This window comes from Gossypium arboreum, chromosome 4, assembly GCF_025698485.1.
Source record: "Gossypium arboreum isolate Shixiya-1 chromosome 4, ASM2569848v2, whole genome shotgun sequence".
In the NCBI taxonomy this organism is placed as follows: domain Eukaryota; kingdom Viridiplantae; phylum Streptophyta; class Magnoliopsida; order Malvales; family Malvaceae; genus Gossypium; species Gossypium arboreum.
Genome location: NC_069073.1, coordinates 116,177,723 through 116,237,594, shown reverse-complemented (window position 1 = coordinate 116,237,594; position 59,872 = coordinate 116,177,723). Strand labels below are relative to the sequence as shown.

The following is a 59,872-nucleotide window of genomic DNA, read 5'->3' as shown; positions in this document are numbered from 1 at the left end:
ATTTCATATGCATTAGGATCCTTATGATTCCCTTTCCTTAATTTTTATATCAATGAAAATTTCTCTTTGGAAAAACAAATTCATTGCATAATATTTAAGATACTTTTTATGCAAGTATTGGCATAGCATCTATGCTATTATTTAAGTGTGTGACTAGATTAGTGCACGAGTTAATTCAATATTAACTCAGTCAAAAATTTATTAAAATAATCTTATATATTTTAAATAAGTTATATTATTATGAAGATACTTTTGCCTTTTTTTTATAGAAAATAAATGAAAAAGTTAGAAATGTTAGGATTTGGACCCATGATATCAACATTGATAAAATCTTTTTTTTTATCACTTCAACTGAACTTTTATTTTGAAAATTTTAACCATTTCAAGGTTATTACACAAACTGTTTCACCCACATTATTTGTATAAATTGATAATATTGTCGATTAAGTTGACGTCATAAGTCAAGTTAATACTAACTTAAAAAATTATAATACTATTATAAGCAATTGGAGTGGATTTAATATTTTTAATTTGATGTATTCACTTATTTAGATTTCCTTTTATTCACAATTTAAGCAAATTTCTTATGTTAATTTTGTACATATTACAGATGTATTGTTATTATTATTAGTTTCAAATCTTATATTTCATTATTTATTATATGTTATTTTTAAACGCTTACTTATAATCTAAATAGAGGTTTCCATACATATGCACGCATTTATATAATTTCTAGTGTTAGTAATGCTTATAATCTCTTTCATCAAATGCAAAATAAAAATAAACTGATTGAATAAACTTAAATACAAACAATGGTATCTCTCTTTTTTTTTCTTTTATAATGTGTTAAGAAAGTCACTCAATAATTGAATTTGAATGTAATTATTTATAATTATATATATATATATATATATATATAGCATGTTTGAATGATTATTGTAATTATAGGTCTAAAAATTTAAAACCTTTAATCATATTTTATTTTTCTCAATTATTTATATAATGTAAAAAATATATCCTGACATTTTATTGCACTAAATAAAATACATCAAACATTATTATAAAATTGCATATAAAATAAAAACAAGAACCCAATGAGTACTACCAAGCCTAGCCCAAACAACAAAATGGCAAATTGAAAAAAAAGAAGAGATTTTTAAGGTTTTTTAATTTGGACACATGCATTTTTTTTTCTAAAAAATAATATTAAATTTGGCTTATTTGGATTAAATAACCAATCATCTTCCTTTTTTGTCTATTATATTGTCTGGTACCTTTGTTCTTTATATAAATTTAATGTTATTTTAAATATAAATTATTCCAATTTTCCATCCGAATATATATGTTCTTATTGTACGAATTTATGGTTTTATTGTCATTAATTAATTAGATTTTGATGTTACATTTATTTATTTATATTAACAATGGAACTCGTCAATGTTTAAATTTAGTTTATTTTAATTATTGTAAATTCTCAATACAAACTACTCATTGCCTACATGATTTTAATTATTTTTGGGTATATTTAACAGATTTCTTTTCTATTCCACAAATAAATTTAAAAATTCAATTTTTTTAAAATATATATTTTAATATTTTATTGAAGGAATTTATTTAGTATACTATTAATGGAGTTTATAGACTCTACAAATAAGGTCAAAGGGTTGCCAAGTGTCTTATAGAAGTATAGTAAAATATTGAAAAAGAGGAGAAAATACTATATACATTGCTAGTGAAGTTTTTAAACTTTACAAGTGAACTTAGAGGTTTTTCAAGTATCTTATAGGAGTATAGTAAATTACTTAAAATATATATTTTAAAAATAGACATACCAATTTTTAAAATTATTTGTGAAATGATAAAAAGATACACTATCAAATTACCAAATATTGACCCAAAAAAGAGACGCATCAAAATTTTAAAATTGCTTATGAAAAAAGAAAAATATACAGTGCTAGTATGGCAAATACTTATCATGTTTCTTTTATAAAATATTTATTTTTTAATATTTTATTATGACTGTATAGGACACATGTCACTCCACCTTTGCTTATGGAGTTTAAAAACTCTACTGGCAGTGTACCAAATATTTTCCCTTATTAAGTATAAATTATTGAGTAATTTTAATTTTGATAAGATATATATATTTTTAATTATGATTGACAATAAATTAATGTGTAAGAGTTTGTTTGAATGTAGAAAAGCATAGCCTCAAATTGTAGCGGCTTTTAAGGATGAAATTGCATAAAACTTTATTTTTTTCCAAAAAACTTTACTTATTTAATAAATTTGTATTATTACTAGTAATTTTACACCCGATTTCGCTCGGATTTTCAACCATTAATTATAAATAAATTTACCTTATAATTATATTAAAGTTATTATATTTTAATATCTATGCTAATAAATCTATAAATATATTTTAATAAAATAAAAAGGAGAATTTAAAAAATATATATAATTTTCCAACCCTCTAAATATTTCTAATCAATTCCTAAAAATAAATAATGTTAATGGGAATAAAATCTAAAGTGATACAAACCCAAAAATATAATTAAAATACAATCTAAGATAAAATCTACCCAAGTAACCCAACATGAAAAATATAATTAAAATATAGTTTAAAAATAAAATCTACAAAGCATAAATAAATAGATACTCCAATTATATATAATAATTATTTTATGGAATATAATAATTACAAAAAATTAAATTATATTAAATAATGTTATTTTTTTTATCTTTTATATAATATTGGGGTAGGAATGGACGTATACGATTTGAACCTTTATCAAATGAATATCATCAAAAGTTTTAATCTTTACTTATAAGTGAAGATATATTATTTAAATATTTTTACATATTATTAATTTATGCAAATAATTTAAATCTTAACTTAATAATTATGATAACTATATAACATGAGGTAATTTGAGATCGATAAAATAATATATGATGGCATTAAATTACAACACAAATAAAATAATTAAGTAATAATATATCTTTCTAAATTTAAATTTCAAAGCATATCATTAGAAATTATGAATACAAATAATCCAAATATAATTTTTTATTCTATATATTAGTTTTATGGTCTATGTTTGGAATTTGTGATTATCTCTCTCAATAATGTCATCTCCAAAATTTGAATGTGCATTCTCTTATCAGAAATGCAATGTGTCTCGCCATTGAACTTAACATTTTTTGCTATAATTGAAACATGATAACAAACTATGCTCAAAATTAGGAGTTAGATTGCACTTTATCATTTTACTCAATAAATGAGCAAATTAGTCCCTATATGTTATATCAAAAAGCAAATCGGTCAGTTTATGATGGGCGTCAAAACCAGCAAATATAAATTCCTATGACAAGTAACAGTAATAGCAGTATAGAGTAGTAAGGTCGAATCCACAAGGACTAGCTATCTAATTTTGCCTTTTTCCGCAACCAGAATCACTATCACAGTCACTCTCTTGTCCACGACCTGTGCATAGAAATGTTGAAAAAAATTAAAAATTGGGAGTTTAAATTGATTAAGATAATAAAATAAAGAAATAAAATAAATGGGTAAACAAAATATTTTTAAGCTTAGCCTTAGTCTCGGTGTACTCCAATATTTCAATCATTGAAACAAATTTTTACTTCCAAGCGATAAGCTGGTTATAGCAATCGAGGATCTCTCAAACCGCCAACTCTTCCTCTCGTGGTCAATCTCGGTATCACCTATAAATTGACCAATTTAAGACTTCGATAGCCTTGCAGTCTGAAAAGCCCAACTCGAATTAACGGCCTCAACCGCGTGGGTCATTTAAATCTAATAATTATCTCCCTTAACGGAATCCAACTAGCTTTTTTCCAATTGAACACGCCAATTTGTTCGCGGGATTTTGCATACAACACCGCCGACTCAACTTCCCAATTGTACGCCAAACGATTCCAACCCAACGCACGGTTTTTGAATTGAAATCGAATCAACTTTGAGGGATGAACTTGTACTATCCTATATACCGGAGAGATAACAAAGTATTTAGTATGGGTTCATATCTCATAATTACTTTGTCGAAGTGATAACCAGGCTAAGGTTATAAAGAGTTTAGTTAATCAAGGAAAGAATCATACTTGACAGTAAATGATTCAAGTGGAATTGTGAAAAATGAAAAGAGAAAGGGCCTTGGAAGGCAATTAATCAAAAAGTTGAAAGTAAAAGAAAAAGAGTTGAAATGGCATAATAGAGTATGAGGCACGAATCAACACTTTTAGTGCTAAAATTTAGCTAGAATTTTACTAAATATTATCACTAAATAATTCTAAATATTATCATTAAATAATTCAAAATTTAAAAATTAAATTTAAACTAGAGATTAAATTTAAACTAATTAGAGAGTTGTAACAATATAAAAATTCCTTCAATCTTTATCCACCCACTTTTTGAATCTTCAATCTTTCAATCAAGCCCTCCTCTTTGCTTTTTGTTCCAATTTAGCCTTTTTTTGTAAGAGTTTGAATTCAACACCAACTTCATTCCTGATAAGAAAAACTCAAATTTAATAGCATTTATCCGATAATTAGCCAGAAATAAATATATTCAAAATATGAATTTATCTTGCTATCAGTCTATTAAAAATTTAATCCATTTTTACGGTTAAAAACTAGTCCATATACATCACCATAAGGTACACATGACATGCCACATGTCACTATATATTTATTTTGTCAGTCATGCCAATTTTTAATAGGACAAATGAATCAAATTTCAACAAAAAAGGCTAATTTACATTTTTATCTAATGTATAAGGACTAATTTACTTATTTTTTGATAAGAGAGATATAATATGCAATCCAACTTTTAATACAAGGGCCTCCATAATGCTTTTACCATAAATTTTCTTTAATTAACATCAACTCTTCTTTAATTTAAAATTACTGAAATAACAAAATTGTAAACACCATAAAAACAAGCTAATGTCAACTTTTGACTCTTTTCCATTTACATTTTAGGATTAATGTAAAATTAAAATTTTGATATGTTTGTATATGATCAGATTTGTGTAATTTATGTGATCGATTTTGATATATTTAGTTTCTTAAAATAATTTTTACATGTCTCTAGTGCTTATTGGTGTACTCAATGGTCTTCCTTGGTTAAATGGTCTAATTTCCTTTTAGTCCTTTTTAAAATTAATAATTCAATTTTAAGCTATTTGGATACAAAATTTTAATTGTAGTCTTTAATTTTTTAAAATTTTTCTATCGACCCAAACAAAAATTTCTTGACGAATACTTATGTCAAAATGTATATATTAATAAAAATTTAAAAAATGAAAAACTAAACTAACATAATAGTAGTGGGAAAATAAAAAGAACTTCCCAATTCCATACTAACTTAAACATGGCAAAATTATGTAGCGGGAGAATATTGGGAGGATTCAGGTTTAAATCTTGAAGACGATACTGTTAAAAGAAACAATCTCGAACCCTGAACATAAATAATAAAACAGATATGAAGAATATAATATATATATATATATATATATATATATATAAAAAGATTCAACATGTATATTATTTTATTACCAAATTAGTTTAGCTTCTAAGGAAATCACAGATCCTAATTAAAGGTTAAATTTTATAAAATTGCAAAAAAGCTGTCAAATATTTCCATTCAAAGCAATTGACCCAAAACCGGCCCTCTCTTTCCCAATATCCCATTCCATATACTCCCAAAATTCCCGTCCAAGCAATTATATAATTCAGTCCCTGAATTAAAAATAATAATTAAGTATGATTTTTTTTCATTAAAAAAAAGCCCTCAACTAATTACAGATGATTCTTATCTGTCGTTGATTATCTGAATATCTTTTTCTCCATATATATACATATATTATATACACATATCTTACCACCACACAGTTGAGATAAATTTATATACAGAGAAGAAGAAGAAGGGGAGTGGGATCTCTAATGGCTTCCAATGCAGCGGTTTGGTTGGGTTTTTTTGTTTTGGTTTTGCTTAGTGTGAACAGTGAAGGGTCGAGGCACGGCCGTGAACTGAGCCATGGCGATGTTTTACGGCAGCAAGAAGCGGACAGGGTGGTGGGGCTTCCAGGACAACCGGCGGTGGAGTTCAAGCAATATGCAGGGTACGTGACGGTGAACGAGAGTCATGGTCGAGCCCTGTTTTATTGGTTCTTTGAAGCCACCAGCAAACCTGAGAAAAAGCCTTTCTTGCTATGGCTCAATGGAGGTAAACAAAAATTTTAACTTTTTTTTTTTTTTTAATTTGATTAATTCGATTTTAACTAATATAAAATTATAGAGATTTAACGAGTGAATCGAAAAGATTCTGTTTAATAATGGATTTTTTTAAACTTTTTTATTTATTCACCAAGTCATTTTCATGCCTTTTGCACCATTACCATCTTCTAATGTTTGGCCATATATATTCATATTGGATTGAATTGTCATCTTCAACCTTTTTTTCCTACTCTTTTGTCACTTGTTTTGTTTGGATGAAAATTGGTTTTTCCCTTTACACATTCTCCATATATATTCTTTTCAAATTGGTCCCTCTTAACCATATATATGAATATATAAATTCAACATTCTCTAATTAACATGCTTATTTACTTATTAATTTGTAATAATCATTAAAAAAATTAGATTTATATTTTATATTCAATTTTAATTAAAATATTATTAAATATTAATTCAAACTTAGTCATATTGGATTGAATTCACAAAATTTTTATTCAAATTTTAGTCCATATAGGTCACCCTTGGACACAAGAGCGACAAGAAGAGTAGACATTCTTCCCAAAAATAATAATTTAATTTAAGGATTTTAGTCTCTAAATTAAATACAAAATTTTCATTTTAATCCCTCCTAATATTTAATAATTAAAATTTTTTTTTGGATAATTCAGCCTCATCATGAAGAGACACGGCATATATAATTTGTCATGAGAAAACAAAACAAAAAAAAAATTACGTTATGAATTGAATTTAGTTAAGCTAAACCTAAAATTTTATATTTGTTAAAGTTTGGTTTAGCCTAAAATATAAGCTTATTTTATCTAAATTTGTTCATATTTATAAAATACTAACCTAAGCTCATTTTAAGCTCGTCCTTATTATTTTTAAAAAATTATATTATTTTCATTTAATATTAATAATTTTATATATTTTTATTTATTAAATTTTTATATAGTCATCTTAACATTATTTTAATGTTTAAATTAGAGTAACATTATATATTTAGTATAGGTTTTTTTTATGTGTTATAAATTACATGATATCTAAAAATAACATAATATAAAGTAATGCAAACTTAAAATGGGCTTAATTTTTTGCCCAAACTCAGTTTTTGGGCTAAATAATTTTACTCAAAACCTCTCAAGTTTCGAGCAGACCATCGGATTTCAATGGATAACCTAACTCATGAATAGGTATAATTGATTCTAATTTTTTTTCTTTTTTAAACAATCTTATTGTAGATTTGGATCGTATATGTTTTTTTTAATATAATATAACTCTTTTCCAATCCATAAATAGGCTGAATATAATGTATTTCAGCCCACTTGAACGCACTTCCTCCTATATTAACAACAATGTTTATATCAATTGAAATAAAACTCAATCGAGATTCTAATTTATTTCTTTTACTTTGAATTTTAACCTATATATATATATATATATATATATATATATAAAGATGCATGCATAGTTGGCGAAGTTAAAAAGATCAATATTATAATAATAAGAATATGTAGGTATAACACCCTTTAATCTATTTTCACAAGCTGTCAAACCGAATCATCATGGATTTCTTGAATATGATTATTCTGATTCAACTACCTTATTATAACTATGTTGACTTCTACCATCTTTTTAACTACCATTCATGCTCTTTTTTTCGTCTTTTAGCATTCTCAATCTTTATTTTGTTTTCCCTTTTTTATTTCCATTTATGGGTTGTTTCCTTATTATTATTATTATTATTATTTTAATTATTAATTTTTAAATGGTGAATATCGGTTACTCTTTGTCGAAATCTTAAAATAATTAAAATGGTAGGTCCTGGATGTTCATCCATTGGATATGGAGAAGCAGAGGAGTTGGGACCTTTCTTCACTCAGAAAGATGAACAAACCCTAAAGCTTAATCCGCATAGGTGGAATAAAGGTATATAAAAACCAAACTCAACATATATTTATATTCGATACTTATTTTCAATTATTATAGAATGGTTAATTTGACGAGAGTTTGATTTCAAGTTTAAATTAATTTCAATTTCGGATCATTTCATATTGTAATCATTTTGACTTTAGATTATTTAGATTCAAGATTTGAGTATTTTAGATAAGATAATTACGAGTTAAGATCAATTTAGATTTTAGTTACTTTAAAGTTTAGGGTAATTTTTGAATTATTTATTCAGTTTATTATAAATTTAGGGCCGATCTAATTATAGGTCAATTTAAGTTTGACTCAAACAAGTTTAGTTTATTTAATTTTTTTATGATTAAATTGAATGCAGTGAATAATTGATAGTTTGTTTGTGAACCAGCTGCCAACTTATTGTTTCTTGAATCTCCGGTTGGTGTTGGATTTTCTTATACCAACACAAGCAGTGATATCAATCAACTGGGTGATAAAATCACAGGTAAATATAAATTATCATTAATTTTTTTATTGTAAAAGACAAAAATCTAAAGCCCTTTGGATGGGTAGTATATTTATGTGCGCTTAGTATAAAAACAACTATGGTAATAAGATTAGATATTATAATATGAATAAAAAAAATATTAAACGTACTATATTAAAAATAAACGTTCATCTAGACAAACCCTAAATCTCTTTTAAAAAATATAATTTCGTCGTCATTAATTCCATGTTATTTTCTTTGGATACTTAGCTGAGGATTCCTACATATTTCTGGTCAATTGGTTCAAAAGATTCCCACAGTTCAAGTCCCATGATTTCTACATTGCTGGTGAAAGCTATGCTGGTATATATATATCACAAACTTCTCCTTTCATTTATTTTTTAATTTGTAAATTAGTGTCTTTAAAAAAATAGAATAATTTAAATTTTTTTGAAAGTGAACAATTAATTACATTGTTAATATTTTTCGTCAATTTTACATAAATTTGATTGATATAATAATAGATCTAGCTCTCATATTTTGCATCTTCTATCAATTTAATCATGATTTAACAAATTTAGCCCATAATATTTTTGTAAATATTGAGGGTAAATTTGTTCAATTTTTAGAATCAATACCAAATTAATAAAATATGTAAACATCAAGTTACTTAAAACTAATTTACTCAATTTCAAATTGAAAAATACTTAATAATTTTTTTACCAAAACATTTATATTCAATAAAATCCTATTAATATTCAAACACATATCTGTATTCCCAACTCATAATTTGGATAATGAATTTTTTCAGGGCACTATGTTCCACAGCTAGCTGAACTTATCTTTGACAATAACAAGATTGTTCCCAAGTCAGATTACATTAATTTTAAGGGATTTATGGTAAGGAATTTAATTGATTTCGGTTATTCTATCAATTACACTAATTTTTAGGAGAACAAATCAATTTGCTCTTTAATACTAATTTGTTTATTGTTTTATTAAAGGGACAAAAGATAATTTGACTCCTAGTATAGAACTCTTCATGATACTTTTACCGTTTATATAAATTCGAAACTTTAATTCAATTGATTCATCCAATCATTTTAAATTACGGAATTCACTAATAAATTTTATGTAGATTGGGAACGCGTTGATGGACGACGAAACGGATCAAACTGGAATGGTGGATTATGCATGGGATCATGCAGTGATATCCGATGGAGTTTACAACAACATCAATATCAAATGTAATTTCAGCACTCCAAACACAACTAATGGTTGTAATGAAGCCATGCAGGCTTACTTTGATGTCTACAACATCATAGACATGTACAGCTTGTATGCTCCCACTTGTAACAGTAACTCCAGCTCTAGTTATAACCGACAACGGCCGATGATTCAAGGCATTGCCCCACAGATATTTTCCAAATTCGTAAGCTCTTTCTCACACCCGATTTTAAATAACATAGGTAAACTGTCTTGATTTAAATTTGAATCTGATTTTCTCCAGGACCGATGGCATACGAGACCGGCGGGATACGATCCTTGTTTATCGGACTACACTGAAGTTTATTTAAATAGGCCTGATGTTCAACAAGCACTTCATGCCAACGTAACCAACATCTCCTATCCATGGACTCATTGCAGGTACCATTAATTGAAATCCACAATCATTGAACACTGATGTCTGTTTTGGGACATCAACAACAACCATGTGAAAATACATCAAGTATGAGGCTGTCTTTCTTTGTCCGCAGTGACATTATAAAAACTTGGGGTGATGCACCATCTTCTATGCTTCCTACACTTAAAAAGCTCATAGCCGGAGGTATCCGTGTTTGGGTTTTCAGGTAACGATATGATTATACAACATAAACACGAAATAACAACACGAACATGATATAAATGCACGGTTTTGTATTTGCAGTGGAGATACCGATGGAAGAATTCCAGTGACTGCAACTAGATTAACCCTGAACAAGTTAGGGCAAAAAATAATTGAAGATTGGACACCTTGGTACACCAACCACAAACAGGTTATACATGCTTCTCTACTTCATTGTTTCACATGAAAATATATATATTGTACCCTTACACCTTGAAATTCTCACTCCTCGTCATCACTCCTAATATCCACTTTCCATAGCCAACCTTTCATGACAATTCATCAAGAAAATCCATCGAGAAACCTCTTGGGAAACTCCTCGAGCACTAAATTATACAAGAGCCCACTTTATACAACCATTTATGATGTTAACAGTCATATTTCATCTGAGATGTTTGACAGTATGTCCATTTGCCACCCTTGCTACCTTACTTGGGCCTATTATAGCAAGGTAATTAATTAACCTATAGCATCTTGAGATTCAAGCTGTGGGCATATAAACCCTTTATTTTCATATGGTAGGGGGATCTCTCTCGCTCTTTCTACATCGTCTTTCAAACCTAACCTCTTTAACCTACCATTTATAGTGACTCCACCTTGCCTTAAGCAAAGCGAACCGCCAATCACCGTCATAACCTCCACCTTGTTTGATCCTCACAACAATCATAATATATATATATATATATATATATATTGAATTTTATTTTCACAGGTTGGTGGGTGGACGATTGAATATGAAGGGCTTATGTTTGTAACAATTAGAGGAGCAGGTCATCAAGTGCCAACTTTTAAACCCAGTCAGGCACTTCAACTAGTGAGGCATTTCTTGGCCAATAAGAAATTGCCACCTACACCATTTTAGAAATTGTGTTTATTTTTTCTTGTTCTTGCTTTCATTTTCACAGGCAAATGAAATCTGAGAAACTTTAGTTTTCATTTGTAAACAAAACCATTAGCTTTCAACATATGTCAATGCATTTGAGTTTAAATTTATTATATATACATCAGTGTTTCTATCTATCAACATTGCAGACAGGGAATTTGGAATTGTGAGATGTATTAAAGTTTGGTTTATTATGTTGAAAAGGAAGCCATGTTTGCATAATTCCAAACACCACTAAGCAATAACAATATAAAATTTGGACTATCTCTATGTATATTTCTTTATAAATATTTTCTTTTACACATATAATAGGAAAACAAAACTAACCCACTCTTATCACATAAATTGATTTTCCTTTTCTGAAAAAGAAAATTTAAAGTTTATGTGGATGTTTCAAACAAACTCTATTTGAAATGGCATTGTATACAAAGACAAAAAAAAGTGCCAGACAAAGCCCAAAGTAAAAAAAAGTGCCAGGCAAAGCCCAAAGTAAAAATAAAGATTGCAGAAAGGGAAAATTAAAATTTCCGTTGCCGGGACTTGAACCCGGGTCTCTCGGGTGAGAGCCGAGTATCCTAACCACCTAGACTACAACGGATTTTGAAAAATGGTAGCTACTTTAATATCCATAACCAAATAACAACATACTTTCACCTCTTTTCTAGATTAATAGAACATTGTATATTTGAACGGTTTCAACCTTAAAAATCGTAATTTGTCATAAAGTTCATTATTTTGACTTGATTTGATTATTAGTAGAGATAATTTTGACTGTTAATTTAATAATTAGATTTTTTATTTTTTAGTATTTAAATTTGATAATTAGGTTGATTTTGGTCACTAAAATTGAAAAATATAAAAGTTTGATGAAGTAGCACAATTTTAAAGTGTTACAATCAGTGTTTTAATAATCAAACTAGTGATTAAACAAGTCAAGCCACTAGTTTTATTCAACCGTCAAACTAATAATGATTAATTAATTAATTAAAATTTCATAAAAATATAAAACAAAATAAACAAGTTTAATATGTTCAACCATCAATTTTTGTCTCAATTTTTATTTTTATCAATTTCAAGTAGTTTCCAAGTCAATCGGTTCAATCATTTTGTTCGAACGATTATATTGATCAATTCTTTGCCCATCCGATTTGGTCCAATTTCAGTAACACTAATCACATAATTAAATCTTGATAGAATTCAAATCTAGGGACTAAAATGAATCTAGTTGTCAAATTCAAAGACCAAAATGAACAAAAAAGTATAAGTACCAAAGTCCATCTAATTACCAAGCTCGGAGATAAAACATTTTATTATCTAATTACCAAGCTCAGAGATAAAACATTTTATTATCTCTTTTAAGTATTTCATATTATAACAAAAAATTAAAAAATTAATTGATTTGTCTTTGGCATATCTATATGCATTAGTATGAATATTTTTTCTCAATTATAAATATTTTATCAATAAATAGGAATTAATTGTGCATTACATTATAAGTTAAAATTAAAGTTTGTTTTAATAATCTTATTATAGGTTTTAATCATATCTGTTTTTTTTTTATATAATCCTAGAGCTGCTCATAGCTCCTTTTCAACCTATATAAATAGGAGGGTAATGCGCTTTAACGTACTCGAACCTATGTCCTCCTACATTGACAACAATATTGATGCCAATCAATATAAGACTCAATCGGCAAAACTAAAATTTGAAAATATTTAATTTCCTTCAACTATTCGCTTAAATTAATTGCTTATAATTTATTGCACAAATACATCGTTTGATTAAATGTAAAAGCTTTGTTAGCAAATACAAAACTAAAAACGTAAAATTATATTTATAACTTTATATATTACATGAATAGGTGTTTTGAATAATTTTATGACTTTATAAATATTAATTTTGAATAAATATTTATTTAATTTAAGAATGTATTGTTTGTGAAAGCTTATGAGTGACTTTACATATCTACAAAAACATTATTATAAAATTATAAATATAATTTGTAATTTTCATGCACTTAATATTTATGGTCCGCTACTATGGGTAGATATATATATATTTCCAAATGGATGCATCAAAATATAGTAAATTTGAAAATTTCTACCATTTTTCAGTTTCTTTCAAACAATAAAAAAATTTGTAAAATGTACCTATAGTCCTTGTACTTTTGGAAAATTAGGAATTTAGTTTTTCACCTATAGTCCTTGTACTTTTGGAAAATTAAGAATTTAGTTTTTCTACTTTTCAGATTTCAAAATTCAAGTTCCATTATTAACATTGTTAATTTTTTGTTACATTAACTACTATGACATTTTGAAAAAAACAAAAAAAAACTACTCACTTGGTAACCATATAATTAAAAATATTATTAACTTGAATTTAACAAGAAAAATTTAACGGAATTAAAAGTTGGACCTGAATTTTGAAATATGAAACGTAGAGAACTAAATTCCTTGAAAATACAAGTACAAGAACTAATTTTTTTATTTTTGTAAAGTACAAGGACAATAGGCATATTTTAACTTAAAAGAAATGGATACATCCACAAACTAACAGAGCAGAAAAGCCCAAAGAGCACCAAAAAAGTCAAAAACGGTCCAAAATTAAAAATTCCGTTGCCGAGACTTAAACCCGGGTCTCTCGGGTGAGAGCCGAGTATCCTAACCACCTACACTACAACGGAATACAATAAAGGCACCTATCTATTTTTTGACATAAATATAAGAACCAGCATATTTTCAACTCTTTTCTAAATTAATATTTTTGTCATAAATCTTAAAATATTTACATATATTTATATTTAATATTTTATGTGATTCATTAAATTTTAAAATATTTTCTATAATATATATACTTTGTTTACTTCTTGAATTTGGTTTCTATTTTATGCATTTAATTGACTTAATAACATATTTATTTTCATTTCATAAAATTTTAATTTTTAAATATAACCAATTATTTGGATTTATATTTAATAACTTTAAATTACTTTATAAGGATAAATATTAAAAGTATGCATAAACTTCAAAATGTGTAATGTGAATTTTTATTTGGTGTATTTATATATATGACATTTTAATTTTGACTCAATTTTGTAAATTATTAAAAGGACATTTGAAGTTTTATATGTATTGATTAAAATCTCAAAAAATTAAAATCTCAAAATATAATAAATAATTTAAATATATTACTTGTGCAAGGCAAAATTATTATTATTTAATTATTGGGAGAATGAACATATATAAAATATGTTAAAATATAATACATTATTTATTATTCATAAAAATTAATAATTAAAAATAATAATTTTATCTTGAACAAGTAATTTTCCCATTATTTCGTAAATATTACATTGTCATATTTATAGAAAAATACATTCTAATGAAAGTAAATAAAAATTTAAATACCAAACATTAAAACTACATTCCAATTGATTATATTCTTAAGAAAGTGATAAATTTCCATCCTAAAGACGTAGCACCATTTCACCATCTCTTGTATATACAAATAACTAGTTTCATACTCGTGCATTGCGCAAACAATATTTTTATATAAACATTATGAATATATTTATATAAATGTCTATATAATATAAGATAAATAAAATAAAGAAATGAAACTTTAATTTCAAAACTTTCACAAAATGTTGAGGTCATTACTATAATTAAACTATTTCTTTCTCTTCATTTTTAAATGTATAAAACCATAAAATGAAATAAAATAAAACTTATTTTAAGCCATCAACTTGCTTCAAATAAAAAAAATATGGACTAACTAATAGCAAGAAGTTAAAATAAATATTTTTATTAAAAATATGAATTTGATTTTCATACTTTCATATTTATATTATATTTGAATTTAGACCTTAGACATTTGTTTAAACCAAAAATTTACCTCAATTAAAAATTAATGGAGAGGAGAGGAGAAGGATAAGGGCTTTAACATCTTAGGATTTGTTTGCAGAGGAGAGTCCTTTTTTTTTTTTTTTGTGCTTTATAGGTGAGTGAAAATTTTTGGATAGTTTTCTCTCAAGGAGAGTGTACTTGTTAGTAACAGATGACTTATAGAGGATTCAACCGGGTTGCTAAGGACGAACTATCCCTCCTATGAAAGGGTACGAGGCATGGCAATAGTCGATCACTAAGTGGCAATTCAGACAGTACAAGATTAGGGTTGCTTGTGGGCCTCTCCAGTTGATCCTCATGTTGCTACATACCTCAATCAAGGTAGGGGTAACAAATAATAAAATAAAAATAAGTTATAAAAGAAAAATGTCGGGTAAACTATATTGCAATATACCAACTATGCTTAAGTTTTTTTATCGCTCACTCAACTTTTAAAACTTTCAAAATGGTAAGTTAGCTAATCAGCTTTGTTTTGTTTTGTTTTTTTTATGTCAATTTTCCTTAATTGCCGTTAAGTGTTTGATCGAAGAATGAAGTGACAATTGAAAATATTGATATAATAAATTAGGGATAAATATCAAAATTATACATAATTTTTTATGCAATGTGCAATGCCAGACATAGACTTTGATTTTATGTAATTTTATACATGAAATTTTAATTTGATTAAAATTTCACAAACCATTAACAACATAATCGAATTAACATCATTTTACATTAACATCATTTTACATACAAAAATAATTTAAATTAATTTATATAAATAATCAATTTCTATTTTCTTTTCACCAATCCATATAATCGATGAATCAAAGTCACTATATTTGAAATTGAAGCCAAGTTATGTTTTTCTATTTAATAAATATAGTTCAATCATTATTGTCTTAGAAATTCCAATTAAAATTTGTTAACGTAGCATTTTTACTTTCATCAATAGTAAGCTACGTGATATGAGGACAATCTAACTAACATGTTAAATTGATGAATGTTGATGGAAAGTCTTTATAATCATAATGATTAAATTGAGATTTTTGAATCAGGAAATTAGGAGACTTAATTTTAATCTTTTAAGCATAAGGATTAAATCTCAATTTTTATCAAAGTATAAGGACTAACAAAAAAATTTACCAAAAGAAAAAAAAAAGACAAAAAGGGATTTCCGTTGCCGGGACTTGAACCCGGGTCTCTCGGGTGAGAGCCGAGTATCCTAACCACCTAGACTACAACGGAGTGCTAACGCTCTCATACAATAGATAGTAAAAGTTCCAATTACTCATGCACAAACAAGTTTATCTCATTGCAGATTGCTGCTAAGTGCCTAATTTGAAATACATTATGTAGAAAAGATGTTCAATCCATCCATCAATGGTGGCAAAGTATTTTCTCCGCCATTTTGCACTGATGTAAAGTGGTGCAAGGAAACCCCAGAATCCCAAACTATATGATATAAACACAAATGAAAAGAAAATCAAGGGCTTATCAAACACCCTCTCCTCTGCTTTCTCACTGGGGTTTTCTTTTCTTCCATCGTCGTCATCGTCATTTCCCGAGCATTTCCTTTGTAGTGGTTCACCGCAAAGTTCTGGGTTGCCTTCGAAGTCGCTTTCAGAGAATGTTGAAAATTGCGTACTAGATGGGATCGATCCTCTGAGGTTGTTGAAGGCTACAGAAAACCTTGAGAGAGTACTCATCTGGGAGATTTCAGGAGGTATATGTCCCGTCAGATTGTTGTGGGAAAGATCCAAGCTCTCCAAATTATTGAGTTCTTTGAAAGATGTTGGAATATGGCCTGTTAAATGATTATTTGAGAGGTTCAAAGAATGAAGCTCTGATAGTTCACCAATTGCTTGTGGAATTGCCCCAACCAATGTGTTAACTGAGAAATCAATCCCTGTCATTAGAGTAAGGGGAATTCCCTGGTACAAACGTGAAATACCTTTGGTGGTGAAATCAATAGGGACCCATGAGTTTGCTTGGATCTTGTTTTTCCATACTAAACTTTTATGGAGGCAAGGAGGAATGTTCCCCGAGAATCTATTGTTTGAGAAATCCAAGAACTGTAACTTTTGCATTTCGCATAGTTCCTTGGGAAGATGTCCTGAAATTTGATTCCCACCCACAAGAAATGCTCCTAATTGCATCAAAACTGATAGACTTGAGATGGTTCCCGAGAGATCATTATGTCTTACATCAATCAGTCTTAGTGACTAACTGTTGGACAAGCAAGCTGGAAATTCCCCCACAAAGTGATTATTGTGAAGCAGCAACCAATGCAATTTTGGCATGTTGCAATTTACAGCAAGCGGCTCACCTTCCAAGCTATTGTTTGAGAGATTCAAGTACCATAATGTTGAATTTTGGGTTAGACCACCAGGGACAGGTCCAGAGAGGCGATTGTTAGACAAGTCTACCCTTTCTAAATGTTTCAATTCACCTACAGAAAGGGGAATATTGCCAGAAAATTGATTGGAGGAGGCATTGAATTCAAACAGCTGAGGGAGAATTATATCAAAGTGTAATGGCAGATGGCCATCAAAATGATTGTCAGAGATATCTAACGTAGACAGTGTAGATTGGAGCTGTTCAGGGAATTGACCAACAAAGCAATTGCTTCTCAGGCTTAATACAGAAGAAACATTCTGAAAAAGCCAAGTAGGAAAATTTCCAACCAGCGAGTTACTGGATAAATCCAAGGTTTGCAGGTTATATTGTGTTGAAAGGAACCTAGGAATTCCTTTACCACTCTGATGGTTCAGATTGCAATCAGCCAAAAGCAAATGTTGTACTTGGAAAGAAGGGTGCCAAATTGGATCTTCTGTTTCAACTTCTAAATGGTAATTGTAGGAAAGACCTAGATGTTTGAGGTTGGAAAGGTTTGCAAGGATGGAAAAGGGCACAAAACCTTTGAAAAGGTTATGAGAAAAGTCAATGACTTCAATGTTTTTTGATATATTTGCAAGGATGGAAGTAAGCTTTCCCCGGAACTCATTCTTCGACAAGTCTAGAGTTCGAAGCGATGGCATGTTGCCCCAACAAGGTGGTACTTCTTCTTCAATTGAGTTAATTGAAAGATCCAACCGTTGTAAGTTAGCAAGTTCACATATTGCTGCAGAAATCAGGGATAGTTTTAAGAAAGTATCAAAAATAGCCACTGATTAAAGCATAAGTGAGAAACTTACCTTCAGGATTATCCAGTCCACCAATATTGTTCCCTACGAGATGCAATTCTTGCAACTGCTTGAGTTTAGAAAATAAACTCATATCCGGAAACCACTGTTCTTCACTATCTTTCTTGATGAAGTAGAAATAAATTCCAATCACTTGAGAGTTTGTGGGGCTACAATGAACACCTTCCCACCTGCAACAATCATCAAAGAATCTGGACCGATATGAATACTCGTTAGAATCATGTCCATAGATCATAGATTCTGTAATTTCTTGAAGAGCTGTCCTCTCCTCATCCATACAACCATGGTTGAATCCAATGTTGCAGCAGGTATCATTATTATAAACAATAACAGCATACCATTGTAAGTAGAAAAAATGTTCATATTGATGTGCTCAATTAATCTAACAAAATTACCTTACTGTCTGTTCTGTGAAGTTTCAACTCTGTGTTACCTCTTATATTAGACCTAAAAGATAGAAAACTTTGAACCCTGATAACAAGTTAGAAAATAATACAATATGAGAGAAAAGGCAAGAAATTTCCCAAAGTCTGAAATCAAATTCTTTTGTTTATAATAGAAATAAGATGCATCCGTTTTCTAACTTCTTTTACACTTCTCGATTAATATTTCAGATATATATACTTGAGCATTAATTATTGCAGTGTGATATGGCATTAACACATGAATGAGATACAAGCAGGATATGATAGACATGTATACAATATTAGCCTGTAACTTGTTTTGTTGAAAATGGGAACACAAGTTTGACCAACATGACATTTTCCTTGTCCTGATATTCTTGTCTGTTGTCCCCTCTGTATTATTTGCTTTAGCACTGAAATTTCCTTAGCCTTGAGATTCTTGGATAATACATAGTACACTTGCATTTTCCACTGTTGACTGGGACACTGGGTGATGAAAATACAACTGAAAGTTCAATGAAAGAGCAAATAAATCAGCCAAGAATAGCAAATAGTTGACTTGGTAAACACCCGGAACTTCAGTCTGAAAGTCAAAACTGTTTTGGTTCATCATAGAAAAAAGATGGCATCCTTTTGTAACTTGTTTTCCACTTTGGTCCTTCCTATACTTTGTAGGAAAGATACTATTTTCTTCTAATGGATGGTTCAAAATATAGTAAATTTGAAAAATTTTGCCATATTTCTGTTTTTTTTTTTTTTTTTAAATTTTTAAATGAAAATTGGTCAACAAATAGAGCAGATAAAGCCCAAACGGCTCCAAAAAAGTCAAAAACTGTAATATACTAAATTGAACAAATTTGAATATTATAATTTATTATTGAAAGAAAAATCAATTTAGAGTTGGGAGTCAACAGTATTAGGACTGGAGAGATCTTTTAACAAAAAAAAGAAAAAGAAAAAAAAGAGAAAACAATATGAGAGAATAGGCAAGAAATTTCCCAAGTCTGAAAGTCGAATTATTTGGTTTATAAAAGGAAAAAAGATGTTTCCTTTGATAATTTAGAGACACACGTAATACACACAAGCTAAAGTTCAATGAAAGAGCAAAAAAATCAGACAAGAATGGCAAATTGTTGATTTGGTAAACACCAGGAAGTTTAGTTAGGGTGAAGGAAAAACAACTCTATTTATTAAATTTCAAGTAGAGAAAGTGCCTTCCTGGGATATGTTGAAACAATTCAATTATCATCATGGAGATCACATTTGGCAACAGCACCTTCTTACTGATCTTCTCGCTTCTTCTATGCATGTGCTCTGGTTGTAATGGGTGCATGGATGAAGAAAGGGATGCTCTCCTACAAATTAAAGATTCAATAAACAGTCCTGAGGGAACTGCTTTCTCAAGCTGGTATGGAGAAGATTGCTGCCAGTGGGAGGGTGTTCAATGCAATGCTTCCACCACTCGTGTCAGTAGCATCTTCTTTTACTACCGAAGGGACAGCTTGTTAGAAAATTGGTATCCCAATGCTACCTTATTTGCTCAGTTTAAGGACTTGGAAATCCTTCATCTGCCAGGGAATCAGATTGCCGGATTCACTTCACCTGATGGTAACCACTGTTGTTTCACTATATAAACTATAATTGGATCAGCCTTTCTTTTTATGTATAATTTCCTAATTTTGCCCTTTGTAGAGCTTCACAGTCTCAAGCGCCTTCAGCAGCTGAATCTGCATGGCAACTCAATAGAACGTGCCTCTCATCTTTGCTGGGGAAAGGGCGCATTACCTTCTCTTTATTACTTAGATTTGTCTGGTAATCACTTGCAAGGTTTTATTCCGGAATGCCTCTGTGATAGCCTGCTCTTGAAGCGACTAATCCTGTTTGGTAACTATCTCCATGGAAAAATCTCCCCATGCTTGAGTAATATGACTGCACTTCAATATCTGGATCTCTCTAACAATCAATTCAGCGACTCCCTTCCTACCTTTCCATTCCACAACCTACCAAGCATCTACACGCTGATTTTGTCAGGGAATAAATTCAGGGGCAAGTTTTCATTTTCCATTTTCGCCAATTTATCAAGGCTCAGTCACCTTGATATTTCATATAATCCCTACTTAGAACTCGAAACAGAGTCCCAGAATTGGTTCCAGTCTATCAAGCTTATTGAGCTGAGTTTAGCCGGTTGTAACCTACGAAAGTTGCCCCGCTTCCTTTCCTCACAGAACAACCTGCAGTCCCTAGATCTTTCACACAATTTGCTTGAGGGAAACATTCCTTCTTGGCTGATGCATAATGCCACTTTACAGTTACGGGTTAGAGGCAACAATTTGAGTGGTCCATTCCCTAAGACCTTTGGGAACATAAGCTCACGTCTTACTTCACTAGATATCTCCTATAATAGCTTCTACGGGCCATTACTTGAAGATATTCACTTGATTTTTCCGGAGTTGCTTTATCTAGGGGCTTCTGCTAATGGTTTTAATGGCGGCATACCTCCATCATTTGGTAGATTAAAACGACTTCAATCTCTACACTTATCTGGCAACAAATTACATGGAGAAATTCCATTCCTTCTGACAAGTAATATGAGTCGCCTTCAATATTTGTACTTGGGCGACAACTTGAGTGGAGATGCACTACCCAGAAACTTGAGTTTTTCGAATCTAAGGGTCATCAATCTTGGCAACAATGATTTCACGGGAAACTTATCAGATAGCCTATCGTGGAGTTTGTTGCAGTCGCCCGCCCTCCCTCATTTAAGAGTGCTCATTCTTAGAGGTAACCATTTGGAAGGGCAAATACCACACTGGTTGTGCCAGATGAGACATTTGGAAATTTTAGATCTATCGCGAAACAATCTGTCCGGCCATATTCCCGACTGCTTCGACAACATTATTTCTTGGATTGACTTCTCCCATGATCTCAACATGCTGGGCTTAGATCTGTCGTCCAATAAATTGACTGGTTCAATTCCCGTCCAAATTACACAACTAAAAGCGCTGAACGTGTTGAATCTCTCCCAGAACAAGCTCTTTGGTGAACTGACTCCAGAATTAGCAAAACTTACAGATCTGGAATCGTTGGATGTCTCCCATAACAAGCTCTTTGGTGAACTATGTCCAGAATTAACAAATCTTACATTTCTGGAAGTATTCAACGTTTCTTTCAACAACCTGTCAGGCACTATACCAGTAGCAAATCAGTTTGGTACATTTGATGCGAGCAGTTACATAGGCAATCCTGGTCTTTGTGGCAATCCACTTTCAAGGAAGTGTGAGGTAGTTGTAGAGAAAGCACCCAAATCGAATGGCAATGTACTCTTGTCAAATATGGCCACCACCAACAATTTGTTCTTTCCTTGCATTCTTTTTCTCCCTGTTGTAAATTTTGTTTATCTGGGGGGTTTAATTAGTACAAGTTTTTAGGTTTGTTTGTAGGTTATGATAGTGTCTTATTGTTGCCATGTAATTAGGGCGGTTTTCATGCTTTTCTGTTTATGTTTCTCAGCGTTATCAGAGTGTTGTAAGTGGTGCCATGCTGTTTTATATCTATATATATAAAGCTTACGACTACTTATAATTTCCGCAACAATCACCTTTAAATAAAAAGATAAATACATTTACGTGCATTCAAATTTACATTCTTCTCATAATATATTACTATTTTGAATGTGTTTTCTATATATACAATAGCTCTTTCAACAGCTGTCAATACATTTGAAGTGAAATTTGTACATCAATGTTTCTTTTTTGGTAATTAGAGACTTTATATTTTCTGGGATTATAAGAATGAAATTTAGTTGTGTTGAATTTCTGCTATTAAATCATATATTTTCTATAAGTTGTACATTTAGTACGTATATTTTAATTTGAGAAATTTTAGTCTTTATACTTTTCAAAATTTGAAAATTTAGTCCTGACCAAATAACAACTATTAAATTTGTTTGGCTACATTTTATTATTAGTCGTGGCGTATGAATAAAGTTAAAGATTTAATCCATACTCTCCAGTTAAATCATTTTTAGTCTCTATATTTTTGTATTTCAAAATTTTAGTATTAATATAAATGAGAATCGTTAATCTATTAACTGGGAATTTAATAATTGCCATTTAGTCGGACAAAAATTTTAAAATTCAAAACTGCAAGAAAAAAAATAAGTAAATTAAAATATAAATACTAAATCCATAACTCACTCAAAATCTAATATCATAATTTAACCAATTTAGTTCAATATACTTTTACACATAGAATGGAAAAACAAAACTAACAATCTTCTTTTTAATTTTATAAAAAAAAAAGTATCATAGAAAAGGAATGGTGTGCATCAAAACATATACTACACATTTGATCTTCCTTTTAAATGAAGAAGGATCCAAAGTAAAAATTTAGGTTGCCAGGAGGGAAGAGTGTCCTAACCACCCGGACTACACCAGATCCTTATAAATATAAATATAGGGAAGAGTAGGTACAGATTGTTCTTGAACTTAATAATTAAGTTCATTTTAATATTGTACATTTTTTAAAATTTTTTGAACTTGATAATTAGGTCCATTTTAATCCCTGAACTTGAAAGTTTTAACAATTTCATGCTGTGGCACTCTAAGTTTGAAAAATAATTTTTTTTAAATGATGTGATATAATCTTAGAGTGTCATATTCAATATTTTAATAACTTAACCCATAGTTGAACAAGTTAGACCACTAATTCTCAATTCAACCAATTTGATCAGTTCGGCTGTGAGACAAATAGTAAATAAATAAATAATTAAAAATTCTTAAAAATATAAAAAAAATGTAAAAAGAAAGATAAAACCGACTTTACTTAATTTTTAATTACTTATTTAGTTATTTTTGGCCCAACGGTCGAACCAACCAAACTAGTTGAACTGAGAACTGGTGATCTTACCTGTTCATCCATTAAATTGGTTGTTAAACACTGAATATGACATTCTGAGATTGTATCACATCATCATCTAAAAAATTTTATTCATGAAGTGATGATACGACACAATCTCAAAGTGCCACATCATCAAACTTTTAAATTTTTCAAAAACCAGAGATAAAAATGGATCAAGTTTTCAAGTTCAAAATTGAAAAAAAAAAAAAAGATACAAATACCAAAGTAAAACTAATTGTCAAGTTCAATTGTCAATATAAACCTACTTGCCAAATTTAGGGTCAAAAGTCACATTATCCGTTTTTTTTTTTTGCGATTATTAACATAATGGGCTTAAATGAATATTGATTTTCAAGTTTAAGTGTCAAAGTGAATAAAAAAAAGGTTTAGCGATTAATGTGGACCTACATACCAAGTTCAAGGGCCAAATGTTATATTATCCCGGTATTATTTTCTTGCACTCTTTTTCTTCCTTTAATAAATTTATTTTATTTTTTATATAATAAAAATCAAGTTATTAATTGAAAGATTCATCTACAACCATGACTGTAACAGATTATCATCTTTATAAACAATAACATGCCATTTATAAGTAGAGAAATATGCCCACTTATTCTTACAACTGCTCTGTTTATCATATTAGACATAAAAGGATAAAAAATTTTAAAACAAGCCAGATAAAAAGCCCAAAGTGACGTCAAAACATTAAAAAAATTTCCGTTGCCGGGACTTGAACCCGGGTCTCTCGGGTGAGAGCCGAGTATCCTAACCACCTAGACTACAACGGATCTTAAAAATAATTAATCATTTATATTTTTATACGTTAAATTAAAAAGCATGTTCCCTTATCAAATATCAGTAAGGAAAATCACTCCAAGCAAAGGTGCCATACCGTTAACAAGCATAAGAAAAACACATAAAATATATATTTCAAAGTTTCATCTCAAACTGGATTATCCACCACGTTCATGCAAGCATTGCAAATGACATACACAGTTCATAATGAAAATAGTCCATATTAAATTCGCGAAATATGACCATTAAATCTTTCTGATCAACAACAGGTTGCAAGAATACTCAGTAGCGGTATTTTGTCGAGTAATCTTTCGGAGCAATTACCAGACCACGACCTTTCCTTGCCCCACGGTATACAGTCTCAATGATGTCTATGAACTCCTGTTTGTCCTTGAGAGCCCAGTTAATCTTGTTGTTATTACCAGTGCCAAGATCAATCATAATGTGCTTGTTTCTGAAAAAGAACATCACTGTTGATGGATCGTAAAGCTCATACATCGTGTTAAAATCAGGTACTTCCGTTATGTCTACAAGATAAATCACAGCAAAGTTCTTTATTGTTTCAGCGACAGAAGCAAGCACCTCATCCATCTGAAAACGAAAATAATATAACTAATTAATCGACTGCAAAATTAAGTGAAAGTATAATGATAAAACCATTTTCATTCCAGAGGAAGCAAAAGCAAGTCAATATTCAAGCATTCATGAATAAGTAATGAGACAGAAAATGATGTTTCCAGATATGCAGCACTCAAAAGAAGAAAAGAGAAAGGCAAAATGTTATGGAAAAACTATTGAAGTCCATGATCTTACAAGCACCCCAAAGGCAACACGCTCAAATATTAGCAACACAAAAACCATTTCCCTATTATGTCAATAAGCACAACCAGCTACCAAATATAACTTTGATTCAGGTAAGGTACCAAGTTCAGTATTCAAGGACTTGACCAGAGGGCTAATAGACCAAATAAGGAGAAAGCTAATATACTAATAAAATAGAAAGTCATTATTAAAAGCTCAATCAATATCTCCTTTTGCTCACTCGGAGAAGATTCTCAGCTTAAGCATTTCCTCACATTAGCAGTTTTAGTTGTTCATACAGGAACACCAAATTTTGTTTCATGCCATAATATTTTAAATTTGATAAGCAACAATCAAGAACATATTTATTCACAAAATGGTTCATGTAGCATTGAAATTTACAAATTGAGTGTAATTTCATAAGGGATCAAAATCAGGCAAGAATATCAGGAAAGCGACCTAATAGATATTTGGCATTCTACTAAAAAGAACTCTTAAAACAAATTTGTTAACTAGGTCTAGACACAAGTTCATCTAACTCGTCTAATAAAACTCAGGCTCTTTTTTGGCCCCCTGTTAGATGTTCTTTCAACTTAACGAACATAACAGAAGCAGCAGACATTAAGAACCAAAGCAGCCTTCCTGAACCAAAAGCAAGCTTGCTAGCAGCTCAAGGGATTGAAAACAAGGTCAAGTGCAGGTCTAAAAGGAAAAATTAAAGCAATCTGAAGATAAACTACCCACTAATTACTAGTTGCTTAGTTATGAGATAAAAACAAAAAAAAAAAAAAAAATTTCTTTCCAACACGATGCTGTCCTCGAATTTCAATCATACCCTTTTTCATATTTGATTAAAAAGCCAACAAATTTATAGCGAACATAGGATTTATTGAAGACCCTTTTTCCTATTGTAGCGATTTAGAGAGATGAAGGGAATACCTGCATGCAAGTTTCGTCCCAGTCGTGGCCGAATCGGATGACGACGAGACGCTCTTCCTCTGCCAAGATGGCCTGATCTACGGCCCATCCTGAGTGCAGGTGTGGTAGTAGGTACGACATCGTTCGATCGTTCCCCTGAAGACTAAAATTCCCTTTTTTTGGCTGACGATGAAATGCTTTTCCTCTCGCAAAATTTGTGATATCAAACCCTAATTTGGAACAAGAAACGCTCTGAAATGTTAGTGGTTTATAATTTATAGACGATGCGTCGGCCACGTGCAACGCCACGCTACTCCGGCGCCAAATCGATATCATAAACGCAGCGTTTTATCATGGGTTAAATTTTTATTTTATCTTGAATATTCTATTTTATAGTCATGTTCGAATTTATAATTATTAACTAGTTTCTAATAGTACATTCGTTCCATGTTATTTTACACTTTTAATTTTTAAATATTTTTATATATGGTAATTAATTTTTCTTTGAAATTTAATTTTTTAAATTAATAAAAATTCAAACAAATTAATATTTTGTAGATCAATAATTTTCTAGATATTAAAAATATTTAAATCATAATTAAAATATTTCTACTATTTTAATGTAAAATATAACTTTCCTTCATGTAATTATCATTTAAAATGATAAGTTATAAACCGTGTTAAAAATATTAATTATTTTAATAATTTAAATATAATACTAATAAAAGATTTATTATTAAATATTTTATACAAATAATAAAAATAATATATTATAAAAACTATTTATTATTCAATTTTTATTTTTATTTTCTTAACCGCAATAAATTGACTATAATAACTGTAAATAATATATACAAGAAGGATTCACTTACAGGGATATAAAACTAAAGTAGTTTTATATTGTTCGTACATTTTGCACGATTAATATTTTAATAATCCAACCATTAAATTTATCTGTATAATTGTACTTATCATGCATGTAAATTTTCAAACTAATTCGATATCTCTATCATATCAATATAAAAAATGTCTATATTAATACTTATTGAATGATTCAAAATTTTTTATATAAAATAAATTGTTGAAAACTTTTATTTACATCAAATTTGACATACATGATCTATATGAATAGAATATGAAATATAACGATAAAATCATTAAAATATTAATCATACAAAAATATACAAAATGATGCAAAACTATTTTAATTTTATACCTATGTAAGAGATCCTCCCGATAAAATTAAATTAATATGTGGCAATAAAATATCGAGTAAAAAATAAAAAGAATATTTTTTTTAAATGATTGCAATTGTAAAAACTTTAATAACTGAACTTTTAAAGTAATAAATGTAAATTAAATTATAATTATTTTTAAATATGTAATTATTATAATTTCTATTAAATTATAATTATTATTAAATATATAATTATCACAAACAATATTTTAATTAATAATTATAAATTAAATATTATAATTATTTTAAATAATAATTTAGTAATATGATAAAATATAAAATTATTTTCATCGATTCTAATATTTTTCAAGTTGGTGCTTTTACAAATATATATATTATAGTTTTGTGTACTAATTTATTTATTAAATGTTATTAGTTTATTTAATCCTATATGTATATAGCTTTTATTCTTTATTTACTTTTTTAGGATAAGAAATTCTAAGATTTGCAAGAGACACTTTAGTATAATCAATTGAGTTTGAATGAAGAGATGTTGTGTTGTATCAATGGAGTGGGAGTGAGCTCAGTTCGATTTACTGTCCATAATAATTCAATTCAATTTAATTTAATTTGATTTTTATTTTTCATATTAATTTTGAGTTTTGAATTTTTGAACTTTATTTTGATAAAATAAATACTGTTTTATGGTTTTTAAACATTATTTGGTAATGCTTAAAAATAAGTTTGATTGTTCAAAAATGTGTATTTTATACTCATTCATTTAAATGAAATAAATTCATTCATAAACATTTTCTTGAAATTAATTTATTCATGAATATTAAACAAAGATATTAATAAATATTGTCATAAAAATAATAATATAATTAAAAAATTAGAATTTTAGGAAAAATATGTTTCACATTTTAGAAAACATAATAAAACATAAATATTATTGATTATATTATAAATAAAGTAAAAAAAAACTTCCTTTAAGACATTTTTGAAAAATTAGTCACAAGTAACTTTATTTTTATATAAAATTAATTTAAATCAAACAAAATATTATATTATTGATAATTTTCTAATTTTAACCTTTAAAATATTAAATATTGGTATCAAATATTAGAGCGGAAGATTACAATATTAAGTAATCTTATTTTAAATATTATTTTTAAATGTTTTGATGTTAAAAGTTAATCCTCACATTTAATTTTTATTAATTATAAAAATTGAGTTTAACATTATTAATTATTATCATATTGAAATTCATATTATTTAATTTATCTAACGATATTCAATTTTAATAAATGAAAAAATGTTAAACATAATATTATTTTTATTTTTATTTATATATGAGCGATCTTAAAATGAACGAGTTAACCATTTACAAATATGGATGGACTTGAACAAATTTTTAAGCTCATATTTTAGAATGGGCCAAACATAAAATGTGTTAATATTATGCTTAAATTGATTAAACTTGAACCCGATTTGGCCATGAACAACTATATCCAAAAACTTTGTACTTTATGAAAGTTGTGGATTTAATCATTGTACTTTAATTTGATCATTTTATTCTCTATACTTTTAAATTTTAAAATTTTAGTCATCACCAAATGATAAAGATCAACTTCATTAAGTTATATTATTTCTAAAATTTGATGTCGCAAATGTGTTATCATATGTATAATATCATGTTAACTTGTTATTTCTACATATGACTCACTAAAATCAATTTAATGGATTAATGATTGTTATTTATGTCAAGATTAAAATTCCAAAATTCAAAAGTATAGGCTTAATTGGCGAATATTGAATAAATATACAATTATACACATATTACAAGACTAGTAATTGAATTTAATCAAATAGATTTAATTGTTACTATTTGGGTTAGGACTAAATTTTCAAATTTTAAAAGTACATAGACTAAAATTGATCAATTCGAAAGTATATTAACTTTGATGAAATTAAAGTCCATAAACTAAATCAACAATTTTCGAAAAAGTACAGGGACTAATATCAGAATTTAACCCAATCTTTGCATAAAGATGGGAGGCAGATGATAATGAAAAATCAAAAGAATGGGGAAGAACTGTAGGGTAGCAAACCGTATGGGATCATAGCCATTGTAATCCCAATATCCTATCCAGTATCCGCTTTCACCCAGCTCTTTCTTTCTTAACAGTCAAATAACAAACAGCAATCTCGTCAAATCTATTTCAATCTCCCTTTTCTTCTTCCTCTTCTTCTCTATTGAGTTCTCTAGCTTCCAATGGAGACGCTAGTTTCTTCTCAATGTACAACCCACGGAGGCGGCGTACTCAAATCTGGCGGCGGTGGCGCCGTCTCTGTTCTCGGCTTCCCCCTACAACATCTTAAACCCCACACTCTTCCTGGTTCAAAGAAAAAGCAGAGCTTTGGTGCCATAAAAGCTTCTCTTGCCAAGACTGAAGTTGCACTTCTCAGAATTGGCACTAGAGGAAGGTACATTCTTTGAATTGTTGCTTTGTAAGTTGTTGAAGTATAATGCTGAAAAGTGATCTTCTCTCTGATTTGTTAAAAGACTTGGATGGTTTCTCTGGGTTTAATTTGTTTTATAGAATCTAGCTCTGGGTTTAGCTAGTTTTGTGAATTTTTAATAGAATTTCGGTTTTTTGCATACTTCGTCCTTAATAGTCAGTTCAGTTAATTCTATCAGTCATTGACTTTTTTTGTTATTGAATTTTTTGTTAGGTTCAGTTGTTCTTTCAAAATACTTGCTTTCTTTTATTTGGCAATTGTCATAGACTAAACTCAACTTGTTGGGCTGTGTAATGAAAGCATAATCCATAGTTATGTTCCTCTATGGGTACTTATAGATCCCCTTTGTGATCCTTTGATGCGCTACACATATTCGAATCCTAGACATAACACAAATGAGTGCGAACAGATACAGACTTATCCTGTTATGGTCCCGAGTCTAGGATCGAGTCACTGGATGAATAGCACAAAAATCAGATTCAAAGAAAGGGTCTTTCGATGTGATGTGGTGAATAGTTCTTTCATTTCTTGTTTTTTGAAGGATATCTTGAATTTCTTCTGGCTATTTATGTACTTTCGATGTGTAGGACAGCCCGTTAGCACTTGCTCAAGCTCATGAGACGCGTGACAAACTCATGGCTTCCCATCCTGAGCTAGCTGAAGAAGGGGCTATAGAAATTGTTGTAATAAAGACAACCGGGGATAAAATCCTGAGTCAACCACTTGCAGACATTGGTGGGAAGGGCTTGTTCACAAAAGAAATCGACGAGGCTTTGATAAATGGTGATATCGACATTGCCGTCCACTCAATGAAGGACGTTCCTACTTATTTACCAGAGAAGACGATTCTTCCTTGCAACCTAAAGCGTGAGGATGTTCGTGATGCATTCATTTCCTTGAGTGCTTCTTCTTTGGCTGAGCTTCCTGCAGGGAGTGTTGTTGGTACTGCATCACTTAGAAGAAAGTCGCAAATACTCCATAGATATCCATCGCTCAAGGTAAGTTACTTCGCATATTCTTAGAGGAATCAGCTAAGTTATTTAAGATTCTCTTCCGATTCAAACATATAAAATTCCTTCTTCATTTTAGGTGGAGGATAATTTCCGGGGCAATGTACAAACACGGTTAAGAAAACTTAATGAAGGGGTCGTCCAGGCAACTTTGTTGGCATTAGCGGGACTCAGACGCTTGAGCATGACGGAAAACGTTACTTCTACTCTTTCAATTGATGAAATGCTACCAGCTGTTGCACAGGGTGCTATTGGAATCGCTTGTCGTAGCGATGATGAAAAAATGGTATGTATTGTCTTTGCTTATTTCATGGCTAACCTTAAATCATTCAAGTGGTGGTTCTGTGAATCTCATCTATTGTTATCTTGTACACAGGCCAATTACCTAGCTTCATTAAATCACGAGGAAACACGATTGGCAGTTTCATGTGAGAGGGCCTTTCTGGAGACACTTGACGGGTCTTGCCGAACTCCTATAGCTGGATATGCTTCCAAAGACAAGGATTGCAATTGCATATTTAAAGGATTGGTAGCTTCTCCTGATGGAACACGGGGTATGACCATCTCACTCGGAACATTTCCTAGATTTCTCTTTTAATATTATATCTTCTATAAGAACAACTTTGTCATTTCTTCTATATATGTATGTATATGTATATATTGCAGTGCTTGAAACTTCAAGAAAAGGCTCATACCATTTCGAAGATATGGTTTCAATGGGGAAGGATGCTGGCAAAGAACTTCTATCTAGAGCAGGTCCAGGCTTCTTTGATTCTTGAGTAATTTAACAACAATCTAGCTTTTTTTTATTGGTAATTCTAGGAAATGTCTGGTAAATTCAGATTTAGATATGCATTTTTGATGAGTGACGTTAGAATGTTAGATTTTTTTATTGCATTGTAATTTTAATTAAACTAGTTCATGTGTTGCTGGTGGATAATTTATAAGTTAGTTATTATAACCTTATATTAAATTACTTAATAATTAAAATAATGTTTCAGTAATTAAGTAATATTAGTAAATAATTTTCAATGTAAAACATATGTTCTATTGATAATTACTTGCTCTAATTAACAGTTACACTTAAATTAATGCTATATTCAATAATATGTTTCAACAAGAGGAGCATTTACCTCCTTTCCTTTGTATTTTCTTTTGCTTGAGTTTAACAACAAATATAAAAGTCGGTTCGATTGGTATAGGTATTGTTGCCAATGCAGGAAGACGTGGGTTTGAATGCGTTGAAGCATATTATCCTCTTGTTTATGAATTGGAGTGGAGGGAGACTATAAATAATTTAGGCATTGTGTCAAAAAGAATATGTTCAAAAATATTTTAAAATTACAATTTAATTATAAAATATATAAAATAGCAACTAAAAATAGTAAAATGAGTTTTTAAGCGGTTTGAAAAATATTTTAGACTCGAACCCCAACATTACCTATGGATATCTCTAATTACATGCAACTAGTTTGGTTAATTTAAAAGTTTGTACTACATATTATACTATATAAAAAATAAATCTATAATAATATATAATATTATAATATAAATATTAAAAAATGTTAAGTTGTTATATTTACAATTTTGACAAATGAAAAAAGTTATTAAAAATAATATAGATAATTTTCAAAAAATAAAAATAATCTAAGTGTACTTAGAATTTAGACAAAATTTTAGATTTATATTTTAAAGTCATTTGAGCTTCGCAAGCATAAAATCGTACTTACACTCGGCCTATAGACATCTCGATACCTCATTTGGCTACTACTATAATAACATAAGAAAAAAAAATTTATTTATTACATATGTTTTACAAAATTTGAATATAAAATAAAGAATAATTAATATAAATTTAAGCTTAAAACTAGAAAATTAAGTAAAATTCTTGTAAAAAATAATACCTCGAAATAAGCAAAAAAATTTCTTTTATTTTACTAAAATAAATGATAAAAGAGACTAAATACTACAAATTAAATTAATTTATTATTAACTTATATATTAAATAATGTATAAAATAATACCACAACCTAACGCATCGTTAGGTTGGTCTCATTAATATTATATAGAACGGAATCAGTAATTTGAACCTAGTGAGATATTTTAGTGGAAAACCATTTTTATTTAAATATTAGTACAAAGATTCTTTTTGTTCCAATTTTGATCAAATCCGTTGTAGTCTAGGTGGTTAGGATACTCGGCTCTCACCCGAGAGACCCGGGTTCAAGTCCCGGCAACGGAAATCTTTTTTTATTTTTGGAGCACTTTGGGTTTTATCTGCTCTATTTGTGGATGTTTCAATTTTTATGGTTAAATTCATTAGTAGTCACAACCATTAGTGAATTTCTTTTTTGGTCTCCTAACATAAAATGTTACAAAATCGTACCCAACTATTAGTATATTTTTTTTATTTTTAACTTTGGATCGGTTTTTTCTTTTTGAGCCCGTTGGGCTTTTATTTGGTCTCTTTGTTGATGTTTCCATTTTTTTTGGGTAAACTACATTAGTAGTCACTCAATTATTAGTGATTTTCCTTTTTTTGTCACTCAACTCTTAGTAGTTTTTTTTTAGGTTATCCAACTATGAAAAGTTACAAAATAGTCACCCAACTATTCAATTTTGTCTTTTTTGGTCACTGGGGTGGTTAACAATGGCAGCATTTAAAATTGGTATAATAGCAACTTTAACCATCAACATTTATACATTATGTAATTTGGTCTCTATTTATTTTTTTGTAATTTTGCTTATCTTTGTTACCCTTTCACCTAAAAAATAATTTTATCAATTAAATTTGATTAAAAATATATAAAAATAAAAATACTTGAAATGCTCAAGATAATGATTTCCATCTTTTCTCATTCTTTTAAAATTAGCCCTTAATGTTAAAAAAATGAAGAAGAAGAAGAAGAAGAAGAAGAAGAAGCAAAATTGCAAAATAATATCAGATTACACAATACGTAAATGTTGAGGGTTAATTTTTTTTTTTAAGTATCAAGACTAAATTGACATAATTTATAATTGTTGAGGGCTAAAGATGCTACTATGCCAACTTTAAGAGCTACCACCGACCAACTGGTGTCTAAAAAAACAAAATTGAATGGTTGGTGACCATTTTGTAACTTTTCGTAATTGGGTGACCAAAAAAGAAACTTACTAATAAATAGGTGACTACTAGTGTAGTTTACCTTTTTTTGAAAAAAACTTTGGAATTTTTAGAAAAATAAATATTAAATATTTTATTTTTTAAAACTTATTTAAATGACTTATATGTCAAAAAAAACCCTTAAGAAAACGCAAAAAAATAAAAATAAAAATCAAATAGGCCCCTATATTAAATTCACAACCAATTAGGTCCCTGCCGTTAACTAAAAAAATCAATTAAGCCTCTTCATTAATGATTTTCGTCATTGACTATGTTGACTATTAAAATAAATTGACAAACTAATCAGATTACACGTGGCGACTTCAGTTTTATCTAATATTTTTCATAAAATTATTTAAAATCATAAAAATCAGGAAAAATATTAAAATAAAGTTATTAAATATTAAAAATATTAACAATGATATAAGCTTTATTAAAATTGTAACCACATTATAACAAAATTATAAAAAATATAAATACTATAAAATTTAAAAATATAATAAATTATAAAAACAATAAAACTTATTTAAAATATTTAAATAAAAAGAACGTATTAGAATTGTTTAAAAATAATAAAAATTGTAAAAATATTGAAATTAATATAAATTTATAAAATTATAAAAAATATAAAAACTTGAACTGGATTGGTTAGCTCGAAATCAACAAGGCGACAAGGGTACCAATCTAAGAAAAGCCATTAAATCGATTGACTTGGGAACCGGACAGTTGAATTAATTTTTTATTTTTTAATAATTTTATCAAACCAAAATCTCACTATCCAACTATTAACATATGTCATAATGAAATATTCTAACCAATATTTTTAGAATTGGATCGATCGTTGAACTAATCAAGCCACCAATTTGTCAATTTGTCAGATTCGGCCAATTTAATAAAGAATTAAAATTAATAAAAAAAATAGGTTCAATAGTCTAGTTTTCAGGTCAACCAGTCTAATGTCTTTCCCCACACTAATATCCTTGCCGATTTCGGTCAAATTTGTCCAACAGACTGATCCAATCTAGTTTAAGTTCCTATGATTTTTTTAATAATTTCTATAAGTTTATATCAATGTGAATAGTTTTAATACTTTTTTAAATATAATTTTCTTGATTTTTTTTTTATAGAATTTCAATATATTTTTATAAAATGTAGAATTTATTAGATTTATTCTATTTTTAATATTTTTGATAAATTTTCTAGTTCTTATAATTTGATATAATTTTTTTATGATTTTAAAATATTTTATAGAAAAAAATTAGATTAAACTAGAAGTCATCATGTGCCACTATTTGGTTGGTCAATCAATTTATTTTAACCGTCAACGTGATCAATGATGAAAACTGTTAACAAAGGAGCTTAATTTGTTATTTTAGTTAACAACAAAAACTTAATTGAGTATGAATTTAATATAAGGGCTTAATTTAATTTTAAAAATATTTTTAAGTATTTTTAAACATATAAGCTTATTTAAATAAAATAAAATACGAATGAGAGAAGAGAAAGAAAGAAAGGAAAACATAAGAAAACATGAAAAGATAGGCTCTTTGTTCATAGAGGATAGAAGGAAGAAAGGTGAAATTAGAAAGATGATAGAAGTTTGAAAATTGCTTTGTAACTATTTCCTCCTTAACATAAAATTGATTTTTTTCCATATTATTTCCTTCAATAATATGTTATAAGTTAAATTTTATTTATTCTTTCCTATACATTGTATAAACGTAAATTTAGAGAGGAATAAAATGTTGTGTAAATTAATAAATTTTTAAAAATATATGCAAAATCATGATATTTAAACTCGTGACATTATATTTTTATTATCTTGATTTCGTCATTTTAATCATAATCACATTTGATTTTATAATAATTTTTATATTATTAATAACTAACAAAAAATCTAGTTTGAATGGAATGTTTTGTATAATTTTATTTAGAGATAAATTTCAAAATTGTACATGGATTTTGATTTAAAGTACAATTTTGTATATAAATTTTGATTGTGTAATTTTATACATGAAATATTAATGTAATTTAATTTTAAAAATTACTAACATTTTTACTGATATAGCACTATTTTAAATATACATAGTGTAATACAAATATTTATATATATTTAATGTAAAAATAAATTGGTGTATTTATCCATTTAAATATATTTAACTGAATCAAAATTAAAGTTTTATGTATATACATGAACAACAACTAAAATTTCATATGCATAGTTGCATCAAATTAAAATTTATATATTAAATTGCTTATTTGATTTATGTTCAAAATCCGTTGTAGGCTAGGTGGTTAGGATACTCGGCTCTCACCCGAGAGACCCGGGTTCAAGTCCCGGCAACGGAATGATTTTTTCAATTTTTTTTTTCAAAATTTGGGCAGTTTTTGACTTTTTGAGCCCTTTGGGCTTTATCTGCTCTGTTTGTAGATGTATGTACCCATTTGTTTACTGCCATTTTTCATTTAAAAAGAAACAGAAACAATGGCAGATATTATCAAATTTACTATATTTTGATGCCTTCCATTAGAAGAAAATATTATCTTTCCCTATAAAGGAAAAGAGTGTATAAGGAAAGACCAAAGCGATTAACAAGTTACAAAAGGATGCCATCTTTTTTCTATTATAAATCAAAAGAGTTTGACTTTCAGACTTTTGGAAATTTCTACGTTATTGCTCTCCTCTTATATTATCTTCTTCATACAATTTTATGTTTTAGGGATGGATATGAACATTATTTTCTCTACTTATGATGGCATGTCATTGTTTATAATGATGATATTGCCTGTTGCAACATTGTATATCCAGTCATGGGGAAAGGATCGTATGAAACATTGATGCCACATCATCTGTATTCCCTTTTCAATAATTTAATGTCACATCAATATTTTCATTTTGAACGTGACATTAAACTATTAGAAAAAGATAATATCACTATTTAATACAATCCTTCCTCTTAATGATGATTATATCAAATCTTTCAATTAACTCAATTCAATATGATGTACAGCCCTATTGGATAATTCTTGGAAGTCCGTTGGATATTATTAAATGCTTTCAATAACTATATCAGAATCAATAAAATTAGAATAGCAATTAATCTTAACATGATTAAATCCCAAAATAAGGACTTGTGAGTATGATGATTTAGGTTTCAACAAGTTTCAAGAGGTTCCATTTTATTAAATTTGTTTCAATTTTAGTTTGGTTATTATTGTATTTTGTAATATAAAATAAATATTTATATATAAATTAGTGATGAAAATTCAAAATTCTATATTAAAAAATGTGATTTCTCAAAAAAATAAAAAATAAAAATTTAACTGAATTGATGGAACTTGATTCGGTTGAATTTCAAAAAAATTATAATATTATAAGGTAACTATAAATTTTATCAAAATCCAATCTAAACCAAACCCTTATCACCCATTAATAGATAAAAATACCATGCAAATCTCTCTAGTAGAAGTCAAATAGCATTTTGCCCCATTTACTAAAAAGGGACAATTTAGTTTTTGTATGTTAAATCAAAGAGTAAATTGGTCATTTCTGTTAAAAAATTCATCTATTTCTACTATTAAACATTGGCGTGGCTAACAGAATAAACAGACTGTTGACATACCAGGACCAATTTTTAATAGTGGAAATGGATAAAATTTTTAATAGAAGGACCAGTTTGCTCTTTGATCTAATTTATAGAGACTAATTTGACTATTTTTTAATAGAAAGGACAAAATACAATCTGACTTCTAATATAAGAGCCTCTATAGTATTTTTACCCCAAATAATACTATATATCAACATTGTGGAGGCTATCCTTACGGGGTTATTAAATGGTAATGATGATACAAAATATAGATGCCTGGCAAACTCCATGTGAATAAGAACCCTAAATAGTGGTGGAAAGTGGACCTTAAACCGCTTCTGCGAAGGTTTCCATTTTGGGTAAGTCCCCCCCATGTTCCCATCTTCGTTCTTTTCTTCACTAAAACTCCGTCTCCCACAAAAAAAAAAAAAATAGAAGAGTTTTATTATACGATTTGGATGCTCTATGGCAGTTTTAATGGTGGATGATCAGCTAAGTGGGATATGACGATAGTGACAAGCAATTGGAAAAAAAAAAATAATGGTGGGATATTTGGGGGACCAATGTAGGCCATTGGGTTTCCTTTTTTGGAAAACCTAATATGCATTGTCTGTCTATGGGTTGTTACTATAATTAGGGTTGGACCATTTCTTATTAAACTACAAAACCCCTCATCTCCTCCTCTATAAGAATTCTAAAATGATTAAAACCCATTTTTTCTGTTCAATTTTCTAAGTATAAGAAATGAATATCACTGCTCTTCTATCATCAACTGATGAATGGAATTAACTTCATTCGTATATATATATATATATATATATAAATGTCTATATATGCAATCTCAGGATTTGATTTAATCCACTACTGGAAGTACACTGTCGGAATTCTGAAACACAGTTAAAAGAACAGCTCTTTTTATGTAATATGTGTGTGTGTATGAGGAAGGGTTACATATATACATAAACATTAATGGAACAAATTAATGAATTTTCATTTTTTGCATATAATGATAAAGCAAAAGATGATGACTTTGTGTATGTAAGAGATGTAAGCGATGATGGAGATGACTAGTTAGGATGTATGAACTTAGTTACAAGCTATTCTAATATTGGTGTAGCTAGGGGCAGGCAAGACTTTGACCTCTTCGGTTAAATGGATAAATTGCTCTTCAGCCCTTTCCAAAATTTTAAAAAAAATGGATTAGTTTGTTTAACCTTGGGTTAAATATAAAAATCAAAATTTTAGTGGTAAAAGTATTATGAAGGCTATTGTACTAGGAGTTGAATTGTATTTTACCTCCTATACTAAAAGAAATGGGCAAATTAGCCCCTATACATTAGATCAAAGAGTAAATTAGTTATTCTATTAAATTTTTTTATCCATTTCTATTGATAAAAATTGGTCCATGTATGCTAGTATGAGGTGTACATGGCACATCATGTTTCACTGTTTGGTTATTCTATCAAGCATGCCAATTTTTAATAGTAGAAATGAATGAAAATTTTAACAGAAAAAAGACCAGTTTGCTTTTTGATTTAATTTACCCATTTTTAAGTAGAAGAGGCAAAATGCAATCTGGCACCTAATATAGGGACCTCCGTGATACTTTTATCAAATTTCAGCCTTTTGAAAAGTTAATAATTTAACTTAAGTTTCTTTTTAATACAAAATGTTTAGCTTTGGCTCACTAAATTTTATAATCTTATCTCAACCCCAAATAAAAAATTTAATTTAAATTCTTTAAAAAAAAGTTTAATTAGTGATTTGAATCCAATCCAATTACACTAATAAACAAAATTAGAGGAAGATTAGGTGTTTATATATGAGACTAAAACAAAGATGGTGGTGATATTCAAAGATTTTGGACCATAGCTCACCCAACTTAACCTAAAGACAAATCCAATTGCATGAAGTAAACATATTGGTCCAATTGAAATTACCGTTTTGGCATAAAGGTTTAGGGTAAAAAAAGTTACATTTCAAATTTAACTCTAATTTACTCAAAGTTAATATGAAAGTATTGCATAGCAAGCCTGTTTGTTTTAGTCAATTATGCATATATCATGGGATTGTTACAGTTTGTCTTTTCCCAATAGGGGGTGTGTTTTAGGGTTTTGGGTGGGGGACCTCCACCTCCATTGTTGAATTCCCAATTCTGGAAAGGCATAGTTTTGTACCAATTGTAAAAGGAATTTCTATTTATGCTAAAATTCAGGTTGCTTGACAGATATGAGATCAGAGGAGTGGTTTAAGACTCACACCACAACACCACCCCCTTTTTGTCTTTCTTTCTTACATTTTCACTATAAAGGGTCGCTTTTTGGTATTGAATTACTCATAATGCCATTCCTCCTACTCCATTATTTTTATTTTGTAATTAGGGTTTAAATAATTATTGTAATTAGAGAGTCCTATTAAACTGAGTGTAACTGGAACACCCTAATTACTTATGGCTTCAATTGGCAAAACTGGATTAAATATAAAACATTAAGGACGCCAAGTATAAGTAGTAATAAACTCCAACAAAATGCAATAACATCCCTTGTTAAAATAATTTCAAAATACATACATATTTAACCTATCAAAATGAAATATGTCTCTCTTTCGCGTCACGAAAGTTATCTATATGTTAATCTACATGAAATGTTTTTTCACATACAAAGAGAACATTAATCACTAAACCCGTACATTTTTCTAAAACAAAGTTTCTCTTTAAAATAATTTCTAAAACTACCCCACTAACCCATAAATAAAAGGACAATGCGTTTTATTGCATTCAAATCTAAGTTAAATTAAAATTTTAATTGGGGGAGGCCTTTGTTCCTTAGTAATTTACTATTATGCACTTCACAAACTAAACTTATTTAGAAAATTAGATTTCATATAACTACAATAAACATTTCCTTGTTTTTTTGCTTACATTTCAAAAAATTTATGATTATAATTACTATGTTTTGACCAAAATGTTCTATTAGTCCCTGTATTTTTATATATTTAATATTGAACCTTTATATTTTAAAAATTTGAGTCTAATCATTAATACAGTTAATATTTTCATCAAAATTTATTAAAAATACAAAAAAAATACTAAAACAAAATTAAAATCAGAGTAGGTCTAATCTATTTGTATCAAATTTAGGTGCAAATTTGTAGTTTTATAAGAAAAGACTGGGGGCATTTAGAAAACTTCAAAAATAAAAATAAAATTATAGCAAAGCTTATAGAGAATAAATTCCTTGTTCATACACGCTAGCTTCGCCAAAAGAGCTGCAGATTTACGAGAGCAAAGCAAATAGGTAATAAACTCAGAGACTCATCATCATCATCTTCTTCTTTTTTTATCCAATAATCCCTTCCTCTTTTTATGAACTACAAACCATAAAAACAAAACTTGTTATTTTCAGTTTCAGAAGCTTTTTACTTTCCATTTTATCTTATATTATAGCAACCCATTTTTGAAAACTTCTTTATTAAGCTCAGCTGCTTCATTTTTTAAACTTTTTTTTTGTGTGTGTGTGGTTTAATGTTTTTTTTTTTTTTTTTTGTTTCCCAGTTTCCTTAACTAGGTAGAGATTATAAAGGCAAAGAAAAGAGATAATTATGGGACGTGGAAAGATACCGATCAAGAGGATTGAGAACCAGACGACTAGGCAAGTTACGTTTTCGAAGCGACGAGCTGGGTTATTGAAGAAGACCCATGAGTTGTCTGTGCTTTGTGATGCTCAGATTGGGCTCATCATCTTCTCCACTACCGGCAAGATGTGCCAGTATTGCACTGAGGGTTACAGGTCTTTTTCATTATTTCCTCTTCTCTTTTCATTTTCATGAATCCATGGTTATCTTGGTTGAAAGCCTGCATGGGAGTTTGATTTTTTGACTGACCAAGATCATGTTTTGTAAAAATGAAGAACATGAACTAACTAGGGTTTCAATTTCAAGGCTACTTTTTCAAGCTAAAGTTAAGTTTTTTTTTTTTTGGTTGTTAAGTTCTATTTAACATGACCTGCAGATCTCTTTAGCTTCTGCATTAATTTGACTGGTTACAGTCTTTGTTATCATCAATTTGAATTCAAAAAGCTTTCAATTGCATGAATATCCCTATTGATTTGAGCTGATCAGATCAAGGGTGTTGTGTTGTTTGATTTAGACATTAATGAATGTTAAATAATGTAAAATTTAAGGGAAATTGGTGGGTAAAAAAAAAAAGTATTCTTTGTTATAATCATAAGGGTTTCATTTTCTTCCATTTCATTATTACTGTTTTTTCCTTTTTTAAAAAAATTTCAATATATCTTTAATAGAGATTAAATAAACTTTGACCAAATATGAGAGTTTATAAGCATCTTAATTTTGCACTCTTTCAATCATAGATATAGCACTACAGAATTTTAATCGACTTAATTTTTCATGCTTATCTTTCTCGGAAAATATAAGAATGGAATTTTACTGAGAAACAAACACTTTCTAAAGCCTTTTTAATTAAAAATTAAAAATCATCTAAGCAAATTTTCCGACTAGGACTGTCTTAGATGACAAAATTTTCCATTTTTTCTTTGTTTAATGGCTAAATGTTATGTGACAGAATGGAGCAAATCATAGAAAGGTATCAGAAGGTCACTGGAACTTGCATTCCTGAGCATGACAATCGGGTAAGATCACTCGCATTTCCTTCTTCAATCTGCCTCAGCATGAAGGTATATATTTAGTGAATATTTTCATATATGTATAGGAACATTTGTACAATGAATTGGCAGTGTTGAGGAAAGAAACTCGTCGCCTTCAGCTAAGCATGCGACGCTACACTGGTGAAGACATGAGTTCTATACCATTCGAAGAGCTCGATCAACTTGAACACGAACTCGAACGCTCCGTCATCAAGGTCCGAGAGCGAAAGGTACATGTTCATCATCATCTTCTTAATGCATTTTGAACTAAATATGTCAATTCCTTTGTTTTTTTTCAATTGTCTTCCCCGTGGGGTTATTGCAGAATGAGCTCTTGCAACAACAACTGGATAACCTACGTAGAAAGGTGACGAGTTTAAACATTTCTTTAAGTTCCCTCCCACACATATAAATCAAAAATCAGATGATAATTGAATTATGATTTTGAATGTTTAGGAGAGAATACTAGAGGAAGAAAACAGCAATATGTACCGCTGGGTAAGTAAATGGTTCAAGTGAGCTTGTATTGAACGAGAATTTTGGGTGCTAAAACGTTACCTTTCCTCACAGGTGCAGGAACACCGAGCGGCGATCGAGTATCAGCAGGGAGGAATGGAAGCTAAGCCAGTGGAGCATCAGCAAGTTGTGGATCAATTCCCTTTCTTTGGAGAACCAAGCAGTGTGCTTCAGCTTGCTACCATTCCTCAACAGTTCCAATCCTATCAGCTCCAGCTTGCTCAGCCCAACCTTCAAGATTCTAATGTCTAGTATTGTGCCATTGCAGCTATGGTAATTGCATCCATCATCATTTAATCTTCATATACACGCCTTACATATAAACTTTTGACAGTCTTTTGATTACATTTCTGCAGATTTTCTGAGAAGAAAGAAGATGGTATATTACATAGACAGAGAGTCAGCATTATTGGGATCAAATCTTGTGTTCAAATTATCTATTAAAAACATATTTCTGATATTATTTTTGTTTAGGGGAGTGTGCTATATGTTTTCATGTTTCTGAAGTTAAAACATTCAAACTCAACATCAATACCCTTTTTCTGTGTGTTTCTGATTTTTCTTTTTTCTTTTTGGGTTTTTTTTAATGAACATATGCTATTAAGATAAATATATATTTTTTAGTTGTACTGAACTTTCTGAGACAAATGGACCCGAAGCTTAACACAAAATACTATTAAAAGCTTGCACTCAACCACAATTCATATCATAAAGAAAGATATTCTTGAATATCCTTATGAACATCAAGTTTCATTTGGATTACAATAAATTCTAGTATTTCATAAATTTGTTTTGAATTAGGATGTGTTTCGTCGTGAGCTATAAAACTATAAAGAGTTCCAGAGATTTCCACACAACTGAACCCAGCAGACTTCTTCACTCCCCTTCTTTCCATGGTCTCTCTCATTGTTCTTGCTTCTTTCCATCGCTTGACAGCCGCATAAACGTTAGATAAGCCGATATATCTACCATCGTGATCTGGGTCTAATTCGATTAGTTTCCTTCCTACTATTTCTACAAGATCAGATTTTCCATATATTAAGCACCCATTTAAAAGAGCACCGAGCAATGGCGCGCTCGGCTCTACGGGCATTTCACATAGAAATTGGTATGCTTCTGCTACCTGCCCTGCTCGAGCTAGAACGTCCACCATGCAAGCGTAATGTTCACTCTTAGGAGCCATACCGTGTTTGCCAAGACACTCAAAGAAGTACCAAGCTTCCTTCACTAATCCACCATGTGCACAAGCACTTAACAAGCACAGGTACGTGATCTCGTCAGGAACAATCCCAGCTATTTGCATTTCAGTAAACAATTCAAGAGATTCATTAACCAAACCATGAATTGCAAGCCCTCCAATTATAGCATTCCACAATAACACATCGGTCTTACCATTAGAAACCCCACGAAAGACGTCTAAAGCTTCTTCTATTGCTCCACATTTAGCATACATATCAACAAGAGAAGTACGCAAAACCAAAGTCATTGGTAACCCATTGTCCATCACATAACAATGCATTGACCTTCCTTGATCAAGCGCACCCAAATGTGCACAAGCACACAACACACTCACCATAGTTACCCCATTAGCTTTGGGACCCAACACTAGCATTTCTTCAAAGATTGCCAAGGCCTCCGTATGATCCCCGTTCTTAACATACCCATCGATCAAACAGCTCCAAGAAACAACGTCCCTTTGAGGCATCAAATCGAAAACTTGACGCGCAGAAGCCATATCCCCACACTTGGCGTAACCATCCAACATAGCGTTCCACGAAACAATATTCTTCATCGGCATTTCATCAAACACCCGACGGGCGTAAACTATGTCATGGCAGGAAGCATACATGTGGATCAAAGAATTGTTTATGAACTTATCTAACTGGAACCCATTTTTCAACGCGTGGCCATGAATCGCACCACCAAGTTCCGGCTTCAAAAGACGAGCAGATGCCTTGGCGAGAAAAGGGTATGTTAAATAATCAGGGAAGACCCCAGCTCTCAGCATTTTGATGAAAACTGAAAATGATTTGTTAGGATTTTTGCTGATGGAGTAACCTCGAATAATGGTGTTCCAATCGAAGACTCGAGGGGCGGGTAGGGTGGAGAATAGGCGGTGGGCATAATCGATGTTGCCGGCGCCGGAGAGAGCAGCGAGAGAGAGAAGTTTTGATGAAATAGGGGAATCATGGCGGAGACCAAACGTTGTTACAAGTGCATGGATTTGCTTTAATTCGGAGAATGATTTGCATTTAACAAGGACATTGATAAGAGCTTGGAACATTCCACATTTACAAGAAGGTTGGACTTGAAAGTCTAAAGCCTTCTCTGCCATTAAAAATTCTTTCATACTTCCCATTTAAAATTTAATTAGAAATTTTTCACTCTTTTAAAATATTAAATTATTCTTATCAATTCTTTTAAAAATTATATTTGTTAATACTCAATTTCATAAAAAGTACATAAATTATTTTATTTAATAAGAATAATTATATAAATTAAATTTATATTTCCAGTAGTGTTCAATGAAATTCAATTAATACGTTTAATATATAATTTGGTATTTAAGTTTAATTTTTATAGTGTTGTACATGTGTGTTTTTAAAAGCGTGAGTATTTATATTTGACAAAAGTTATATATTTTGATATCTGAAGGCAATTGTGTTAACTTTTAGTGTTTAATTTGAGATTTAGAGTTAATTTAATAAAATTCATAAAATTAAATAAATTCACGCTTAACACTAAATTTATTCTATTAACAAAATTATGAAAATTTCAAACCTAATAATATTATGAATTAACTTCCATCAAATCAACCTTAAAATTCAAATTAAACAGCAAAAGATCAACACGGTTATCTTTGGGTATCAAAATATATAATTATTGTCAAATACAAATAGCTACCACGTTAGAAAAAATATTAAACTCAAGTACCAAATGATATATTAAGCATTTTTAATATAGACCAAAAATTATAAGCAACTTTTCCAGCAATCATGTTCCAAAAAATATTCTTTTATGAGTAATTTTATATTATATAAAAGCTATCTAAATAAAGTTTTATATTATTATATTATTAATAAAATTTTAATTTTAATTTTAAAATATTTAAAAGTAATATAAAAAATAAAAATTATTAAAAATACTTATATAATTATTTATATTTAATAATATGATAATTTATTAATAATTTATATTTTAATAAGTTATTTAACATAACAATTTTATTTTAATAAATAATTTTAACAATAATAGTTTTACATAATATTCTTAATATGGGATTGAAAAATATTTATATTAATAATAAACATATATTACAATTTATAAATATTTAATAAAGTATAAAATATGAATATTTTAATTATATCTATATGAGTATTTGTTTAAATTATACATAGCTTCATTTATCTCTTCCAATTTTAATGTGTCACTATCCACTATCATATATGTAATATATACAATTTAAATTAAGTTTTAATTATGCATTATTTATTATTAATTTTATATATGATATTAATTATTACAAAATATTATATTATTATAAAATAAATTTCGATTGTCAAAAGAAAATGATGTTGTAATATTTTGTAAAAATATATACTTATGTTGTGTTTGTTTCACTAAAACAACTTTTAGAAAATGATTTCAGAAGAACTTGTCAAACAAAAAAAATATTTTACACAAAATCATTCAAACACTAAAATTATAAGTTTTTTTTAAAAAATCAATCTATTTTCTAGAAATCATATTCAAAATCATTTTTAATTAGTGACTTATGGAAAACATCAAACCCCTTTTAATAGTTTACTTAAAATTAAGTCAAAATGTAATGTTACTCTTGCATCGAATTACACCAAATAACAATTCACAAATTGCATTAACACATAATTTAATTGCTAAATGAGATATCAAATCTTATATTGTATAATTTAAGATGAAAAATTTTAAAAAAATTAAATATTGTAAAATTTTTATTTTGAAGTTTGTGAAGCTTTTGAAAAAGCTTTTATGTAAGAAGAAATAAATTTTATCAAATGAAATGTTTTAAAATTTAAATTAAATATACATCATTTAAGATTTATGTCGAAAATATTAGTTTGAAAAAGAGGTGAAAATATAATGGCTAGTTTCATAAAGGTAAATATGTCAGTACATTTCAAAATCCGTTGTAGTCTAGGTGGTTAGGATACTCGGCTCTCACCCGAGAGACCCGGGTTCAAGTCCCGGCAACGGAAGTCTCTGTTTTACTAACCATTTTTCATTTAAAAGAAAGGGTAAATATACATTTGGTACTTGAACTTGGTTTGGAAGTTCAAAATGGTATTTAAGGTTTTTTTATCCAATTAGGTACCGGAGTTTGACTTTTTGATTTAAAATGGTACTTGAACTTGATTTCATAGTTCATGATTTCATAGTTCAATTTGGTTCAAATAACTTTTATGATCCAACCATGATAGTAGTAATTGCTTCTTTATTTTATTATAAGCTGTTGTAATTCTGTCCAATTAGATCTAATTTTTTTAAAATAAAGATTATTTAATGAATTAATAATGGTTTAAATTATTTTCATTAGTTTCAATTCTAAATAATTATAAATTTTAATATATTAAATATTAAATAAAAAATAATTAAAATAGCTCAAAGAAAAATAATAATAACACTTAATCATTAAAAATCTAGATAATTGTAAAAAAAAAACCCATTACCATATGGAATCAAAATTTTCTCAAAACTTACAAATTGGAATTGAAATAAGAAAATGGGTAGGATAATATTAAATTTAAACATTATTCTGTTTTAATTTGAATCATGTGATACAATTTAAAATAAAAATAAAATATAATTAAATATAAATCAATTAATAAATTCAATTACTCACAGCAATCCCACTACCATCATCCTTTCATTGGCAACAATCAAACACCATTCAAGGCTCAATTCCTTTGCAGCAATGCACTATTCTTCCACTTCCAAGCTACATAGTGAACTCATCTTCATTCATGAAAAATTGATGAAACTTCATGGAACGCAAATCCAAATTGGAATAGTCAACTCTGCAACTGCTTCCAAATGGTGGACAAGGACAATTCAACGTACAACGGAAGCTCGAACCGATACGAAAGGACATCATCATCCTACAACAACAATTGCCAATCTGCTTGGAGCGCAAGCATCACTGACTCTACCCCTTAGTACGCAGTTTAGCCTCTCGAGCAGCAAACCACCGATATACTCAAAGCTGGTCCATACAACCTTGTTTGTTTCTCTATAATAGTTTATTGCACTCAAAAATGTAAAGTCTAAAGATTGACCCATGTCTAAATTATACATATTTACAAGCACTTTACCACTACACTATGGTTTAATTGTTAAATTCTTTTATAAATATAAATATAATTTTAATATTAATTTATTTCTTTCACCTACATTGTGGATATGACCAATTTTAACTGATAATTAGAAGTGATATCGTTTCAGTTTGGTCGAATTTTCTAATTTTTTTGACCCGTCTATCATAATTTAGTTTGGCTTAATTTGATTCTCAATTTTTCATATTAATTTTGTGTTTTGATTTTTAGACTTATTTTAATAAAATGAGCTTTACTTTATGACATTTGAGTATAATTTGATAAAATTTTAAGTTCTTCTTCATAAATATTTATAAAAACAATAGTTTTTCAAGAACTTTAAACTTATTTTCACTTTTTTAAATATAAAATATTTATTTTATATCATAAAAATTAAAATTAATTATATATTAAATAAAAATAGAATTCAATTCAGTTTGAGTAATTGCTACTTTTGAACTTGTATTCCTTAACCATCCAAATACCTCGCTCGGGCCTACTTTTGATTTGTTTATTTTTCTTTCTCAACCCTATTGATAATGTTGTTGATTGAGTTTGTGTTACAAATCAATCTGATACCAACTCAAGAAAAATGACAATAGCATGATAAATAATTAGAGTGCATATTCTTCATATGATATTTTTACCCATACTATTTTTATTTTAATTTTGTACATATTACTTATGTCTTATTATTAGTTTTGAACCTTATATTTTATTATTTATTTAATATTATTTTTAAACACATACTAATGTTTTAAATATTTAGAATTTCTAGTATAAATCTTTTAGGATTTATGTAAAAAAAATAGTCTAGGGAAAAGGTGAAAATATGTTGGTTACAAGTCATAATATTAATGTGTATATTAATCATGAGGTCGAGAGTTCAATCCTTACCTATGTGAATGGAGCACATTTAATAGTCAATTTTTTACCTCTTTAGAGAATATTCGCAGCGAGGGGATTAGTCATGTCTATTAACTTAGACACTTTGGTTACAACCAAAAAAATTAATGCGGTCTCTGGATTTTTTTTTTTTTTTTACTGTTAGGTTTTTATTAGGTATAATGACTTATTTGGCCCTCCAACTTCATAAAAATGTCATTTTAGCCATCCACTTATATTTTTGAATCTTTTAATCATTGAACTTATGTTGTTTGTCAAATTACTCCAAAATGGATGGGAAAATATTTCAACGATTGATTAATTTTTAAATTAAAAATAAATTATTTAAGAACTAAAATTATTAAAATATATAAAAATTATAAAAAATATAAATTTTTTAATAATAAAATAAAAATAATATTCTATAAATTTCAAAAAATAAAAAATAAAATTAATTGCTAACATGTTATACACATGGAATGCCAAGTTAGCAAAGTTAACAAACATAAACTTTTTCATCTATTTTTGAAAGTGTTTTGAGAAAAAAGAGAGAGGCTAGTTTAAGAATTAAAAAGGAGAAAATTAAATGAAAAATTAAAATAATTTTAAAAATTTGAGGACTAAATAAGTTATTATGCCTTTATTTATTTGTCTTGTTTGTTGATGATGTATACATTTATTTACACCTTCATTTAGAAGAAATAGAAAAAACATGTCTTTGATTACCAAAAATCAGAAGCATATTAAAAGAAAAATGAAATTTTAAAAAAGTGAAAATCCCTGTTTGCAATATTAGAAAGAAACATTAAGAAATTTATTGAAGGCAGAAAAAGAGCAAATTGTGGGGTGGCCTTATTGGACAAAGAGTACATAGCCATTGGATTTGGGTGGTTGGCTCCTCTAAAAACTACCCTGCAAAGACCACGATTCGCCTTTCTTCCTCCAACCACAGCACATTCCGGTAACAAGCTGCCAACCATATAAATAATTTGTAAAATTAATGATAAATAAAGTGTTTAAAACTTAAATATAATAAATTATATTTAAATAATTGAATATAATAATACATAAAATATAAATTAATCTAATGTTTTTTATACTTTCTAAATAGTTAAATATCAATAAGGATATTGTGATAATTTTTATGTTCAAATGCAAAATCAAAAGCACCTTAAATACTTTCTCATTGTATTTTTACCCCAAAAGCTAATTGTTCTTCGTTGCTTTTGTAGTGGAAAAGTACTTTTAGATCCCCAAACCCAATAAAAAACTGGCTTTAGTAAAAAATACCTCCGATTCCTAAAACTATTTTATCCCCAATTTTAAATTGGTTTTATTAATATTTCCTTTAATAATAAGTTATAATGTTTAAATTTTGTTCAGGTTAGGTTAGTATGTCAAGAGTTCAATCATATGCAATGTCACATGAGAAAAACCTACTAAATATGTCAAATTGACAAAATTTGATGAAAAATACTTACAATGTTAATGATTAGATTGATATTTTTAAATCAAGTAAGTAATAGGACTTAAGTTTTAAGTTTAAGGACTAAATCTCAAAATTTGTCAAAGTACAAGGATTAACAACATATTTTACCAAAAAAGAAAAAAGGGAGATAAGTCTTCCGTTGCCGGGACTTGAACCCGGGTCTCTCGGGTGAGAGCCGAGTATCCCAACCACCTAGACTACAGCGGATTGTGGAAATAGCTCCCACATTACACTATTTGACTAATATTCAAATTAAACAAACTGTTTATCTAATTAAATTGCTTTTAAAGAGTTTTTTCCCAACTTCACAAAAAAAAAAAGTTATTTTAGCCTTTTTACTTATTTTATTTTAGTTTTTTATCCTTAAACTTGCTTTTTTTTTCTTCAAATCAACTCCAAATAGATAGAAAAGTTAACAACTTTTAGCTTTGTTTACTTGGGATATACATGAATTGTCATAAAGATGACATGTTAACATTTAATTAATATTTAAAATTTTAAAATTAAAATCATTAAAATTATTTAAAAATATAAAAAAATATATTTTGAAAGTTTAAACAATAATTAATTTCTAACATATCATCCACCTGGCAATCCACGTCAACAACATTAACTTTTCTTTCCATTTTGGCATAATTTGACAAAAAATTACAAGTGTAAGGGATAAAAGAGACAAAAAATTAAATGGAAGGTTAAAATATGTTGTTAGTCCTTGAATTTTAACAAAATTTGAGATTTAATCCTTAAACTTAAAAACCTAAAAATTAAGTCCTCCTACTTTCTTGATTTAAAAATATCAGTCAAATCATTAACATTGTAAGTGTTTTTCTTTAAAATTTATCAATTTGACATATTGATTAAGTTACTCTCGTGTGACATTGTATACTATAAACGGAAATTTACGTTGGCAAACTTTAATTGAAACTTGTGAGATGGTAATGTTTGAAAGATTCTAAAATTAAAAAAGTAGGATTGAATTTTTTTTTAACTATAAAGACTATAAAATTAAGAAAACAGAAGCATATACCATGGAAGGAAAAACTAATTTATGAATTACTAAAATCTCAATCCATTGTTATATATTATTTTACGTGCATGAAAAGTTACCTAAAATTATATTTATAGTTTTTATAATAATATTTTTTGGAAATATTAAAATTCAGTCACGTAAATGCTCTCTTTTCTTTTCTTTTTTGAAAGGAAGTAAAAGCTTTCACAAATAATACATTCATAAATTTCATAATTATTTATTAAAAATATATTGTAAAATTATAAAAGTATTCAAGAATATTTATTCATATAATATATAAAGCTAGAACTACAATTTTATATTTTTTACTTTTATATTTGGTAACAAAACCTTTTATCGGTAAAATGTCAAATAAACTCCCTAAAATAATTAAAAAATTAATTAAACTCATTATTGAAAAGTGAACCCAATTGAACCCTCCAAGTCATGATTGGTACCCAATTAAGCCCATTAAATTCTTTTTTTTTTAAATTCTGGCTACTGTTGGTAAGTGATGTGGCATCTGCCATGGCAAGTTGACGAGAGAGTTTAATTGATTTTAAGTAAAAAATGTTAAAATTCTAAAAGATATATAATTTTAAAATATAAATTATAAAATTCATAAAAATAATAGAAAATTATAAATAATTATAAAAATATAAAAAATTTAAATGTTATAATTTTTTTAGAAAAATATTACAAAATTTATAAAAAAAACATATAGAAAAATTTATTAAAATTATAAAAAAGTATAGACAAATTTTAAATGTTATAAAAAATTTAGAATAATATATAAAATTTATTCAAATTATTCAAATACTATAAAATTAAAATTTACTCTACATTTTTGTTTTCTCTCACACATTGTGCTACATCATACATCAAGCCGTCCTTATTAACTTCCCTCTTATAACTTCCTCAACTAAAATATTACCTATTACTAGATGTATTCATGGGTCGAGTCGAGCTTTGGCCTAATATTAAAAAAATTCTAGGCTCGAGTCCAACAAGACCTAGCTTGCCAAAATGATTTTGTTTCACTGTTTTAAAAATAGTAAAAATCGTATTTAAATTTAATTATAAAATTTATAAAAATTAATATAAACTTATTTTCTATTTATTTTTTAATTATTAAATGGTAAATTGAATCGGTCAATAACTCCTCTACTCATCACTTATCTTAAACCATCAAGTATTGAACTCATCGTCGTTCAAACCTCTCACTCTACACCGTGGCTTGCTGTAATGGCATGGGCCCCAACCCCTCAAATGTAGAATTACTATTTAGGCCCTTAAATTTTTAAAAATTTTAAATTAGTAAAAATAAAATTACACTTTGGCCCCTAAAATTATAAAAATTCGATTTAATCATTTACAAATTATAAAGATATAAACTATAAAAAATAAAAAATTTCATCAGGCCCCCTTTAAAAAAAATTTCTGGCTTCGCTCCTGCTCTATACCCTACACAAGTTTGATCATCACACTTCAATCTCCCCATTTCCTTATTACCAATGTGACAGCATTAATTTAACCCTAATTGAAAAGTGATTTCGGGACCACAAAATCAAGTCACAAAAATAATTAAATATTATATTATATATCTATTATATGTGAAATTGCATGTGTGAAAATTTCATGCTTTAATTTTGTCATTTGAATGTGAAATTGTTAAAAAGGACTTGTGAAATTGTTAAAAAAGACTTGTGTGATAAAACTTAAAAATGTGATAGGTAGAATTTAAAGGGCCGAATAATTCATGGTATATTACAAGGAGTACTTGCATGTCAAATGGACCACTATTAAATTAGTGGACGGCAATGATGATAGATGATAAGTAATATATGTATTTTGTATTAGTAAAATCATAACTTAATGGATATTATATGCATTCCATATTAGTATTATAATATTTAATGATTTTATAAGAGGAAATATATAATTAATAAAAGTAAATAGGCGATGAAAACAAAGTTTTCATCCATTCTTTCTTTCATTTGCCGAAATCTAAACAACAAGGTAAAATAAAAGGCTCTTTGATATTCGGCCTTGGTAAATCTAATTGGAGGTATGTTTAATTTTATTTCTTGATAATTTATGTAAAATTGAGTTAATTGCTAAGCTCCTTTCATAGCCCATGACTCAATTTTTGTTATTGGTTTGAAGTGATGCATTCGGCTATGGGTTGTTTGAGTGTCTTTGAAGGCTGTAATGGCCCATTTTTGCCCGGGCTTACACTAGAACCAAAACCAAAATAAAACAAAAATAATTAGGTCCAATGTCCCTGTTACAAGTCCAATAATTTAGCCCACAATAAAATAAACCCCTAGCCCAAATCCTGACCCAAAACAGAAAAATATTCATGAAACCTTAAGTTACCAAGCTTACACAAGCCAGAAGCTTCTGGAACGTGCCAGAACAACGCCAGGGGATCGGGCTCGCATGAGCAATTCCGCAGTCTCCGAGCCTCATCCACAAGCGTTCTCTTCCGTACAATCGAACCTGCGAGAAGAAAATAACAGAAAACAACTCACAGCAGATTGACAGCAAATAGATCCAAGGGAACCTTTTTGTATTTTTAATTAATATTATTCTTTTTATTCGGCTATAAAAAGCCAGTGAAATCAAATGTAAAAGGGGGGATGGATGCACGCATATGAGCAAAAAAAAAATAGAAATTAGTTCAAGAGAATTTTTTTTTCAAAAGGTGATTTAGATTTGATTATTTTTTTCGATTCTACTCTTATTTTCTCAAATCTTTGTTACTGTGTATAAAAGCAAAAGTAAATATACGACGCATACACATGCAATATGCATACATCAAATCTAGAAAATTTCAAAAAAAAAGAATTTCTGGAAAGGTGATCTTCTTTATTCTTTTAATTTTTCTGTTATTTCTATCAATTTTCCTGCAAATATATATATTTTTTTCATCATTTGGTTTTTTGAAACAAAGAGAATAAAAAGGCAAGTCTTACCTTGCAAATCAGCCATGGATTTTTATCCTCTTCGCTGAAAGTCGAAGTTGGAAGGGCCCAAAGGCATCATCGATCGTCGCTGGGCCATCGATCGTCGCTGGAGTGCCATCGACCACCTGATGAAGTGGTGTACTCGGTGGCTGCTGAAATATGCCCAAACAAATTGATTTTTAGGGCTGTGAATTTTGGTGAAGTGAGGGCTGCGTTTAGAAAATGGATTTAGGAAGGGGAAGGTCTTAAATGACCTGCTAATGAAACGACATCGTGTAAAAGGGTGGGGAGAAAACCTTTTGCGCCTAAAATGGTTTATTTCTGAAACAAATCCTTCTCTTTGCGCGAACCTTTCAATTAGCACCCAATTCGCTTACCCGTTTTTTTTAAATTTAGCCTTCTAATTTGTGCGTCTTTTCACTTTGATCCGCGGTTCAGTCTAGCATTGTAGGCGCGGGATATTTACTATTCCAGTCCCCGCGTGTTTGTGTGCATGGCACATTGATCCTATTCTCCAATTGTTTTATTTGTAAATTAGTTCTCCTGTTTTAACTTTGTTTCAATTAAGTCTTATCCACATTTTTTATTTGCTGCACATAAATTCTTTTTCTACATGCTAGATTATTAATTGTGATATTTTGTTGCTTTGATAATTGAATTTCGTTTTGAAAAGCATTATAATAATCTTTTATTTATTCTCTCATTTTAATAATTGGCGTATTATTTGTAATATAGTTCATTTTAGTTTATGTATGCTATTAGTTTCATGATATTTTGTAATTCCTTTTGGATTCATCCGTATATATATTAATGTTTATTAAGTATATTTAGTATTTATGTTTAATCTACATATGTTATTAAAGCCTTGTTGTTCTTCTATATATATATATATATATATATATAGCTTTTAGTAAATTTGTACTTAATTGTTTTTTTTAGTTTTAGTAAATGTATAATATATGATAAAATTAAGTTAATTTTAAAATTCATATTTTTTTATGTTATTTTAACATTTAACTATTTCTAAAATTTCTTCACATGTATATCTTATGATAAAGTTAAGTTGATTTTGTAATTCATATTCTAACTCATGATTGTTTAAATATATAACTATCTCTAAAATGTCTTCACATGTGTATAGCCTATATTAAATCATTATAGTACATGTTATTAATTTCATATAGCTTTATGTAAATATTTTATGTATATATATTTTCCTTAAAATTGTTTATGTGTAATATAAATATAGTTTTATAAATTATGTATATTGTATATATAGTTTTTTTTTCCTTTTGTGTGTATGATTAGATTTTTTTTAAAAGATTAGTTACATGAATAATTTATATATTTACTTATTTTTTATATACATTATCAATTTCATGCTATCTTTTACAAATAATTATTTCCATATTTATTTATATATATGTTTTACAAATTTGCTATGTATATTATATTTTATCATGTATTTTATAATTACTTCATACATTATTTAAGTTACTATGTACATTGTCATTCTTTTAGATGAATTTGTGTTTAAAATAATGGGTATATAATTTGATTCAAACTTTTACTCTATAAGGCTCATTTCATATAAATTATTATTTCTTTTACAAATATATTAATTTACAAATTATATATATTAAAAGTTTATTAATTCATTTTATTTTTGAAACTATCCTATACTATATTGACCTTTAATTCCATTTCATTTTGTACATATTTTATGGATCATTTTATATTATGTCCTGTTAATTATTGTTGTATATCATTTTTGTATTGATTGTTCGTCATCTATGATTAAGAATTTAGTCATTTTACTTAGAATAATTGTACATAATTGTGGATTTGTTAATTGCGACTTGTTGTATCCTATTATTTCATGCTCATTAACCCTTTTTCATACAAATGTTTTGATACAATGAGGCATTCCATTTTAGAACGGATAAACATGTTTTGAGCAAATTTCCCATTTTCTTTATCATTCAAAATTTCTGAAATAAGACAATATCCAATATTTGAGGAATTCGGAAAATCGTGCTCAATCGTACTGGGTATGATTTTTCTGGTGAAGTAAATATTTGGATAACCTTTTAATTTTAATATATGAGTTTTCAAAAGCTGAAAATCGATCGTATTTTTAAAGGTATAAAGGATCGTATCCAATCATACTGGGTATGTTACTGCATATCTTTGAAACGAGAGAATTTTGACAGTTAACTTGAACTACTCACACATTGTAAAGAATCATGCTTTGAAAGATCTTTTTTCTTAAAATCTTTGATATAAGGATAGCATCGGATCAATTTGGTACCAATTTTTGGGTGTAATGAGGGTGCTCGCCCTTCCTCATACGTAACCGGCTCCCGAACCCATTTTTAAATTTTTGAGGACCAGAATTGTTTTAAATGTTTTTATTAGGTGATCCAACCACACCAAAACAAAAGGTTGGTGGCGACTCCATATTCGGTTTTAAAAAGTCGATCCCCGTTTTTTCTTTCACAAAAAAAAAGGGTTTCGACAAAGGTGTTTGATGTTTTGGTATTAAATGTGATGATAGATGAGTTGAGCTTGATGAATAAGGATAGTTGTGGTTAGATAGATAGATGGTAATCGACTATTAGAGTATAATGCAAGAATTGTACATGGTAGGTTAAAATAAGGCTTGAATGGGAGATATAATTGCCGAATGATCAAATAGTTAATGAATTGAATAAGTGTTTAAAATGTTATTCGGGTATTGGTGTTAATTTGTAAAAATTCTTATTAATTGTTGGAAGTATGTGTTTATTTGTTAAATTAGCTTATTCCATGGTCTAATGTAATATTTGGTCAAGGAATGGTTTAATTGAATAAATAAAAGATGAGAGCATTCAGTCATGATGTTATGTGCTATCATGAAATGTATATGTATGAGAGTTTTAATAGGAATTTCATGTATTATGAAAGATGATGTATATATTTAATCATAGGATGGTCTTGGTAACCTTAGAAAAGAATGCATGAAAATTAAATAGGTTGCTCTCATGACCGAATATGCTAAAAGCTAATACATAGACTAGTTGATAAATATGTGTTAAAGAAATGTGAACAAATATCTACTTGATTGGTATTCGGCTATGGTTAATTGTATAATTAATTAACCGATTGTGGAGTAGCGAATCTATTTAAATTATGAGTGGATGAATTGATTTTAAGGTGGCCAAAATTGTTTAAATGAAATATTTGTAAAGATGCATAGTGCCGAATGTGTTCATGAATGAATGAGTTATGTGGGTTGTTTAAATGAAAGAAATGGATAAGTTAAGGTATAATTGAGTGTTCAAATGTGAATTACAAAGTAAATGAATTTGAAAATGAAATGGTGATAGACTTAAGTGGACAAATGATGCGAATGAATTAGCTTTTGAAATGTATATGGTTGCCGTACGTATGTGTTTGATTGAGAAGTTAAATTTGTTGATTTTAGCTCAAGAGCATAGAGAACCAAGGTTGGACAAGGGAAAAGAGAAAGTAGTTGAATAGCCGATTCGAGACTGTTCGAAAATATTTGAGGTAAGTTTTAAGTAGTTAAACATAAATAATATTCGATAATGACATGACATATTATGAGAATTAAGTATTACTTGTAATGTATGTATATGGCCGAATGGCAAATATAATATGGAAGTAAAATGTGATATGCTTTTATGATCAAATGATAAGTGTTAGATGAATATGAGTGAGATGTTATGTGCAGACTATCAAATGATAAGTATGAATGATGAAATGAAATAAAAGTGAATAAAATGTAGGATGATTTATTCGAATGATACTAGTACCTAATTTGGTGTGATTGTGTTATATGAAACTTGTTGATTTGAATATCATACCGTACTATTCGGGCCTTTGAGCCTAGCAGGTTGTGATGCCGGTGAGATACTATTCGGGCCTTTGAGCCTAGCAGGCTATGATGCCTGTGAGATACTATTCGGGCCTTTGAGCCTAGCAGGCTATAATGCCAGTGAGATACTATTCGGGTCTTCGAGCCTAGCAGGCTATAATGCCGGTGAAATGATATCGGGCTTCGAGCCTAGCAGGCGAAATGCCGGTGGATGAATTCGGGTTAAAAACTAGCAGGCTAAATGCCGGTGATTTGATAAAAGTCTAAGACTAAGATACCTCGTGTTAGAACGAAAAATGAATACATTCAATACGTTAAGTTGGCCAGGTACATATTATGTACTTATATGTGAGTTTGATTTGAATTGAATCATAAGTGTATAATGTGATACATATGTGAATAAATGTTATAACTATATCTATGATCATGATACATTCGGTCAATGTGTGAAAGTATGTGAAAGTATTTGATTTATTTATGTTATATGAATTCAGATTAAGTGAAATAAGAATGCTAAATGTGCATTATGTGCTTGTGTATATTCGGCCAAATGGCAATATACCTAGAAAATGGCAATATACCTAGAAAATGGCCTCTTGAGAAATTGAATGATCGAAGTATAATTGAGTTTATTTGTTTGCATTGCTTAAAACTTACTAAGCTTATGAAAGCTTACTCCGTTTGTTACGTTTCTCCGTTTTATAGATTGTTGACTCCAGTCACCTGCTCGGGGGGGGGGGGGAGGATCGTCAGCAACTCGTCACACTATCTATCATTTTGGTACTACTATGTTTTGGAGCTAGTATGACATGTATAGAATAGACTTAAGTGGATGATATTTTGAGATGTTGTTGTATATAAGCCATGTGAATATGGCAACTTTTGAATGTCGGTATAAGTCTGAATTTCGATCTTTGATTGTGTTTGGCTATGCATATAATTGCTAATGAACTTATGTAAATGTGAAGGTACAAATGTAGTGTTTTGGATTGGTAACTCTTCATAACCCACTCCGGTGACGGATACGGGTTATAGGGGTGTTACAACCAAAACCAAGGACTCCAAACCAATATAATAATAATAATAATAATAATAATAATAATAATAATAATAATAAATTTTATAACTTTTTAAATAAAATTTTATTTTATAAACTTCTATTAAATTTTAATAATTTTCTGGACTTATTTGTATTTTTCGTTGTTGCAATTTTTAATAATTTCTAAAATTTTATACTATTTTCATACTAATTTATAATATTTAATGATGTTCAATAATTTTGAATATTTTTCTAAAATTTTATAATATACTTCTAAAAAATTTATAACATTTAAAATTTTCTATAACT

At 28.7% G+C, this 59,872-nt stretch overlaps 7 protein-coding genes, 2 long non-coding RNA genes and 7 other non-coding genes across 16 annotated transcripts; 7 read left to right on the top strand and 9 right to left on the bottom strand.

Moving 5' to 3' along the window:
• Positions 1-5,653: 5,653 nt before the first annotated feature.
• LOC108459379 (serine carboxypeptidase-like 34) lies at positions 5,654-11,552 on the top strand. The gene is made up of 10 exons (XM_017758740.2): positions 5,654-6,247; positions 8,077-8,184; positions 8,570-8,665; positions 8,918-9,010; positions 9,459-9,547; positions 9,786-10,079; positions 10,158-10,294; positions 10,405-10,497; positions 10,575-10,683; positions 11,245-11,552. The coding sequence occupies exons 1-10, from the start codon at positions 5,965-5,967 to the stop codon at positions 11,392-11,394; spliced, it is 1,452 nt and encodes a 483-aa protein (XP_017614229.1). The 5' UTR covers positions 5,654-5,964; the 3' UTR covers positions 11,395-11,552.
• Positions 11,553-11,940: 388 nt separating this feature from the next.
• Positions 11,941-12,013, bottom strand: TRNAE-CUC (transfer RNA glutamic acid (anticodon CUC)). Its single transcript has one exon. It is a non-coding gene; the product is annotated as a tRNA-Glu (tRNA).
• A 4,464-nt stretch (positions 12,014-16,477) lies between these two features.
• TRNAE-CUC (transfer RNA glutamic acid (anticodon CUC)) lies at positions 16,478-16,550 on the bottom strand. The gene has a single exon. It is a non-coding gene; the product is annotated as a tRNA-Glu (tRNA).
• Positions 16,551-16,630: 80 nt separating this feature from the next.
• Positions 16,631-18,785, bottom strand: LOC108457797 (receptor-like protein 9a). Its single transcript, XM_017756944.2, has 3 exons — positions 18,500-18,785; positions 17,533-18,426; positions 16,631-17,418 (listed from the first exon to the last, which is right to left on the bottom strand). The coding sequence occupies exons 1-3, from the start codon at positions 18,783-18,785 to the stop codon at positions 16,631-16,633; spliced, it is 1,968 nt and encodes a 655-aa protein (XP_017612433.2).
• Positions 18,786-19,019: 234 nt separating this feature from the next.
• LOC128291482 (uncharacterized) lies at positions 19,020-20,323 on the bottom strand. Its single transcript, XR_008281274.1, has 2 exons — positions 20,189-20,323; positions 19,020-19,417 (listed from the first exon to the last, which is right to left on the bottom strand). It is a non-coding gene; the product is annotated as an uncharacterized LOC128291482 (long non-coding RNA).
• LOC108457796 (receptor-like protein 14) lies at positions 19,414-22,506 on the top strand. Its single transcript, XM_017756941.2, has 2 exons — positions 19,414-20,520; positions 20,605-22,506. Exons 1-2 carry the CDS (start codon positions 20,163-20,165, stop codon positions 22,338-22,340), a joined length of 2,094 nt encoding a protein of 697 aa, XP_017612430.1. The 5' UTR covers positions 19,414-20,162; the 3' UTR covers positions 22,341-22,506.
• Positions 22,507-24,526: 2,020 nt separating this feature from the next.
• TRNAE-CUC (transfer RNA glutamic acid (anticodon CUC)) lies at positions 24,527-24,599 on the bottom strand. Its single transcript has one exon. It is a non-coding gene; the product is annotated as a tRNA-Glu (tRNA).
• Positions 24,600-24,735: 136 nt separating this feature from the next.
• Positions 24,736-26,604, bottom strand: LOC108458103 (thioredoxin-like protein YLS8). Its single transcript, XM_017757363.2, has 2 exons — positions 26,347-26,604; positions 24,736-25,197 (listed from the first exon to the last, which is right to left on the bottom strand). The coding sequence occupies exons 1-2, from the start codon at positions 26,464-26,466 to the stop codon at positions 24,889-24,891; spliced, it is 429 nt and encodes a 142-aa protein (XP_017612852.1). The 5' UTR covers positions 26,467-26,604; the 3' UTR covers positions 24,736-24,888.
• A 2,965-nt stretch (positions 26,605-29,569) lies between these two features.
• On the top strand, positions 29,570-32,028 carry LOC108458374 (porphobilinogen deaminase, chloroplastic-like). Its single transcript, XM_017757740.2, has 5 exons — positions 29,570-29,989; positions 30,618-31,023; positions 31,115-31,321; positions 31,412-31,589; positions 31,702-32,028. Exons 1-5 carry the CDS (start codon positions 29,778-29,780, stop codon positions 31,812-31,814), a joined length of 1,116 nt encoding a protein of 371 aa, XP_017613229.1. The 5' UTR covers positions 29,570-29,777; the 3' UTR covers positions 31,815-32,028.
• Positions 32,029-33,204: 1,176 nt separating this feature from the next.
• TRNAE-CUC (transfer RNA glutamic acid (anticodon CUC)) lies at positions 33,205-33,277 on the top strand. The gene has a single exon. It is a non-coding gene; the product is annotated as a tRNA-Glu (tRNA).
• Positions 33,278-36,453: 3,176 nt separating this feature from the next.
• TRNAE-CUC (transfer RNA glutamic acid (anticodon CUC)) lies at positions 36,454-36,526 on the top strand. Its single transcript has one exon. It is a non-coding gene; the product is annotated as a tRNA-Glu (tRNA).
• A 4,378-nt stretch (positions 36,527-40,904) lies between these two features.
• Positions 40,905-43,578, top strand: LOC108458210 (protein TRANSPARENT TESTA 16-like). The gene is made up of 8 exons (XM_017757516.2): positions 40,905-41,060; positions 41,318-41,552; positions 42,347-42,413; positions 42,494-42,658; positions 42,754-42,795; positions 42,885-42,926; positions 42,999-43,217; positions 43,301-43,578. The coding sequence occupies exons 2-7, from the start codon at positions 41,365-41,367 to the stop codon at positions 43,194-43,196; spliced, it is 702 nt and encodes a 233-aa protein (XP_017613005.1). The 5' UTR covers positions 40,905-41,060; positions 41,318-41,364; the 3' UTR covers positions 43,197-43,217; positions 43,301-43,578.
• LOC108458209 (pentatricopeptide repeat-containing protein At5g08305) lies at positions 43,311-45,306 on the bottom strand. The gene has a single exon (XM_017757515.2). The coding sequence runs from the start codon at positions 45,301-45,303 to the stop codon at positions 43,651-43,653; it is 1,653 nt and encodes a 550-aa protein (XP_017613004.2). The 5' UTR covers positions 45,304-45,306; the 3' UTR covers positions 43,311-43,650.
• Positions 45,307-47,106: 1,800 nt separating this feature from the next.
• TRNAE-CUC (transfer RNA glutamic acid (anticodon CUC)) lies at positions 47,107-47,179 on the top strand. Its single transcript has one exon. It is a non-coding gene; the product is annotated as a tRNA-Glu (tRNA).
• A 3,621-nt stretch (positions 47,180-50,800) lies between these two features.
• On the bottom strand, positions 50,801-50,873 carry TRNAE-CUC (transfer RNA glutamic acid (anticodon CUC)). The gene has a single exon. It is a non-coding gene; the product is annotated as a tRNA-Glu (tRNA).
• A 2,987-nt stretch (positions 50,874-53,860) lies between these two features.
• Positions 53,861-54,945, bottom strand: LOC108459425 (uncharacterized). Its single transcript, XR_001867354.2, has 2 exons — positions 54,654-54,945; positions 53,861-54,177 (listed from the first exon to the last, which is right to left on the bottom strand). It is a non-coding gene; the product is annotated as an uncharacterized LOC108459425 (long non-coding RNA).
• Positions 54,946-59,872: the final 4,927 nt, after the last annotated feature.

Bases quoted from the DNA above. Each gene is read 5' to 3' on its own strand.
- LOC108459379 (XM_017758740.2), top strand. From the start codon at position 5,965: ATGGCTTCCAATGCAGCGGTTTGGTTGGGTTTTTTTGTTTTGGTTTTG. The intron at 8,666-8,917 runs GTAAATATAAAT...TTGGATACTTAG, and splicing joins ACTGGGTGATAAAATCACAG to CTGAGGATTCCTACATATTT. The intron at 10,080-10,157 runs GTAAGCTCTTTC...GATTTTCTCCAG, and splicing joins CACAGATATTTTCCAAATTC to GACCGATGGCATACGAGACC.
- LOC108457797 (XM_017756944.2), bottom strand. From the start codon at position 18,785: ATGGATGAGGAGAGGACAGCTCTTCAAGAAATTACAGAATCTATGATC. The intron at 18,427-18,499 runs GTAAGTTTCTCA...TGATTTCTGCAG, and splicing joins TGGACTGGATAATCCTGAAG to CAATATGTGAACTTGCTAAC. The intron at 17,419-17,532 runs GTTAGTCACTAA...ATCAAATTTCAG, and splicing joins TCCAGCTTGCTTGTCCAACA to GACATCTTCCCAAGGAACTA.
- LOC108457796 (XM_017756941.2), top strand. From the start codon at position 20,163: ATGGAGATCACATTTGGCAACAGCACCTTCTTACTGATCTTCTCGCTT. The intron at 20,521-20,604 runs GTAACCACTGTT...TGCCCTTTGTAG, and splicing joins CGGATTCACTTCACCTGATG to AGCTTCACAGTCTCAAGCGC.
- LOC108458103 (XM_017757363.2), bottom strand. From the start codon at position 26,466: ATGTCGTACCTACTACCACACCTGCACTCAGGATGGGCCGTAGATCAG. The intron at 25,198-26,346 runs GTATTCCCTTCA...TTTCGTTTTCAG, and splicing joins GGGACGAAACTTGCATGCAG to ATGGATGAGGTGCTTGCTTC.
- LOC108458374 (XM_017757740.2), top strand. From the start codon at position 29,778: ATGGAGACGCTAGTTTCTTCTCAATGTACAACCCACGGAGGCGGCGTA. The intron at 31,322-31,411 runs GTATGTATTGTC...TCTTGTACACAG, and splicing joins GTAGCGATGATGAAAAAATG to GCCAATTACCTAGCTTCATT. The intron at 31,590-31,701 runs GTATGACCATCT...TATATATTGCAG, and splicing joins TTCTCCTGATGGAACACGGG to TGCTTGAAACTTCAAGAAAA.
- LOC108458210 (XM_017757516.2), top strand. From the start codon at position 41,365: ATGGGACGTGGAAAGATACCGATCAAGAGGATTGAGAACCAGACGACT. The intron at 42,414-42,493 runs GTAAGATCACTC...ATATATGTATAG, and splicing joins TTCCTGAGCATGACAATCGG to GAACATTTGTACAATGAATT. The intron at 42,659-42,753 runs GTACATGTTCAT...GGGTTATTGCAG, and splicing joins TCAAGGTCCGAGAGCGAAAG to AATGAGCTCTTGCAACAACA.
- LOC108458209 (XM_017757515.2), bottom strand. From the start codon at position 45,303: ATGGGAAGTATGAAAGAATTTTTAATGGCAGAGAAGGCTTTAGACTTT.